We start from the raw sequence: 72,089 nt of genomic DNA, 5'->3' as shown, positions 1-72,089 counted from the left end.
TGCCCCTCTGTATCACTGATGTTCTATGGAAGCCTGTTCCTTATGTACTTAATGCTCAGAAAATTCTCTTGACACAGACAGGATGGCCTCTGTCTTCTATACAGTAGTCATTCCCATGTTTAACCCTTTGATCTGGAGCCTCAGGAACAAGGATGTGAAAGACGCCCTGAGGAAAGTCATTGTCAACAGAAACCAGGCATTATTTTGTTCATAAAATTAAGAAACAAACTTGAAAAAACATAGTCATACATTCCTTCTGATCTGTTTTCTCCCTGTTAATAAAATTCATATCGATCTTAGTTGTCAACCAGTAAAGATCTGCTCACTGTAAAGTGAAATAATTCTCTGTGTTCTTTGTAGGCAAATAATTACAATTACATGTAGAAGGTACCATAACAATTTACATCAAATTCTATTGTGCACATAAATATATGTATATTTTTAAAATTGATTATTTCATCTGATAGCTACACAACTATGTACTTGTCAAGAATACACAGAAGTAAAGGCATCCAGAACACCAAGTTTAAAGATTATTGGAGTGCATTAATAATATATTGATAGGGGTAGCTTAACAAAATACTTAAAATTAAATTCAAATAATATATTTCAAATTAAGTTGAATAATATTTTCCAATTAAATTACAATAAACTTAAACTAGTGGTTTTGACTAGAAGTGAGTTTCCCCACTAGAAAACATTTGGCAATTTCTGTAAATATTGTTCATTTCATGATGTTGAGCTGATGTGAACAAACGTTATTGCTACCTAGAGGATAGATGTTACTTAAGCTGTAAAATAATCTAAAATTCACAAGATAGCCCCTCACACAAAAAACTTCCTCAGTCCAGAATGTTAATAGTGCCAATTCTGAGAAAGCCTACCTGAACAATTGTTGTTTAATATCATTTGATTAATCATTGTTTCATCGATTTTAGTCAGGAAGAGAGAGCTGTTCCAGTCTTTTATAATATTGCTCTTTTTTTTTTTTGAGACGGAGTCTCGCTCTGTTGCCCAGGCTGGAGTGCAGTGGCGCAATCTCGGCTCACTGCAAGCTCCGCCTCCCGGGTTCACGCCATTCTCCTGCCTCAGCCTCTCCGAGTAGCTGGGACTACAGGCGCCCGCCACCACGCCCGGCTAAATTTTTTTGTATTTTTAGTAGAGACGGGGTTTCACCGTGGTCTCGATCTCCTGACCTCATGATCCGCCCGCCTCGGCCTCCTAAAGTGCTGGGATTACAAGCGTGAGCCACCGCGCCTGGCCTATATCGCTCTTTTCTTCTTTATTTCCTCTCTCAATTATTAAGACTGATATTAAAATTGAAAGTTAAATTATGTTTTTTCCTTTCTTATCTGTCAGTTTTGATGTCAAATATTCTGGGGATTTTTGTCATTAGTACATAAATTTATTTTTTATTTTTATAGTTTTTAACTTTTATTTTAGATTCAGAGTCGTATGTGCAGGTTTGTTATATAGATCAGTTTCAGGACACTGGGGTTTGGTGTACAGATTATTTTGTCACCCAGATAATAAGTTTAGCGCTTGATTGATACCTTTCCCTCCTCACCCTTCTTCTACTCTCCACCCTCAAGTAAGCCCCAGTGTCTGCTGTTCCCTTCTTTGTGTCCACATGTACTCAGTGTTTAGCTCCACTTATAAGTGATAACATGTGGTATTCGGTTTTCTATTGCTGTGTTAGTTCACTTAAAGTAATCCTCTCCAGCTCCATCCATGTTCCTGCAAGAGACATGATCTTGTTCTTTTTACGGCTGCATAGTATTCCATGGTGTATATGCATCATATTTACTTTGTCAGTCTATCATGAATGGGCAGTGAGGTTGATTTCATGCTTTTGTTATTGTGAATAGTGCTGCAATAAACATTCACAGGCATGTGTCTTTGTGATAGAATAATTTATATTCTTTGAGTAAATACCCAGTAATGGGATTGCTGGGTCAAACTGCAGTTCTATTTTTAGGTTTTTGAGGAATCACATTGCTTTCCACAATGATTGAACTAATATACACTCCCACCAACAGTGTATCAGTATTCTCTTTTCTCCATAACCCCATCAGCACCTGTTATTGTTTTGATTTTTTAATAATAGCTATTCTCACTTATAAGTGAGAACATGTGATATTTGTTTTTCTGTTCCTAGATTAGTTTACTAAGGATAGGGAGCTAAATGAGAAGAACACATGGACACATAGAGGGGAACAACACACACTGGAGCCTGTCTGAGGGTGGAGAGTGGGAGGAGGGTGAGCATCAGGAAAAATAACTAATGGGTACTAGGCTTAATAACTGGGTGATAAAATAATCTGTATTACAAACCCCCATGACACACGTTTACCTATGTAACAAACCTGCACATATACCCCTGAACTTAAATGTTAAAAAATAATAATAGCCATTCTAACTGGGGTGAGATGGCATCTCATTGTCATTTTGATTTGCATACCTCAGATGATCAGTGATATTAAGGTTTTGTTCATATGCTTATTGGCCACATGTATGTCTTCTTTTGAAAAATGTCTGTTTAAGTCTTTTGTTCACTTTTTAATGGAGTTGTTTTTTTCTTGTAAATTTGTTTAAGCTCTTTACAGATGCTGGATATTAGACCTTTGTTAGTGGCACTGAATGCAAAATTTTTGTCCCATTCTGTAGGTTGTCTATTTACTCTATTGAGAATTTCTTTTGCTGTGCAGAAGCTCTTTAGTTTAGTTAGATACCTTGTCAATTTTTGCTTTTGTTTGGATTGCTTTTGGTGTCTTCATCATGAAATTTTTGCCCATTCCTATGTCCAGAATAATATTGCCTAGGATGTCTTCTAGGGTTTTTATAGTTTTGGGTTTACAGTGAAGTCTTTAATGCATCTCAAGTTAAATTTTGTATAGAGTGCAAGAAAGGGGTCCAGTTTCAATCTTCTGCATATGTCTAGCCAGTTATCCCAGCACCATTTATTGAATACTGAGTTCTCTTCCCATTGCTTGTTTTTGTCAGCTTTGTCAAAGATCAGATAATTGCAAGTTTGTTGCCTTAGTTCAGGGTTCTCTGTTCTGTTCCATTGGTCGATGTGCCTGTTTTTGTACCAGTACCATGCTGTTTTGGTTACTGTATCCCTGTAGTGTAGCGTGAAGTTGGGGAATGGGATGCCTCCAACTTTGTTCTTTTTTACTTTTTTAAATCATTACCTTGGCTATTTGGGACCTTTTTTGGTTTCATATGAATTTTATAACAGTTTTTTCCAGTCCTTTGAAGAAAGTCACTGGTAGTTTGATATGAATAGCATTGAATCTGTAAATTGATTTGGGCAGTGTGGCTACATCAATGATATTGATTCTTTCTATCCATGAGCATGAAATGTTTTTCTATTTGTTTGTGTCATCTTTGATTTCTTTGAGCAGTGTTTTGTAATTCTCGTTATAAAACTCTTTCGTCTTCCTAGTCTATTGCTAGATATTTTACTCTTTCTGTGGCAATTGTGAATGGGATTGTGTTCCTAATTTGGCTCTCAGCTTGGCTGTTTGGTGGATAGGAATGCTAGTGATTTTTGTACATTGATCTTGTATCCTGAAACTTATGTAGTTTTATTTTATTAAACACGAAGAAACAATGAACACAAATCTTAAATAATTTGCTAGATGCCACATGGTTCTTAAGAGTGATGTGAGATTCAAACCTAACTTAGCTAACTACAGAGTTCCTTTTGCTTGTTACATATGGATTGAAAGAATTGACTGATCTTTTTACCTTACCAACTTAATTTTTTTGCTTCTAACAATACTTTAGGAAACATTATCAGTTTTCCTATAGCTAATGACAGAAATAAGAGAAAAAGAATGCACTTAAAAATATTGGTGAAGTGGTTTCTACTAAACCTAATAAACTTGCTAATTTATTCCATTCATTGGGATATAAAGAATACAGGTTTTGGCAGTCAGTGATCAAAAAGATAAAGACAAAAAAAGAAAGAAAGAGAAGAGAAAAAAAGAGCAAAGAATTAAAAAAATTAAGAGAAGAGTAGATGTGATGAGTTATATCTGGATGGATTATGAGATCCCATTCAAGATGCAGAATGAGATACTGCAGTGGTAAGTGTGGATTTGTCCAGAAGAGCAAAATTTGAAGTCATACAAATGGGTAGGATTCAAAGGGTATATAGAGCTTCTCTTTCCACATAGGGTGTAGAAAGCTACAAAGAACCTTGCTCCCAACCTATTTAAAACACTTCAGTTAATCTATGAAATCATAATTGTTATGAGTGTATCTTGGAACTAAGGCTGTGCTGCAAATGGGACACATGAACTGTTTCACTTTTGGCAAAGGGTGAGAGAAAGATGAAGCCACCATATAGGTATGTAGGAATAAATTAGCTAAATTAAAAAGAAAAAAGAAAACTTAAATCCAAGTGTGTACTATTGAGAAAATCAGAAAGTTCTAGATTGAAAGGATTTACATTCACTATTAAAAGTTTTCTCTGCAGGCCCCTTCCAAATGCTTATGAGATTTACTAATAACATCAATTTTTCAAATACAGATGCTCCTGATGGTTGTTGACTAAAGAGAATTTACAACTACAAGAATAAACGTTATAGTGGAGAGAGTAAGGAACATGCATAAATATGGCAGAAATTTCATCAGATAGTGACTACAGGAAGCGTCCAGTGAAGTACTGGACCACCCACCCAACTCTCCAAACACACACTCACAATATTGGAGACAAAGCATTCATTCAACCGGCTTATCAGTGGAGTCCACAAGGATGAGGAAACAATTTGTGAACTTGAAGATGAACCAATAGTAATTTATCAAAGAGAAAGAAAGTTAGAGAAAAAAGTTGCAACAAAAGTATACAAGAACTCTATGGCAATGTCAAGTAGTCTAATAAACAGAAGAATAATGGAGAAGAACGGAAGCTTGAGAAGTATTTGAATATACAGTGGTGAATAATTTTGTAAGAGTAAGAAAACCATCAAACCATTGGTCCAAGAAGGTCAGAGGATCCCAGGAAAGAGACATACAAAAAGTGAAACTAAATGAAGCCTATTTTCAGGAAAATAAATACACATTCATACACACCTACACACATGCTCAGTGCCTACTTATGGTGAAATAATTGATAATCAGGAGACTTGTGCTCCAACTATTTTCCAAGTAGAGGGTGTGTAATAACATAAGAAAACATGGCTTCACACAAATAAAGAAATAACACTAAAAATGTATAACTGAAAATAAAAAATAACAAATATTGGACATTTTAATTGCTTCAAAAAATAAATATCTAGCAAAGCTATGCTGGTGCATTCTGGGTTTAAACCATACATAACAGTAAAATTTATGACAAAAAATAGCAAAATGAATGGGAGAGAAGATATGACTTGACATGACCCTAAGGGTCTTATGTGAAAAGATATGTTATAGATTATTTTATTTAAACTATAATACATAAACCATGCATTTCATAATGCAGGGTCACCACCAAGAAGAGAGAGGATAAATATTACCAATATCAGGAATGAAATAAGGCATTTTATTATGGTCCCCACAAATATGAAAAGAAAAGAAGAAAATTATAAACAACATTTTGCTAATAAACTTAAATGAAAAGTACTTAAATGAAAACTATTAAATGAAAAGTACAATTCTCTAAAGAAGCTTACATCAGAAGAAATGGGTAACCAGGGTAGTCCTATGCCAACTTAATAAATTGAATATATTCATAAAAACCATCCATATGAACAGTGAGCTTCAAATTGCTTTCCCAGTGTCAAAAAATCTCACCTTTTCCTCTGACTGGAACGCGGACAACGTACTAGATTAACTCTCTTCCATAACATAGAAGAGGACGACATCAAGGAGAAAATAGAGCAATAACACAAAAGAACCTGTGTCCTAGGATTACCTTGTGAAAAACAGTTCCCACAAAGTCTAGTCAGATCAAGAGTAATAGGATAAAACAGAGAAAACTCTGCAGGTTATATTTAGGAAAACTTTTGTTGTAGTTGGGTCTCTCTGTTTCTGAATCTTTTTTATTTTTTTTATTTTTTGGATCAGAAAATCCTGTATTCTGATAAATACAAATTTTCTCGCCAGCATCATCCCATCAATATAATAATAAATATATTATTACTATTTTCATCTAGCCATAATTATTTGGAAGTGAAAATAGCTGTTCATATCTTGCTATGCTGAATTACAGGTTTTTTTCATACTTATATTATATGGCACTTTGGCAGGACACTAAGAACCAGAGGACTATGTCTTCAATTAGACAGTATCTTACATAAACTGTTCTTTCTTTATTGAGTTATTTTTCTGTAAATCGGACTGTATGTATATATTTGAGATTTAGCTGGTACTGCCAATATCACATCCTCCATCAGCAGTCCTAGAGAATGTGTATCAGCAGCATATACCTTTTAATAACCTCTGTTATTTTTTTAATGTCTTTAAAAATATATCAAATTCTATTTTTTTCAATGAGATTATAGTAGTAAACCATTGTATTTTTCAAAAAGTGGGAGACGTTATTGAATCTTTCTGAGTTCCAGTTTCATGATCTATAAAATTTAGTCTTCAAATACATTTATTATGGTACTGTTCTAGGTGCTGGGGGAAAGTCCTATGCTCATAGAACTTACATGATAATAGGGGAAAACTGACACAAAATAAAAGGCACAAGAAAAATATTTAGAACATCAGATGGGAATAACTGCTATGAAAAAAAAGAACGTTTGAAAGAGGATGTGAACAGGTACCAGTTTTAATAGGGTGGTGAGAGATTTTCTTGTCAAGAAAAGGATAAGAAAAAAATCATGCAGTTATCTTCGGGGAAAAAAAGTTTCAGGAAAAAGAAAATGGAAATTTCAGGCAGTATTTCAGAAATATTATGTAGGGTTTGTGAAGAAAAATTATGATCTAACTTACTGTTTAACGGTATAATTCTGGCTCCTACATTGAGATTAGACTCAAGAGGAATAAGAAAAAAAGTTAGGTGCATGCTACTATATTGCAGCAATAATTCTGAAATGGAAAATATAGTTATCTTGACTACAATGGCAGCAAAAACATGTTAAAACAGACACCATAGTCTATATTTAGAATCACCTTAATATGCTGATGGAATGGAAGTAAAGTGTGTTCAATAACAAGAAAATTCCAGGATAATTCTTAAGTCTGCTTGAACAAGTAAAGGGTGGTTTTCCATTAATGTGAGATTAAACTTTACATATTGCTAGTACTGACCTGACAGTTAAATTACAACGATAAATTATGTTACTTAGGTATACATAAAGCCTTTGAATATTGCCTGACCATGGAAAGTGCTCAGAAAAATATATTATTACTATTTTCCTCTAGCCATAATTATTTGGAAGTAAAAATAGCTGTTCATACCTTGCCATGCTGAATTACAGGGTTTTTTTCATATTTATATTATGTGGCATTTTGGCATGACACTATGAATCAGGCAACTATGTCTTCAATTAGACAATATCTTACATAAAATATACTTTACACCAATATAATAGGGAAAGTATAGGTCAAATGTGAACAGTCTAAATCTTTCATGTTGTGCATAGATTATTGTGTACTTTTTAATAACATTATGTGAATATGTTTTAGCCTATATTGTGAAGATGACAGGGTGGTCCTCATCAAATTAGAATGTAAGCAATTTCTCAGCATGTGTTGACCACAAAGTGATAGATTCTGTTGACCATCTTTGCAACCCAAATTGACAGGATCCATTTTCTAAATCATAGAAGTAGACATAAATGAAAGCAAGATAAAACCATAGCTTATAGAAATAAATAGAAAAATATAAAGAACTTGTAAATACATGAACTTATATTATGCATTTATAAGATGAGAATGAGCCAAAAACGTATTAAATAATAAATATCGATTAAATACTTATTTCTAATTGCAAATGAAAACAAATGGGGTACCTATAAATATGTATTCCTGAAAACATGAATATCAAAGCAAAAATTAAATCATAATAATTTTACATGGCATTAATACTTGATAAGCAAAACTGTGAAATAAATTAAGAAAGAGGAAATAATATGTATTTAAAAGATTTGAATAAATTAGTTGACAGTTTGAATTAGTGAAATTTTATTAAAATGTTAACTCCTAAAATAGGGGATACAGTCTATTTTAAACATTCAAAATGTACTTAGGAAAAAATCAAATATAATTGTAAAGACAAATTTCAATATATAAATGAAAACTATCTAGTAACTGTTACAAAAGCTTAAACAAAAAAGACAAATACCTGGAAAAAAAAACTAGCTTCTAAAATATCCTTTAAATAGCAGATAAAAACAAAACTGTGATTCCAGAATATGTAAGGAAAACATTTAAAAATAAAAGACATTTAAGCACACCACCTGACTAAAATTGATGGGATGTCACAACATCTGAATTCATTGTCAATTCTCTGCTTTACATCTTTTCTGTATTAAGAAATGTAAAATCAATGAATAAGGCATTTAATTCAAGGAGTTATTTTTAAAACTGAAGCAAACCTGTAGAAAACAGGAGAAAGGCAATGATTTTTTAAAACACACAGGATTTTAATAAAGAAGCAATTTGACACATTACGGAAATCCAGTTTTCACCTGTTTAGCATGCAAAGGACATATCACTGCATGTAGATTTTTAACTTGATGAATTTATATTTCAAGTCCAAAACATTGTGAAGTGAGACTTGATTGTGCCCATGTATCAAGAAAAACTTTATATTAGAGTTATCGATGACAAAGAGATTATCCAATGTTAAACTTGTAAATGAATACAGAAAGCTGAAAATCAGTACGTAGAAAGTGATAGAAATTTTTGTCTATATGCATTATATACATGCACATATTTGAAACTATTGATCTAGAAGAAGATGCACAAAATTCAGTATTTGTTTTTCTAAAACTGAAAACGAGTTTATTAGAGAAGTAAATAAACAAAAGAACGGCTACTCCACAGGAAGAGCAGCCAAAACTCAATATTTGTAGAGGATTTCTATTTTCTTCAATATTTTATAATATTTTTCAAATTTTCTCTAACATTATATTAATATATGCTATTTTTTCTATAACATAATTCTACTGAAATATTGTACTTCTGAAATCCAAAATTGTGAGCTGCTGATTTTTTTTCTTTTTAGTTCTGTCAATTTAATTAACCAAAAGTAATTTGTAAAACACGAGTTTACATTCTTGAAAAAAGGTACTGTGCAGTAATGTAGGTCTTCTAACGATAATGGGAAGCATTAATTATTATCGTTTTAAATACTCTACAACTACCCTCTGATCAGATTTGGAGTTATTATTTATCTTGCACACTTAGGGAAAGGAGGCTTAAGCTGTAGGCAACATATTAATGGCTACACAGCTAAAAGTGCAGCATATTTAGAATCTGACTCTTGGAAAATTTTATTCCAAAGTAAGTACTCCTACCCACTCTGCTATAATTCTTCCCCACATAATAAATGGAATAACATCTAAAACTATTATCACTGTGTCCCAAATATTCTTTCCATAATAAATTTATCTACAATTGAAGTATACATAAGAATTTGAATAATATAATTTTAAATGACAACCATATTTTCTTATTTTTCACATCAGTTGCTTCAAAACATGAGACACATATTATGATTCTAATTACCATTTGGATTTCTAAAAACGCATGCCTTGAAATGTTTTAAATCACGTTTAGTCAAGCAAAGGGTAGCACAACAGAAATGCAAACAAATTAAAGGATTCAGTTGTTTTTATAGAGAGACTAAGAAAATACCCAATAGGAATGAAAGAAAAGATGAGATTAAATGTTCCATCTCTGCTGTTTTAACTACCTGGAGTCCTGTCTTCTCTGCATGACTCTGATGAGAGCACTTTTCACTTCTTTGTTTCTAAGACTATAAATGAGTGGATTAAGCATGGGAATCACAATAGTATAAAACACAGAAGCCACTTGATCCCTTCCCAAGGAATAAGACTTTCTTGGTTTTAAATAAGTAAAAATCATAGTTCCATAGAAGATGGTGACTCCCAAGAGATGAGAGACACAAGTAGAGAAAGCTTTCTGCTTTCCTGAAGTGGAATTAATTTTCAGGATGGTAGAGAGAATGGACACATAGGATGCAGATATTGTGATAAGGGACACCATCAGGGTGGAACCAGCGATAATGAATATCAGGATTTCAGTTTTGTATGTGTCACTGCAGGACAGAGCTAAAATTGGGGACGTGTCACAGAAAAAGTGATGAATTATGTTTGAGTCGCAGAAATGCAATCTGCTCATGGAAACCACGTTGACAAAGGAGTCTATAAAGCCAATCACATAAGGCCCAGTGACGAGAGCGAGGCAGAGCCTTTTGGACATAATAACTGTGTAGTGTAGAGGACTACAGATAGCTACATAGCGATCATAGGCCATTGAGGAGAGAAGATAACATTCAGCAGTACCCAAGAAGACAAAAAAGAACATCTGGACAAAGCAGCCCGTGAAGGAAATATAGTTGGGAGTCAGTAAGTTCGCTAAGGTTTTAGGTGTGATGACAGTTGAGTAACTGAGGTCAATAAATGACAGGTGAGTAGGGAAAAAATACATGGGAGTGTGAAGCTGGAGGTCCAGGTGGATTATCAATATCATCCCCACATTCCCCAGCATAGTAATTAGGTATATCAGGAGAAACAGCATAAAGAGGGCCATCTGGACCTCTTCAGAATTTGACAGTCCTGTAAGGATGAAGTCAGCCACATTAGTGTTATTCCTTCTACCCATCATGTTCACCTGCTCTAAACTGCTGAGAAATCAAAGCTGATACGTAGCAGGGGCGCCTGTAATCCCAGCTACTGGAGAAGCTGAGGCAAGAGAATCGCTTGAACATGGGAGCTGGAGGTTGCAGTGAGCCAGGGGTTGCAGTGAGCTTGTGGTTGCAGTGAGCCAGGATCGCACTATTGCATTCCACCCCAGCAACTGTGCCAGATTCCAACTAAAAAAAAAACAAACAAAACAATAAAAAAAAATTTGTTTATATGAATGACTTAGCATTTAATAGTTTACCCTTCTATAAATTGCTAATAAATTTATAGAATATGACTAAAGAAACTAATTTTATTGCCAATATAGATATAAGTACAAATTGACGTTCACATATGTTATAATAAAATGTAGCATATTGCATAATTAGAATGAACCTGACATTGTTCTGAATGGTTTCCTTTATTAACACATTTAATCCACCTGAAAATATTATACCATAGATACTACTATTATCCACATAGTTTAGGTGAGGAAAAAAAGAGTATGGAAGGTTGGAGTAATTTATCCAAAGTCAGATCAATTAAATGTTGACACTGATTATACAAAGATTATATTACTTCAGAGAGAAGGCTTACAATACTATACTCTTGTTTATAAATAATTTCAGAAAACTTGAGAAAAGAGCTAGACATGTAATAAAAAATGAGAGGAAACAGTTTTATTATATCATTTACTGCCCTTTTGTTTCCAATATTATTTAATAATAATTTTTAATAAATTTCACCCATGGGGATTTTAGTCAGCTACATTAAAATTATAGACAATGTATAAGTATTAATTTATAAAAGATATGATGTTTTCCTGACATAACTAATCAAAATCTAATATCTTCCAAAAGTTATATTTTCAAAATATATACTTTGCTTGTAGACTCTGATTCTGACAACTCTACATTTGTTTCACAAACCGTGACATTACTTAGGGCAGAGAGTAAATGATATGTGTATATATTAATATATTATTCTGAGAAAGTCCCCATTTCATTTCATCTGAAGTAAAATGTGAAACAAAATCTTCCAGTTTTGAGGATAATACTTACTGTGTGTGAGTCAACATTCATGAAAAAACTTTCTTCTTATATTACCTGTATGGAAATTTGTCAACTTCAAATTTTTGTTATAAATAAAATATGAAAACTCTTTAAGGAGATGAAACTTTTTATATTTGTTTTCCTTGAGATAAGTTGTTTTTACATTTTTGTGCATTCATTATGTTTTATTCCGAGTTAAGATAAACCAATCTAGAAATTTTGTTTAGGTTCTGGTCTAATGGAAATATTACCAAGAAGTTATGTGTCAAAGAAGACCAGCAGCCACTGTGACCATAAGGAGATTATTCTTTCCCTCTCACTCAGATAATTCCAGAGGACCTCATATACCGGAGGCTGTTGATAATGCACCTTTTGGTAGGTCCTGGGGACCATTTGCCCAGGAAGATTGTTTGGCATGTTTCCAAGGACAAAAGTTCAAGGACTGGCCGGGCCCGGTGGCTCACGCTTGTAATCCCAGCACTTTGGGAGGCCGAGGCGGGTGGATCACGAGGTCAGGAGATCGAGACCACGGTGAAACCCCGTCTCTACTAAAAATACAAAAAATTAGCCGGGCGTGGTGGCAGGCGCCTGTAGTCCCAGCTACTCGGAGAGGCTGAGGCAGGAGAATGGCGTGAACCCGGGAGGCGGAGCTTGCAGTGAGCCGAGATCGCGCCACTGCACTCCAGCCTGGGTGATAGAGCGAGACTCCGTCTCAAAAAAAAAAAAAAAAAAAAAGTTCAAGGACTAAATGTAGCCATGTTAGGCTTTATGCAAAGATTTTCCTTTTTACCATAGAAGCCACACAAATGAAGGAAATTATGAATTGGTCTTTTCTTGTGATGTTCTCAATATTTTACAGGGGTGGTGGAGAAGCCATTTCCAGAAAAAATAGTTACTCTATGACTGACATCATCAAAGATGGAATATACATTTTTCACAATTAAATTTCTTAATATTTAAAAGTTTGATACTATCATAGACGTAAACCATGTTAATTGGAAAAGAATTAGAGGATAACAAAATTCAAAAAAAGTAAATGCAAACAATCTAAAACTGTCGTTAACATTTTGTTAACATTATAATTTTTCCTAATTATTTTCCTTTGTGCATTATTTGTACATGTACTTATAGATGGCATAACAATTATTGTACTATATATTCAGCATCTTTTGCTCATTTAATAACCAAAATTTTATGCTATGCCATGAGCTATCTTATATTAACCTTTTATCAACCACACAATTCTACTGTTCATGCATTGGTTAGTGCCCGGTAACTTACTAAGTTAACTATGTGTTTACCAGCTGATAAACAGACATTTTGAAGCATTATCAAAAAATGGTGTAGGTTATTTATTCTGGTGAGGTGGTGTCACCTAATTCATCCACATGCATTATTTGTTCACTATGTTTTGCTGTTTTCATGTACTTTTTAAAATTTCATGAAACAAAAGTGAGAGCAGAAAGACAAAATCAGCCTTGAGACTAATAAACATTTTATAATTAATTTATTAGCCCAAAACTTACTTCCTCCATATATAGTCAGGTCAATTTTTTCCTTAAATATGAGTTAAAATTAAAATATAAAAAGAGAGCTGAAATATTCTACTGGGAATTATTTGTCCAAGATGAGGAAGCAAGGGAAGATTCTGAAACAATATAAAATGTGAATCGGAGTAAAATATAAAGTGAATCTTAAGTCATTATAGTAAAATCAATTTCATGTAAATTTTAAAGTGAGTCTAGAAGGAAAGCATGCCCATAATCTAGAATTTCAGGAGATAATCTGTTGGGAGGTATAAAGCGCTACATTTGTATGTATTTATTGTACATTTGATGAACTTTGGGAAGAGCGATTGTATTCACCAGAAATTTAGTCATCCTGAGACAGGTTGATTTGAAGATTTAAAAGCCAGCATCACACTCTTTAACAATAGATAACATTAGGGTTTAAGCCAAATGAGAGGCAAAAGGTGACTATGTCAAAACTACCTCAGTAGGCTTGGTGATCGTAAAATCTCCATGAGCAAGGGATTTTCTTGCTTGATGTTTTTCTAACATCGAAAATCATTTTATTCACGTTCAGAGTTGTTTATCATGGCAGGAAAATTATTTTACCATTTACTAAGTCATTGCTGAAGCCTAATTCTGACCAGAGATTTTAAATCTCTTTCAATTTAAATGATGAAATAATGAAATGTCCTAGCTCGTTTTATTTTTTATGACTTATTTATTTATTTAGACACAGAGTCTCACTTTGTTGCCCAGGCTGGAGTGCAGTTGTGCTATCTCAGCTCATTGTAATGTCCACCTGCTGGGCTCAAGCGATCCTCCTGCTTCATCCTCCCAAGTAGCTGGGACTACAGGTGAACTTGCCACCAGGCTCAGCTAATTTTTTGTAGTCTTTGTAGAGGTCTCTCTATGTTGTCCAGGCTTGTCTTGAATTCCTGGGCTCAAAGTATCTCCTGCCTAGGCCTCCCTAAGTGCTGGGAGGCCCTAGGTGTGAGCCACAGTGCCTGGCCTTACGTCATTATATTTTAAACTATGTTTCTTATCCTCTTTTATTCTCTCTCTCTCAATCTCTCTCTCCCTTCTGGATTATGTTTATTATTTTTTTTAATCTTTGGCTCAATTAAAAAAATTACTTTTCTGATATATTTTGTTCAAATACTTATTAATTTGTTTATTCGTTAGTTATTTTAGTTATTCTTATTTTAACATTTTATTTCTCCTACTTTATCAGGTTGGGTTCATTATTTTTTTCTCTACCACCTAGTAAAAGTATTTTCTTATGGTTACCTGTTTAATATTATCAGAATTTAATATTTGCATTATCCATCCAGGTGTCACCTTTCACCTATATACATAGTGATCTGAATTATTCCTATTGTGGCATATTATATAAATAGTCCAAAGTTAAATTTTTCATCTCTTATTTGACTAAGATTAACCTCAGCTATGCTTAGTTATTAAGTTATTAAAATCATTGTAATTTTATGATTCTAATTTTTAAAAATTTTGAGTTTAAATTATTTTTACTATTTATTTATTTATTTATTTGGTGTCTTGCTCTGTTGCCCAGGCTGAAGTGCAGTGGCACAATCTTGACTCACTGCAGCCTCTGCCTTCGGGGTTCAAACAATTCTCCTGCCTCAGCCTCCTGAGTAGCTGGGACTATAGGCACGCCCACCATGTCCCACTTATTTTTGTATATTTTTAGTAAAGATGGGGTTTCACCATGGTGGCCAGGCTGGTCTCGAACTCCTGAGCTCAACTGATCTGCCTGCCTTGGCCTACCCGAGTGCTGGGATTACAGGTGTGAGCTACTGTGTCCAGCCAATATTTATTTTCTATTGAATTGCATTGTGGTTATGACTGCTTTAAGCTTTGTAAATTTATAAATTACTTTTAATCAACTGGTATAAATTACTCATAGATTCTGGGAAAGAAAGATTCAAATGTCAATATGCAAGTCTGGCTTTTTCTATCACAGTATTTGTAGATTATAAATTCTCAGCAGGGGCAAACAGAAATAAATACAAAAATGAGTGATTAAACATATTAGAAGGTGAAATGTACTATAAGTAAAGGAAATGTAAAACAGCATAAAAGATGGGAGGGCTGTTCAGGAACAGGGGCATGAGGAAGCAACCAAAATGGAGGACAAGGTGTATCTCAATGAAAAGGGGACAGTTGAGCAAAGACTTGAAGGAGGGAAGAGTTAGTCATGTAGGTATAGGGTGGGAATGTGTTCCACACGGATGGATCATTAGGGTGAAGGACCTGTGAAGAGGATAGACTGAAGGAACAACAAGCAGGACTATGTGGTAAGAGTGCTGTGAAGAAAAAGTGGAGATAGTGCATGGGGACTTTCGAGCTTTCCTTTATAAAAAATAATTGCCGGCTGGGCGTGGAGGCTTACGCCTGTAATCCCAACACTTTGGGAGGTCGAGGCTGGTGGATCACGAGGTCAGGTGATCAAGACCATCCTAGCTAACAGGGTGAAACCCTGTCGCTACTAAAAATACAAAAAATTAGCTGGGTGTGGTGATGGACGCCTGTAGTCCCAGCTACTCCAGATGCTGAGGCAGGAGAATGGTGTGAACCGGGGAGGTGGAGCTTTCAGTGAGCCAAGATCACACCACTACACTCCAGCCTGGGCAACAGAGCAAGACTCTTTGTCAAAAAAAAAAAAAAGAAAAAAAATTTCCAAGAAAGTCTTCAGTGATAGGCCCATACTGAAATAAGTGAAATAGAGAGCCATAAAAATACCTGGAGAAAGTGAGTTTCAGGGAAATGGAAGAGTAAATACAATGTTCTATAAAATAGTACTTTGTTCTAATGTTTTGTATCACTTTATTTTAGTAAAAATTGAGTAAGCAAAAAATATACTGGGTTCTGACAATCTTTGGCTTTTTAGAGGCATTCATTGCCATGAATAAATTATAAAAGTTATATAGTTCTCTAATATGTTTATATTTTATAATATGAATATTTCTGTACCTTATTTCCTAAAATGTATTTTTTTCTTTTGTATCTGTTGTCTTTAGCTATTAATTTTTGATAGTTTTTCTACCCATCCTCCTCTTCCCCTACTTTAAGAGGCAAATATCTGTGCAAATTCCTAGCCATGCTACACTAATACTATAGCTTCCTGGTGACACTTTTACATTATCCTCAACTTTTGCCTCTCTTATTGCCCCTCTGTATCATCAATGCTCTATGGAAGCCTGTTCCTTATGTACTTAATGCTCAGAAAATTCTCTTGACACAGACAGGATGGCCTCTGTCTTCTACACAGTAGTCATTCCCATGTTAAACCCATTGATCTAGAGCCTCAGGAACAAGGATGTGACATTGCCCTGAGGAAAGTCATCATCAATAGAAACCAGGCATTATTTTGCTCGTAAAATTAAGAAATAAACTTGAAAAAAACAAAAGTGTTCCTTCCTTATGATCTGTTTTCTCTCTGTTAATAAAATTCATATCTATCTTAGTTGTCAACCAATAAAGATCTGCTCACTGTGAAGTGACATAATTCTCTATGTTCTTTGTAAGCAAAGAATTACAATTACATGCAGAAGGTAGCATAACAATTTACATCAAATGCTATTGCTCACATAAAAATATGTATTTTTAAAAAATTGATGATCTCATCTGATAGCTGCACAACTATGTACTTGTCAAGAATACACAGAAGTAAAGGCATCCAGAACACCAAGTTTAAAGATTATTGGAGCACTTCAATAATACAATGATAATGGTAGCTTAACAAAATATTTCAAATTAAATTCAAATAATATATTCCAAATTAAGTTGAATAATATTTTCCAATTAAACTACAATAAACTTTAAACTAGTGGTTTTGACCAGAAGTAAGTTTTCCCACTGGAAAACATCAGTCAATGTCTGCAAATACTGTTGATTTCATGATAATGAGATGGTGTGAACAAATATTATTGCTATCTAGAGGGTAGATGTCACTTAAGCTGCAAAATAATCTAAAATTCACAAGACAGCCCCTCACACAAAAATATTACTCAATCCGGAATGTTAATAGTGCCAATTCGGAGAAAGCCTACCTGAACAATTGTTGTTCAATATTGTTTGATTAATAATTGTTTCATTGATTTTAATCAGCTAAAACTGGAGGAGAGTGCTGTTCAAGTCCTCTATAATATTGCTCTTTTCTTCTTTATTTGCTCTCTCAATTATTAAGACTGATTTTAAAATTGAAAGTTAAGTTATGTTTTTACCTTTCTTATCTGTCAGTTTTGATATCAAATATTCTAGGGCTTTTTGTCATTAGTACATAAATTTATTTTTTATTTTTATAGTTTTTAACTTTCATTTTAGGTTCAGAGGTGTATGTGTAGGTTTGTTATATAGATCAATTTCAGGACACTGGGGTTTGGTGTATACATTATTTTGTCACCCAGATAATAAGTATAGCGCTTGACTGATACCTTTCCCTCCTTACCCTTCTTTCACCCTCCACCCTCAAGTAAGCCCCAGTATCTGCTGTTCCCTTCTTTGTGTCCACATGTACTCAGTGTTTACCCCCACCTGTAAGTGATAACATGCAGTATTCGGTTTTCTGTTACTGTGCTATTTCACTTAAGATAATACTCTCCAGCTCCATCCATGTTCCCACAAAAGACACGATCTTGTTCTTCATGGCTGCATAGTATTCCGTGGTGAACATGCATCACATTTATTTAGTCTGTCATGGATGGGCATTTGGGTGATTTTATGCTTTTGCTATTGTGAATAGTGCTGCAGTGAACATTCACAGGCGTGTGTCTTTATGATAGAATAATTTATATTCTTTGAGTATATACCCAGTAATGGGATTGCTGGGTCAAACTGTAGTTCTATTTTTAGGTTTTTGAGGAATCATCACACTGCTTTCCGCAATGGTTGAACTACACTCCAACCAATGGTGTATCAGTATTCCCTTTTCTCCATAACCTGACCAGCACCTGTTACTGTTTGGATTTTTTAATAATAGCTATTCTCACTAGTAAGTGAGAACATGTGGTATTTGTTTTTCTGTGTCTGGATTAGTTTGCTAAGGATAGGCAGCTGAATGAGAAGAACACATGGACGCATAGAGGGAAGCAACACACACTGGAGCCTGTCTGAGGGTGGAGAATGGGAGAAGGGAGAGCATCAGGAAAAATAACTAATGGGTACTAGGCTTAATACCTGGATGATAAAATAATCTGTATGACAAATCCCCATGACACAAGTTTACCTATGTAACAAACCTGCACATGTACCCCTGAACTTAAATGTTAAGATAATAATAATAGCCATTCTCAGTGGTGTGAGGTGGTATCTCATTATAGTTTTGATTTTCATACCTCCAACGATTGGTGATATTGAGCTTTTATTCATATACTTATTGGCTGCATGTATGTCTTTTTTTAAAAAGTATCTGTTCATGTCCTTTGTCCACTTCTTAATGGGTTTTTTTTCTTGTAAATTTGTTTAAGCTCCTTGTAGATGCTGGATATTAGACCTTTGTCAGTTGCACAGATTCCAAAAATTTTCTCCCAGTTTGTAGATTGTCTATTGACTCTGTTGATAGTTTCCTTTGCTGTGCAGAAGCTGTTCAGTTTAATTAGCTCCCTTGTAAATTTTTGCTTTTGTTTTGGTTGCTTTTGGTGTCTTCATCATTAAATTTTTACCCATTCCTATCCCCAGAATAGTATTGCCTTGGTTGTGTTTTAGGTTTTTTTATAGTTTTGGGTTTACATTTAAGTCTTTAATCCATCTTGAGTTAAATTTTGTATGTCATCTAAGAAAAAGGTCCAGTTTCAATCTTCTGCATATGGCTGCCAGTTATCCCAGCACCATTTATTGAGTATTGAGTCATTTCCCCATTGCTTGTTTCTGACAACTTTGTCAAAGCTCAGATCACTGTAAATTTGTTGCCTTATTTCTGGCTTCTTTATTCTGTTCCATTGGTCTATGTGCCTGTTTTTGTGCCTATACCATGCTGTTTTGGTCATTGTAGCCCTGTAGTGTATTCTAAAGTTGGGGAATGTGATGCCTCCAGCTTTGTTCTTTTGGTTTAGCATTGCCTTGACTATTTGGTCTCTGGTTCCATGTTAATTTTACAGTAGTTTTTTTCTAGTTCTGTGAAGAAAGTCATTGGTAGTTTGATAAGAATAGCATTGAGTCTGTCAATTGACTTGGGCAGAATGGCTATATAAATGATATTGATTCTTCCTATCCATGACCATGAAATATTTTTCTATTTGTGTCATCTTTGATTTCTTTGAGCAGTGTTTTATAATTCTCATTATAGAACTGTTTCATATTCCTGTTTAGCTGTATTTCTAGGTATTTTATTCTTTTTGGCAATTGTGAGTGGGATTGTGTTCCTGATTTGGTTCTTGGCTTGACTGTTTGGTGTATAGAAATGCTGGTGACTTTTATACATTGGTTTTTTTATCCTGAAAATGCTAAAGTTGTTTGTCAGCTAAAGGAGCTTTTGGGCCAAGACTATGGAGTTCTCTAGATATGGAATTGTTTCTTAGTGTGGCTACATGTTTGTCAATATTTTTCACATTTTCTTTGTTGTTTTGGAGACTTTTTTATTTAAAAAATCTATATTAAGTTCAGGGATACATGTCAGGTTTGTGACATAGGTAAACTTGTGTCATGGGGGTTTGTCATACAGATTATTTTATCACCCAGGTATTAAGCCTAGTACCCATTAGTTATTTTTCCTGATCTCTCTCCTCCCACACGCCACTCTCTGATAGATCCAAGTGTCTGTCAATCCCTTCCATGTGTTCATGTGTTCTCATCATTTAGCTCCCACTTAGAAGTGAGGACATATAGTATTTGGTTTTCTGTTACTGTGTTAGTTTGCTAAGGATAATGGCCTCCAATTTAATTCATGTCCCTGCAAAGGAAATAATCTCCTTCCTTTTTATGGCTGCATAGAAACTTTTATGGATCTTTTGTATTTTTTTCTTTTGTCAATTTCATTTATTTCTGCTCTAATCTTTAGACGGAGTCTTGCTCTGTCAAGTGCAGTGGCGCGATCTCAGCTCACTGCAAGCTCCGCCTCCCAGGTTCAAGCCATTCTCCCGCCTCAGCCTCCTGAGTAGCTAGGACTACAGGTGCCCACCACCACACCCGGGTAATTTTTTGTATTTTTAGTAGAGACGGGGTTTCACCGTCTTAGCCAGGATGGTCTCGATCTCCTGACCTCGTGATCTGCCTGCCTCGGCCTCCCAAAGTGCTGGGATTAAAGGCGTGAGCCACCACGCCCGGCCTCTGCTCTAATCTTTATTTTTTTTTTAATTCTACTAATTTCAGCTTTGGTTTGTTCATGCTTTTCCAGCTCTTTAAGACACATTAAAGAGTGTTGAGTCTTTTATTTGAAGTTTTTCTTCTTTTTTGATGTAGGCGCTAGTATAAGCCATCATTTGACTCTACTTTATGCAGCACAAGTAGTCGTTTAGCTACCCTAGCTGGTGTCTGACTGGGTCACATGCCTCCCAAGTCAACTGGTTGTGAGCTCAGCACAGCACTAGGACTTGCCTAGGAGTTGCAGTCCTTGTGGCCTAGACTGCCTTTTATGTTTAGTTAGAAGTCCAGGACCCTTTTAGCCCAAGATGGAGAGGCTTCCCAGAACCCAAGTTCCAGCTGCTGGCACGGATGATTCACCTTGGCTAGAGCTGGTCTAAATGTGCCCTCCTTGGACTCAGGCTTAACTATGGCCAGTGTTACTTTCCTCTGTGTCATAATAGCACTGAGTTCAAATGACAAGTTCTATAATCATGCCCTCCCAAAGCCCACATGGCCTTGCATTTTAACCCAATAAACAAGGCCCAGAACCCAGAAGCAAGCTTACTTTACTTAAACTTACACCTTCTTCTGCTTTATTCATTCTGCCTTACTTATTTTTGTTCCAGATATTTTAACACGAAGAATGGATGGTTACGGGTTTTTTTTTTTTTTAGTAAAACGTTGTCTCTTTCCAAAGGGGTGATTGTCCTGATATTCAGCCAGAGAAAAAATATATTAGAATATAGTAATCAAAGCAATGGTCCATTTTAGAGTGAATTCATAAGTGTGAGTTTGAAATCCAAGATAATAATTTTCAGTACATCTGTTTCTTATCTTTCTGATCAATTACACAAAGAGAACACATATTTCTCTGTTGGAATAAGTAAAGACTAGAAAGAAGAATATACACTCAAAATTCCTCTAAAAATGGCAAACCAATTTGCAGAGACACATTAGTAAGTATATTATAAACAAGATTTTATCTTATAAAAAGAGGCATGCTGTTTGCAGCCACAGCATCTTAAAATTTAGTTTTTGGCCCTAAAGGAGAGTTTTCTGGAAGAAGGAGATTATCTGCCTCAGTGTGCTTCTAAATATTTGTCTCTTACAAAATTCAACTATTTGGCAGTATTCCAGGATCATTTTTAGGCATCGATCACTCAAATCTGGGTTTCAAAATTGTTAAAAAAATGCTTTAGTCAAGGTTGTCATCCAGTTTATTGCTTGTATTGCTTTTTCAAATTAACAAAAATAATCATTCTTTGGCAAAGGAAGAAGTGAGTACGAGGGATGAGAATAACCTCATCTATGTATAAAAATATCTAATTGAAAATATACTAAAAAATCATCAAGAATCAACATCCAATTAACCTGCATGAAAATTCTACTAGTGTCCTTTTTACTCTACTATACTTGAAACCAAACTGTGGGTATAAACAATCTCTCATGATCTTCTATTTGTTCCAGCCAATATGGAAGAGTGCTATATTTAAATCTCAAGTTAATAAAATTTCACTCCACATAACTCAGCTCTATTACTTTTCTCTCAAAAAATACCATTTGACTTATCCTATCCCCATGGGGCCTCTCTTTCTTAACACTTAATCGTTTTTATTATTTTTTGTTGTGTTTGATTAGTATCTACATCTACCAGTATGGTGACATTGTGACTTTCATGAATACAGGTATTGTGTTTGTTTGATATTAGAATTATATCTTCAGGCTATAAAAGAGCACATGGAAAATAGAGTTTATCGACAAAAATATTTACTGACTAAATGGTGAGTCAATGAATGAGTTAGATTTGTTCTTATGTGCTTAGATTGTTCAGTGTGCTAGATTTGTTCTCTTCTGTTCATTAATTATCCATATAGTGTATATCTTCTGCCCCTTTGCAGATGCTTTGCTACTCATATTCTAACCTGGTTCTCCTCTCCACATCCACTAGCTCACCTCTGAATTTTTGAAACTGTCAATAAAATTTCAGACGGGGGAAATGTTGGGACTCAGAATACCATACCTTCAAGTATGGTAACTTGGCATGCTGAGGGCTTTGAACCAAATGAAACTGTAAGAGCTTCACAATCTAGGTTTTTTTTGTTGTTTTGTTTGTTTGTTTGTTTCTACCTTCTTCTGCCTTCCTTTCTTCGGCTTTCCCTTTTCTCCCAAGGCAAGCCTTAGAGACTAGAGTTTCTCTTCCCCAAGGTGGGTCATAGAAAATAGAATTCCTTTCTTCAATGCAAGCCAAAATAAGCCTAAAAACATCACTCTGACCTTCCCCTGATTTTCATGGAGGAGCTCATCATAAAGAAATTCTCTGATCTATGTTGTCTGAAAGTAGGTCAGAGAGACACATTCCAGAAGGATCCTGTCCTATACCAAGGAAAAGGAATGCTATACTGAGAGGCCAAAAAGAATCTGAATACAGAGTGTGCCAGGTTACCCTCCTCTCATCCACAGGCTTTTGCCATTAGATTATATCCTTTTATCCAATCCCATGTCTACATATCTGTCCATTCTTCATTGAACCTATGCAGAAAATTAAACAATTTTTACTGGATCCTTGGATTCTCATTTCTGCGGCCTCCCATGTCACATAAAACTCTTATTAAATAAATTTGAATGTTTTCTCCTGTTCATCTCTTTTGTCAGTTTTATTTTCAGATCTAACCAGGAACTCTAGGAGAGTTGGGGAAAGTTTTTTCCCTTATAATAGTAATAAAAATTATATACAGCTTATTAGGCATTGGATAATCATATAAATGTTTTAGAGATATTAACCCATGTAATGCTCATAACAACTTCAAGAGTTTGTATAACTACCTTTTCTTACAGATGAAGAAACAGTGCACACAAACTTTAAATAATTTGCTCAATGCCACATGGTCCTTAAGAGCAATGTGAGGATTCACACCTAATTTGCCTACCTACGGAATTCCTTTTTTAAAGCTTGTTATATATGGAGTGAAAGAATTGACTGATCTTTTTACTTTACCAACTTAATTTTTCTGCCTCTAGACAACACTTTAGGAAACATTAAGAGTTTTCATATAGCCAATGACAGAAATAAGAGAGAAACATAATGCACTTTAAAATATTGGATAAGTGCTTTCTACAAAACTTGCTCATTTATTCTATTCATTGAGATGTAAATAGTTTACGAGTTTGAGGCTTCAGTGATCAATAAGAAAGACCAAAAGAAAAAAAGGAAGAAAAAAAGGAGAGAGAAAAAAAAACAGGAAAAAAACAGAAGCAAAGAAATAAATAATGTAAGAGATGAGTAGATGAGATGAGTTATATCTGGATGGATTATGAGATTCCATTACATTTTCAAGGTGCAGAGTGAGATATTGCCCAGGTAAGTGTGGATTTACCCAGAGGGGCTATATTTGAAGTCATATCAATGGATAAGTTTTAAAGGGTATGTAGAGCTGTTTTATTTGCACGCAGGCTGTAGAAAGTTACAAAGAACTTGCTCCCATCCTACTTAAAACAATCCAGTTAATCTATAAAATCATAATTTTTGTGGTTCTATCTTGGAGCTCAGACTGCATTTGTCTAAATACTCTCAATCCAAGCAGAGACAAGACCCTTCCAAGAGGAAATGGGACACATGAACTGTTTCACTTTTGGCAAAGGATGAGAGAAATAGATGAGGCCATTGTATAGGTATGTAAAAATAAATCAGCGAAATTTAAAAAAAAATCTTAATTCCAAGTGTGTACTTTTGAGAAAATCAGAAAATTCTAGATTGAAAGGATTTACATTCACTATTAAAGTTTTCTCTGTCCTGTTCTGGGTGATGGGGCAAAGTCCTTTGCTCATAGAGCTTACATGATCATAGGGGAAAATAGACACAAAATAAAAGACACAAGAAAAATATGTAGAATGTTAGTTGAGACTAACTGCTATGAAACACAAATGAAAGTTTGAAAGAGGATGTGAAAAGGTATTAGTTTTATTAGAGTGGCAAGGAATTATCTTGTTAAGAAAAGGATAAGTAAAACAATCATGCAGTTATTTGTGGGAAAGAAGTTTCAGGAAGAAGAGAAAAATGGAAAAACTTCAGGCAGTATTTGTACTATTGCTTACAGAGAAGAGCTGGGAGGTCATGGAGTAGAAAAAAAGTGAGTGTGACAGATGGATAATAAGAAAGGAGTTCATAGATTTAAGAATTGAGGAAATAATTTTTTAACCAATGAGCACTTATAAACCTCTTGGCTTTTCTTCTTATTGTGATGAAATATTGTCCAGGGTTTGTGAAGAAAATGTATGATACAAACTACTGTTTAACAGTATAACTCTGGCTCCTACATTAAGATACGACTCAAGAGGAATAAGAATAAAATTAGGTGCACGCTACAATACTGCAGCAATAATTCTGAAACTGATAGTTATCTGGGCCAGAACGGTAGCAAAACAAATGTTTAAGTAGACACCAAATATAGTCTATATTTAGAATCACCTTAATATGCTGATGGAATGGAAATAAAGTGTGTTCGATAAAAAGGAAATTCCAAGTTAATTCTTAAGTCTTTGCTTGAACAAGTAAAGAGTGGTTTTCCATTAATGTGTGCCTAAACTTTACATATTGCTAGTACTGATCTGACAGTTAAATTATAAATTATGTTAATTACTTATATATAAAGCCCTTTGAATATTGCCTGACCATGGTAAGTGCTCAGAAAAATATATTATTACTATTTTCATCAAGCCACATTATTTGGAAGTAAAAATAGCTGTTCATATTTTGCTACGCTGGATTACAGTTTTCTTCATATTTATGTTATATGGCATTTGTATATGACACTATGAACCAGAGGACAATGTCTTAAATTACTTTAGATAATATCTGATATAAAATATACTATACACTAATAGGGAAATTATAGGTCAAATTTGAATGATCTAAATCTTTCATATTGCACATAGATTATTGTATGCTTTTTAATAATATTATGTAAATATGTTTTAGCCTATATTATAAAGATGATAAGGTAGTCTTCATTAAATTAGAATTTAAGCAACGTCTCAGCATAAGTGTTGTCTACAAAGTGATAGATTCTGTTGACCATCTTTGCAATCCAAATTGATAGGATACATTTTCCAAATCATAGAAGTAGACATAGATGAAAGCAAGATAAAACCATAGCTTATAAAAATGACTAGAAAAGTAGAAAGAGCCTGTAAATACATAAAATTATATTATGCATTTATAAGATGAGAATGAGTCAAAGACATATTATTGAGTAATAAATGTTGATTAAATACTTATTTCTAATTGCAAAAGAAAACAGATAGGGGGACCTATAAATATATATTCTGGACAACACGGATATCAAAGGAAAAACTAAATCATAATAATTTCATATGGCATTAATATTTGATAAGCAAAATTTTGAAATAAATTTAAAAAGTAGAGGAAATGCTATGTATTTAAACGAAGTGAAAAAATTAGTTGAGAGTTTGAATTAGTGAAATTTAATTAAAATAGTAACTCTTAAAATAGAGGTTACAGTCCATTTTTTTTTAATTTTTTTTTATTATACTTTAGGTTTTAGGGTACATGTGCACAATGTGCAGATTTGTTACATATGTATCCATGTGCCATGTTGATTTCCTGCACCCATTAACTCGTCATTTAGAATTAGGTATATCTCCTAATGCTGTCCCTCCCCCCTCCCCCCACCCCACAACAGTCCCCGGAGTGTGATGTTCCCCTTCCTGTGTCCATGAGTTCCCATTGTTCAATTCCCACCTGTGAGTGAGAACATGCGGTGTTTGGTTTTTTGTCCTTGCCATAGTTTACTGAGAATGATGTTTTCCAGTTTCATCCATGTCCCTACAAAGGATATGAACTCATCCTTTTTTATGGCTGCATAGTATTCCATGGTGTATATGTGCCACATTTTCTTAATCCAGTCTACCGTTGTTGGACATTTGGGTTGGTTCCAACTCTTTGCTATTGTGAATAGTGCCGCAATAAACATACGTGTGCATGTGTCTTTATAGCAGCATGATTTATAGTCCTTTGGGTATATACCCAGTAATGGGATGGCTGGGTCAAATGGTATTTCCAGTTCTAGATCCCTGAGGAATCGCCACACTGACTTCCACAATGGTTGAACTAGTTGACAGTCCCACCAACAGTGTAAAAGTGTTCCTATTTCTCCACATCCTCTCCAGCACCTGTTGTTTCCTGCTTTTTTAATGATGGCCATTCTAACTGGTGTGAGATGGTATCTCACTGTGGTTTTGATTTGCATTTCTCTGATGGCCAGTGATGATGAACATTTCTTCATGTGTTTCTTGGCTGCATACATGTCTTCTTTTGAGAAGTGTCTGTTCATGTCCTTTGCCCACTTTTTGATGGGGTTGTTTGTTATTTTCTTGTAAATTTGTTTGAGTTCATTGTAGATTCTGGATATTAGCCCTTTGTCAGATAAGTAGGTTGCAAAAATTTTCTCCCATTGTGTAGGTTGCCTGTTCACTCTGATGGTAGTTTCTTTTGCTGTGCAGAAGCTCTTTAGTTTAATTAGATCCCATTTGTCAATTTTGGCTTTTGTTGCCATTGCTTTTGGTGTTTTAGACATGAAATCCTTGCCCACGCCTATGTCCTGAATGGTATTGCCTAGGTTTTCTTGTAGGATTTTAATGGTTTTAGGTCTAACATGTAAGTCTTTAATCCATCTTGAATTAATTTTTGTATAAGGTGTAAGGAAGGGATCCAGTTTCAGCTTTCTACATATGGCTAGCCAGTTTTCCCAGCACCATTTATTAAATAGGGAGTCCTTTCCCCATTTCTTGTTTTTTTCAGGTTTGTCAAAGATCAGATAGTTGTAGATATGCGGCATCGTTTCTGAGGGCTCTGTTCTGTTCCATTGATCTATGTCTCTGTTGTGGTACCAGTACCATGCTGTTTTGGTTACTGTAGCCTTGTAGTATAGTTTGAAGTCAGGTAGCGTGATGCCTCCAGCTTTGTTCTTTTGGCTTAGGATTGACTTGGCGATGCGGGCTCTTTTTTGGTTCCATATGAACTTGAAAGTAGTTTTTTCCAATTCTGTGAAGAAAGTCATTGGTAGCTTGATGGGGATGGCATTGAATCTATAAATTACCTTGGGGAGTATGGCCATTTTCACGATATTGATTCTTCCTACCCATGAGCATGGAATGTTCTTCCATTTGTTTGTATCCTCTTTTATTTCATTGAGCAGTGGTTTGTAGTTCTCCTTGAAGAGATCCTTTACATCCCTTGTAAGTTGGATTCCTAGGTATTTTATTCTCTTTGAAGCAATTGTGAATGGGAGTTCACTCATGATTTGGCTCTCTGTTTGTCTGTGATTGGTGTACAAGAATGCTTGTGATTTTTGTACATTGATTTTGTATCCTGAGACTTTGCTGAAGTTGCTAATCAGCTTAAGGAGATTTTGGGCTGAGACAGTGGGGTTTTCTAGATATACAATCATGTCATCTGCAAACAGGGACAATTTGACTTCCTCTTTTCCTAATTGCATACCCTTTATTTCCTTCTCCTGCCTGATTGCCCTGGCCAGAACTTCCAGCACTATGTTGAATAGGAGCGGTGAGAGAGGGCATCCCTCTCTTGTGCCAGTTTTCAGAGGGAATGCTTCCAGTTTTTGCCCATTCAGTATGATATTGGCTGTGGGTTTGTCGTAGATAGCTCTTATTATTTTGAGATATGTCCCATCCATACCTAATTTATTGAGAGTTTTTAGCATGAAGGGTTGTTGAATTTTGTCAAAGGCCTTTTCTGCATCTATTGAGATAATCATGTGCTTTTTGTCTTTGGTTCTGTTTATATGCTGGATTACATTTATTGATTTGCATATGTTGAACCAGCCTTGCATCCCAGGGATGAAGCCCACTTGATCATGGTGGATAAGCTTTTTGATGTGCTGCTGGATTCGGTTTGCCAGTATTTTATTGAGGATTTTTGCATCAATGTTCATCAAGGATATTAGTCTGAAATTCTCTTTTTTGGTTATGTCTCTGCCAGGCTTTGGTATCAGGACGATGCTGGCTTCATAAAATGTGTTAGGGAGGATTCCCTCTTTTTCTATCCATTGGAATAGTTTCAGAAGGAATGGTACCAGTTCCTCCTTGTACCTCTGGTAGAATTCGGCTGTGAATCCATCAGGTCCTGGACTCTTTTTGGTTGGTAAGCTATTGATTATTGCCACAATTTCAGAACCTGTTATTGGTCTATTCAGAGATTCAACTTCTTCCTGATTTAGTCTTGGGAGGGTGTATTTGTCGAGGAATTTATCCATTTCTTCTAGATTTTCTAGTTTATTTGCATAGAGGTGTTTGTAGTATTCTCTGATGGTAGATTGTATTTCTGTGGGATCAGTGGTGATATCCCCTTTTTCATTTTTTATTGCATCTATTTGATTCTTCTCTCTTTTCTTCTTTATTAGTCTTGCTAGCGGTCTATCAATTTTGTTGATCTTTTCAAAAAACCAGCTCCTGGATTTATTAATTTTTTGAAGGGTTTTTTGTGTCTCTATTTCCTTCAGTTCTGCTCTGATTTTAGTTATTTCTAGCCTTCTGCTAGCTTTTGAATGTGTTTGCTCTTGCTTTTCTAGTTCTTTTAATTGTGATGTTAGGTTGTCAATTTTGGATCTTTCCTGCTTTCTCTTGTGGGCATTTAGTGCTGTAAATTTCCCTCTACACACTGCTTTGAACGTGTCCCAGAGATTCTGGTATGTTGTGTCTTTGTTCTCGTTGGTTTCAAAGAACATCTTTATTTCTGCCTTCATTTCATTATGTACCCAATAGTCATTCAGGAGCAGGTTGTTCAGTTTCCATGTAGTTGAGCGGTTTTGAGTGAGTTTCTTAATCCTGAGTTCTAGTTTGATTGCACTGTGGTCTGAGAGACAGTTTGTTATAATTTCTGTTCTTTTACATTTGCTGAGGAGAGCTTTACTTCCAACTATGTGGTCAATTTTGGAATAGGTGTGGTGTGGTGCTGAAAAAAATGTATATTCTGTTGATTTGGGGTGGAGAGTTCTGTAGATGTCTATTAGGTCCACTTTGTGTAGAGCTGAGTTCAATTCCTGGATATCCTTGTTAACTTTCTCTCTCGTTGATCTGTCTAGTGTTGACAGTGGGGTGTTAAAATCTCCCATGATTATTGTGCATTCAAAATGCACTTAGAAGAAATCAAATATAATTGTTCCAAGAAAACAAATTTCAGAAATTAGAAAAGTATTGCTTGAATGAAAACAATCTATCTAGTAACTGTTACAAAAGTTTAAAGAGAGAAGACAAATACTTGGAAAATAAAAACTAGCTTCTAAAATATCCATTAAATAGCAGAGAAGAACAAAAGTGTGATTCCAGAATATGTAAGAGAAAAATTTAAAAATAAAAGACATCTTAGCACTCTGCCTGACTAAATTTGTGGGCTGTTACAACATCTGAATTCATTGTCAATTCTTTGCTTTACAACTTTCCTGTATTAAGAAATGTGAAATCAACGAATAAAGCATTTAAGTCAAGGAGTTATTTTTAAAACTGTAACAAACCTGTAGAAATCAGGAGAAAGGCAATGATTTTTAAAAACACACAGGATTTTAACAAAGAAGAAATTTGACACATTTGACACATTTCAGAAATCCAGTTTTCAAAGTTTTCCACGCAAAAGAGATATCACTGCATGCAGATTTGTAAGTCGGTGAGTTTATATTTCAAGTCCAAAACATTGTTAAATGAGTATTGATTTTGTCAATGTACCAAGAAAAAATTTATATTAGAGTTGTCGATGACAACATTAAACTTGCAAATGGATACAGAAAGCTGAAAATCAGTACATGGAAAGTGATAGAAATTTTGTTTATATGTGTGATATGCATGTACATATTGATCTAGAAGAACATGCACAAAACTCAATATTTGTTTTTCTTAAACTGAAAACGGGTTTGTTAGAGAAGTAAGTAAATAAAAAAATAATGGCTACCCCCACAGGAAGAGCAGCCAAAACTCAGTATTTGTAGAGGATTTCTATTTTCTTCAATATTTTGTAATATTTTTCAAATTTTCTCCAACATTGTCTTAATATGGGCTATTTTTTCTATAACTTAATTCTACTGAAATATTGTACTTCTGAAATCCAAAATTGTGAGCTGCTGATTTTTTTTCTTTTTAGTTCTGTCAATTAAATTAACCAAAAGTAATTTGTTAAACACAAGTTTACATTCTTGAAAAAAGTCATTGTGCAGCAATGTAGGTTTTCTAATGATAATGGGAAGCATTAATTATTATTGCTTCAAATACTCTACAAATACCCTCTGATTAGATTTGGAGTTATTATTTATCTTGTGCACTTAGGGAAAGGAGGCTTAACCTTTAGGTAACATATTACTGGCTATACAGCTAAAAATGTAGCATATTTAGAATCTAACTCTTGGAAAATTTTATTCCAAAATAAGTACTCCTACACACTCTGCTATAATTCTTCCCCATATAATAAATGGAATAACATCTAAAACTATTATCACTGTGTCTCAAATAATTCTTTCTATAATAAATTTATCTACAATTGAAGTATACATAAGAATTTGAATAATATAATTTTAAATGACAACCATATTTTCTTATTTTCCACATCAGTTGCTTCAAACACATATATGTAGACTGAAAACATGACACACATATTATGATTTCTAATTACCATTTGGATTTCTAAAAACATATGCCTTGTAAAGTTTAAAATCATGTTTAGTTATGCAAAGGGTAGCACAACAGAAATGCAAACAAATTAAAGGATTTAGTTGTTTTTGTAGAGAGACTAAGAAAATACCCAACAGGAATGAAAGAAAAGATGAGATTAAATGTTCCATCTCTGCTGTTTTCACTACCTGGATTCCTGTCTTCTCTGCACGACTCTAATGAGAGCATTTTTCACTTCTTTGTTTCTAAGACTATAAATGAGTGGATTCAGCATGGGAATCACAATAGTATAAAACACAGAAGCCACTTGATCTCTTCCCAAGGAATAAGACTTTCTTGGTTTTAAATAAGTAAAAATCAGAGTGCCATAAAAGATGGTGACTCCCAAGAGATGAGAGGTGCAAGTAGAGAAAGCTTTCTGCTTTCCTGAAGTGGAATTAATTTTCAGGATAGTAAAGAGAATGAACACATAGGATGCAGATATTGTGAAAAGGGACACCATCAGGGTGGAATCAACGATAATGAATATCAGGATTTCGGTGTTGTATGTGTCAGTGCAGGACAGAGCTAAAATTGGGGACGTGTCACAAAAAAAGTGATGAATTACATTTGACTCACAGAAATGCAATCTGCTCATGGAAACCACGTTGACAAAGGAGTCTATAAAGCCAATCACTTAAGGTCCAGTGACAAGAGTGCGGCAGAGCCTTTTGGACATAATAACTGTGTAGTGTAGAGGACTGCAGATAGCTACATAGCGATCATAGGCCATTGAGGAGAGAAGATAACATTCAGCAGTACCCAAGAAGACAAAAAAGAACATCTGGACAAAGCAGCCTGTGAAGGAAATATAGTTGGAAGTCAATAAGTTCGCTAAGGTTTTAGGTGTGATGACAGTTGAGTAACTGAGGTCAATAAATGACAGGTGAGTAGGGAAAAAATACATGGGAGTGTGAAGCTGGAGGTCCAGGTGGATTATCAATATCATCCCCAAATTCCCCAGCATAGTAATTAGGTATATCAGGAGAAATAGCATAAAGAGGGCCATCTGGACCTCTTCAGAATCTGACAGTCTTGTAAGGATGAAGTCAGCCACATTTGTGTTATTCCTTCTACCCATCATGTTCACCTGCTCTAAACTGCTGAGAAATCAAAGCTGATACATAGCAGGGGCACCTGTAATCCCAGCTACTGGAGAAGCTGAGGCAAGAATCGCTTGAACGTGGGAGGCAGAGGTTGCAGTGAGCCGGGATTGCACCATTGCATTCCAGCCCCGGCGACTGTGCCAGACTCAGACTCAAAAAAAAAAAAAAAGCTTCCTGTTTATATGAATGGCCTATCATTTAAAAATTAGCTTAACCTTCTATAAGTTGCTAATAAATTTATAGAATATGACTAAAGAAACTAATTTTATTGCCAATATAGATATAAGTACAAATTAACATTTGCATATGTTATAATAAAGTGTAGCATGTAGCATATTGCATAATTAGAATGAACCTGACATTGTTTTCAATGGCTTCCTTTATTAACACATTGAATCCACCTGAAAACATTATACCTTAGATACTACTATTATCCGCATAGTTTAGGTGAGGAAAAAAAGAGTATGGAAGATTGGAGTAACTTATTCAAAGTCAGATCTATTCATTGTTGACACTGATTCTACCAAGATATATTAACTTCAGAGAGATGGCTTATAATACTATACTCTTGTTTATAAATAATTTCAGAAAACTTGAGAAAAGAGCTAGATATGTAATAAAAAATGAGGGGAAACAGTTTTATTGTATCATTTACTGCCCTTTTGTTTCCAATATTATTTAATAATAATTTTCAATAAATTCCACCCTTGCAGATTTTAGTCAGCTACATTAAAATTATAGACAATATATAAGTATTAATTTATAAAAGATGTGATGTTTTCCTGACTTAACTAATCAAAATCTAATTTCTTCCAAAAATTATATTTTCAAAATATATACTTTGCTTATAGACTCTGATTCTGTCAACTCTACATTTGTTTCACAAACCTTGATATTACTTAGGGTAAAGACTAAATGATATGTGTATGTATTAGTATATTTTTCTGATAAAGTCCCCATTTTATTTCATCTGAAATAAAATCTGAAACAATATCTTCCAAATTTGAGTATAACACTTACTGTGTGTGAGTCAACATTGATCAAAAAGGTTTCTTCTTATACTATCTGTCTGGAAATTTGTCAACCTCAAATTTTTGTTATAAATAAAATATGCAAACTAAGGAGATAAAATTTTTTATAATATTTATTTTCCTTGAGATAAGTTGTTTTTACATTTTGGTGCATTCATTATGTTTTATTCTGAGTTCAAATAAATCAATCTAGAAATTTTGTTTAGGTTCTGGTCTAATGGAAACGTTACCAAGACGTTATGTGTTAAAGAAGACCGGCAGCCACTGTGACCATAACTAGATTATTATTTCCCTCTCACTCGGATAATTCCAGAGGACCTCATATACTGGAGGCTGATGATAACGCACCTTTTGGTAGGCTCTGGGGATCATTTGCCAAGGCAGATTGTTTGGCATGTTTCCAAGGACAAAAGTTCAAGGACTAATTGCAGCCATGTTAGGCTTTGTGCAAAGATTTTCCTTTTTACCTTAGAAGCCACACAAATGAAGGAAATTATGAATTGGTCTTTTCTTGTGATGTTCTCAATATTTTACAGGGGTAGTGGAGAAGGCATTTCCGGAAAAAAATAGTTACTCTATGACTGATATCATCAAAGATAGAATAATACATTTTTCGCAATTAAATTTTTAAGTATTTAATTGTGAAAATTTAATCGCACAATTATTAAAAATAATTAAAAATCATAATTATAAATAATAAATTATTTTGATTAATTTTTAATAACTATTGAAAAATAAATTAAAAAGTAAATTTTAATAGTATGATACTATCATAGAAGTAAAACATTAATTAGAAAAGAATCAGAAGATAACAAAATTCAAAATAGTGAATGAAAAGAATTCAAAACTGTCATTAACATTTTGTTAACATTATAATTTTTCCTAATTATTTTCCTTTGTTCATTGAATGCTTATTTGTACACGTACTGAAAGATTGCATAACAATTATTGTACCATATATTCACTGTCTTTTGCTCAATTAACAACCAAAATTTTATGCTATGCCATGAGCTATATTATATTAACCTTTTATCAACAACAGAATTCTACGGTTCATGTATTGGTTAGTGTCCCATAACTTACTAAGCTAACTATGCGTTCACCTTCTGATAAATAGACATTTTGAAGCATTACCAAAAAATAGTACAGGTTATTCATTGTGGTGTGGTGGTGTCACCTAATTCATCTACATTCAATATTTGTACAATATGTTTTGCTGTTTTCATGCACTTTTTTAAATTTTTATTTTATTATTATTGTACTTTAGTTTTAGGGTACATGTGCACAATGTGCAGGTTTGTTACATATGTATACATGTGCCATGTTGGTGTGCTGCACCCATTAATTCCTCGTTTAGCATTAAGTGTATCTCTTAATGCTGTCCCTCACCCCTCCCCCCACCCCACAACAGTCCCCGGAGTGTGATGTTCCCCTTCCTGTGTCCATGTGTTCTCATTGTTCAATTCCCACCTATGAGTGAGAACATGCGGTGTTTGGTTTTTTTGTCCTTGTGATAGTTTACTGAGAATTATGATTTCCAGTTTCATCCATGTCCCTACAAAGGACATGAACTCATCATTTTTTATGGCTGCATAGTATTCCATGGTGTATATTGGACACATTTTCTTAATCCAATCTATCATTGTTGGACATTTGGGTTGGTTCCAAGTCTTTGCTATTGCGAATAGTGCCGCAATAAACATACGTGGGCATGTGTCTTTATAGCAGCATGATTTATAGTCCTTTGGATATATACCCAGTAATGGGATGGCTGGGTCAAATGGTATTTCTAGTTCGAGATCCCTGAGGAATTGCCACACTGACTTCCATAATGGTTGAACTAGTTTACAGTCCCACCAACAGTGTAAAAGTGTTCCTATTTCTCCACATCCTCTCCAGCACCTGTTGTTTCCTGACTTTTTAATGATGGCCATTCTCACTGGTGTGAGATGGTATCTCACTGTGGTTTTGATTTGCATTTCTCTGACAGCCAGTGATGATGAGCATTTTTGCATGTGTTTTTTGTCTGCATAAATGTCTTCTTTTGAGAAGTGTCTGTTCATATCCTTCGCCCAGTTTTTGATGGGGTTGTTTGTTTTTTTCTTGTAAATTTGTTTGAGTTCATTGTAGATTCTGGATATTAGCCCTTTGTCAGATTAGTAGGTTGCAAAAATTTTCTCCCATTGTGTAGGTTGCCTGTTCACTCTAATGGTAGTTTCTTTTGCTGTGCAGAAGCTCTTTAGTTTAATTAGATCCCATGTGTCAATTTTGGCTTTTGTTGCCATTGCTTTTGGTGTTTTAGACATGAAGTCCTTGCCCATGCCTATGTCCTGAATAGTAGTGTCTAGGTTTTCTTCGAGGGTTTTTGTGGTTTTAGGTCTAACATGTAAGTCTTTAATCCATCTTGAATTAATTTTTCTATAAGGTGTAAGGAAGGGATCCAGTTTTAAAAATTTTATGAAACAAAAGTGAGAGCAGAAAGACAAAATCAGCCCTGAGACTAATAAACATTTTATAATTAATTTAGTAGCCTAAAACTTACTTCCTCCATATATAATCAGGTCAAATTTTTTCTTAAATATGAGTTAAAAATTCAAATATGAAAACAGAACTGAAATATTCTACTGAGAATTATTTGTCCAAGATGAGGAAGCAAAGGAAGAATCTGAAACAATATACAATGTGAATCAAAGTACAATATTAAAGTGAATCTTGAGTCATGACAATAAAGTCAATTTCATGTAAATTTTACTTATTTATTTATTTTATTATTTATTTTTTTATTATACTTTAAGTTCTAGGGTACATGGGCACAACATGTAGGTTTGTTACATATGTATTCATGTGACATGTTGGTGTGCTGCACCCAGTAACTCGTCATTTACATTAGGTGTATCTCTCTATTTTTAGTAGAGATGGGGTTTCACCATGTTAGCCAAGCTGGTCTTGAACTCCTGACTTCAACTGATCTTCCTGCCTCAGCCTTCCAGAGTGCTGGGATTACAGGTGTGAGCCCCTGCATCCAGCCAATATATAATTTTTACTGCATTCCATTGTGGTTATGACTGCTTTAAGCTTTCTAAATTTATAAATTACTTTTAATCAACTGCTATAAATTACTCATAGATTCTGGGAAAGAAAGATTCAAATGTCGATATGAAAGTCAGGTCTTTTCTATTAGAGTATTTGTAGATTATAAATTCTCAGCAGGGGGAAACAGAAATAAATACAAAGATCAGTGATAACAATGTATTAGAAGATAAAATGTACTATAAATGAAATAAAGGAAATGTAAAACAGCATAAAAGATGGGAGGGCTGTTCAGAAACAGGGGCATGAGGAAGCAACCAAAATGGAGGACAAGGTATGTCTCAGTGAAAAGGGGACAGTTGAGCAAAGACTTGAAGGAGGGAAGAGTTAGTCATGTAGGTATGGGGTGGGAATGTGTTCCACATGGATGGATCATTAGGGTGAAGGACCTGTGAAGAGGATGGACCAGGTAGTTGAAAGAATGACAAGCAGGACTATGTGGGAAGAGTGCTGTGAAGAAGAAGTGGAGATAGTGCATGGAGACTTTTGAGCTTGCTTTCTTAAAAAATAATTTTCAGAAAAGGCTGCAATGATAAGGCCATATTGAAATAAGTGAAACAGAGAGCCATAAAAATACCCAGAGAATGTGAATTTCAGGCAAGTGGAAGAGTAAAAGCAATGTTCTATAAAATTAGTTACTTTGTCCTAATGCTTTATATCACTTTATTTTAGTAAAAATTGTGTAAGCAAAATAATATACTGAGTTCTGAACAATCTTTGGCTTTTTATAGGCATTCATTACCATGAATAAATATAAAAGTTATATAGTTCTCTAATATATTTATATTTCATAATGCTAATATTTCTGTGCATTATTTCCTAAACTATATTTTTCTTTTGTATCTGTTGTCTTTAGCTATTAATTTTAGACAGGTTTTCTACCTATCCTTCTCTTCCCCTATTTTAAAAGGCAAATATCTCTGCAAATTCCTAGCCATTCTACACTAGTTATTCCAAGTAACAGACAATAACTTTGAATTCATTTTAAATGGACCTTTAATCTTAATATATACCTATGAGAGTGAGTCAGAATCTTTATGATATCAAAAATCAATTTTATTGAATTTAGTTTATTTTCATTGACTAATTTGTTTCTTCATAATTTTTTGAAATACTTCTTGAAATGAAACAAGTTTTAAGAACAATTTTTAAAAACTTTTGATACAAAAATTTATCTTAAAGTTAGTGAAATAGAACACAAACTCAAGGAATACAAATTGTGGACAGGAATATTACAAGGGCACCACTGATTAAACAGACAGAACCAAAACCATGTGTCTTTATTCTGAAGCCTTATACATCACACATATTTTAAATTGAGTGTTTTTGTTCAGCATATTCACAAAGGAAAGGGATATCTGGACTATTGCACAGAGTAGGATACTGCCAGGGACTTAGTTTCAAAGACTACAATTAATCTTCTGATGTGGGAAAGATCAAGAGCGCTGGAAGAGTGAGGCACAAGGAATGACTGGAGAAAAGGCAAAGCTTATCCTGGAAAGCCTGGCATTACAGGATCTAGAGGGAAGGTGCACACAGAGCAACTAGAAGAGAGAATGATGGGAGATATTAATATACCAGGAGAAATTGCGAGAAGCATATTGGGAAGAGTATATATGGACATTTAGGCACAATTTGGGGTAAATAAAATATATTGTTATGTGTTTAGATGAGCAAAAAAAGTGGGGTATTATTTTGCTCCTAGAAACAGATTAGCAATAAAAATGTTAGTAACTTTCAAAGATAAATTTGATACATAATTTTATTAATAGCAAGTAAATAAGAATATTTGAAATTATCTATCGAAAATATACATTCAGTACAATTAAAAGTAAAAATGCATACAGTAGAATCAGAGTAAACGTAATAAAGTGTAAAAGTCATCATGTTTTATACACTTATGAAAATGAACATTTTATTTAGAATGTATGAATGTGTAGTGGTAAAGTGAATTTCCATTTCCCTCTGAAGTTTCAAGTTGGCTGAAATGAACTGACAATAGACAAACAGGAGAAAAGGCATGCACATCTACTAATCTGCATAAGCACAATAGTCACTCATAATATGAGATTCAGAGAAGTCTTAGATGACCCAGGCACAGGTGGCATCTATATTCTATACGATTGTCATTCCAGTGCTGAATCCACTCATCTAGAGTCTGAGGAACAAAGATGTGAAAAGCGCTCTTCTGAGAGTCATACATAGAAAACTTTTTCCATGACAAATTTATGTATGTTACAATTAAAACAAATGTGGATGGCTGCAGGAATTCAATTATGCCAACAACTAGGAAAATAGTAGAGTAACCTCAAAAAGCATAACACAAACTAAATGATAACTTAGAGTCTTGCAGTTTGTGAATTGAATTATTATTTCATTTGTTTATATGGACCACTAACTCACTGTATTTGGAGGTCAATTCAGCATATAAATTATTCAGACATAGTCATGTACAAGGAAATAAGAGGCACCTGAACATGCATATATAAGCATGCCATCACATCGAAACATGTTTAAAATTATTACATTAAGAACATGCAAGTTTTGTCATTCTGTGCCCAGCTTATATCACATAACTGGATTGTTTGTATTAGACTGTTGCAAAAGTAATTGTGTTTTTTTGTCATTAAAAAAAAACAGCAAGAACAGCAATTACTTTGCACCAACATAATAACTCAATGGATATGATTGAGGCATAAATACCCTTTTCACAGGGGAGAAATGAACGAACCCAAAGCATAGACTGTTTATAAACGATTCTAGTAGGAAACTGAATGGAACCAGCAATTTAAGGGAAGGGACAGAACATTGTTGTGAACAAACGTAGTCTATTATGCTGATAAAATCTCTTACATAATCTCTTGGAGATCCCTTCAGAAGAATAGATGAAAACTATGTGTGGGTATGGTGACAACTTTTAGTCTCTTCTCTTCTTCAGTGGTTAATCTTTCCTAGTTAATTAATGAGATACTAGAGAAGGCGTTTAAGACAATTACTTTTCAGAAGATGTTTCCTCATTCAGGTAAGAAAATTCCAGAGCATGTCCCTCCCTGTGCTTGGTGGGAGGGAAACAGAGAAGGTTAACAAGTCTTTGGCTCCAAGGCAACTTCTAAGGTCTTGCAATTTCTTATTTCAAAGTGATCAGTATGTCAAAGCATCATTCTTTGCAATATCATTTTCTGAGCCCTAACCATGTGCCCACCCAGGTTCATTCACATGAGCTATCCTCAGCCACTCCCAAGACTGAAGACTGATATTCTCTTTACAGAATTACGTTTGTGACATATGGAGAGATGAGAATTCCTAATCAGTTGTCTTCTATTATTTAAATTCATATATATGGTATACAGCTTTGTATACACTTAGTTCCATATTCTAGCCATTCTGAAAAAAAAGTCATTTGGGAAGAAATATATCTGTAAATCACTATGCCATATTTAATATATGAATGAGAAATGTTTGAGAAAGAATTCTAAAAATAGAATTTCTAACTAAACTGACATTTGAATAAGATTATGTACAAAACTGCACCAAAGAAATACACAAATATGAGTAAGACAGACGCTGTGGCCCTAATGAATTCATCACTGTGCTTCCACATACAAACGAAAACAAAAGAAAATATTTACTTATATACTTCATATTGATACATTTGCTAGTTGTTATGAAGTGCACAAATATGAATAGGAAAACTTTTCTCTCAAAGAGCTTACAATCTTGGTGGAGAGTAATATTAAAAGCACATACATTTTCTTTTAAAAGAGCCTCATCAAATTAATCTTCCATTCCTTTCAACATACATTTTAAATATGATAGCCCAACTCTGATAATTATTCATTCATTCATAGACACGAAAGGCAGTACTGATAAAACTTTTTCAATGGTTACCTTCTAACAACACCTTGGAGAGTTCGTTAAATCAGGTTTAAGTCTCTTTTCAAGAAAAGCACCATCTCTCCACCCCACACACACGAACACATACACACACATTTTGTTCCTTTAATACTGTAGATTTAACAATGTCTTTTTGTTTGATTTGGTGATGCAAGAATCTGTGTAAATCCAAAATGATCTAGGGATTATGCCTCAGCTAGTGAGACATTCTATGAGAAATTAAACTCTGCTGTTTTTATTAGAAAAAATGCCATAAACTGATCACTTTTCTATGTAAACAAAAATCGTGTTCATACATACATGATCAAGAACTTAACCGTTAGGGGCAAATGACTCCATATTACCAAGAGATTTCTCTATACTGTCTGGTGTCTCTTGTTCCATTAGTGTTTGCACTTAAATTACTTCAATCTTTTATTTTTCCCTGTGACTAATATTGCTTTTTTATTTTTGTTTGTTTCTTTAGTTCTGCACTCTTTGCTTTTGGGTGATCAGCATTTTATATTTTTTGTAGAATTTAACTGTTCTTATCTCTTAATCTTCCAATTTCTTATTCTCAATTTGCTAGTAGCTGAGAAAACAATGTCAGATTATATTGTCAATTTAATAATTTTTTTTACTTTTTAAGGTTTTTTTATTTTTAATGTTTGTAGATACATGGTAGATGTCTATATTTATTCATTACATGAGATATTTTGAAACAGGCATGCAATGTGAAATAAGCACATAATGGAGAATGGGTTATCCTTGTTCTCAAGCATTTATCCATTGAGTTATTATGTTGGTGCAAAGTAATTGAGGTTTTTGCTGTTTTCTTTTTTAATGACAAAAAAACACAATTACTTTTGCAACAGTCTAATACAAACAATCCAGTTATGTGATATAAGCTGGGCACAGAGTGACAAAAATTGCATGTACTTAATGTAATAATTTTAAACATGTTTCGATGTGATGGCATGCTTATATACGCATATTCAGGTGCCTCTTATTTCCTTGTACATGTCTATGTCTGAATAATTTACATGCTGAATCGACCTCCAAATACAGTGAGTTAGTGGTCCATATAAACAAATGAAATAATAATTCAATTCACAAACTGCAAGACTCTAAGTTATCATTTAGTTTGTGTTATGCTTTTTAAGGTTACTCTACTATTTTCCTAGTTGTTGGCATAATTGAATTCCTGCAGCCATCCACATTTGTTTTAATTGTAACATACATAAATTTGTCATGGAAAAAGTTTTCTATGTATGACTCTCAGAAGAGCGCTTTTCACATCTTTGTTCCTCAGACTCTAGATGAGTGGATTCAGCATTGGAATGACAATCGTATAGAATACAGATGCCACCTGTGCCTGGGTCAGCGATGATGTGTTATCAGGTTGCACATAGGTGAAAATCAGAGACCCATAAAAGATAGTTACACCCATGAGGTGGGATGTGCAGGTGGAGGCCTTCTGCCTGCCTGCTGCCAATTGGATCCTCAGGATGGCTCAGATGATGGCGATATAAGTGACTGTGATGATAAGGAGAGAGCTAAGAAGAGTGAATCCAGCTAAGACAAAGATCACCATTTCTGTGCCAAATGTATCTACACAGGACAGTGCTAAAAGAGCTGTGGTGTCACAAAAAAAATGATTGATGCTGGAATCACAGAACACCAAACTGCTTACCACACAGATGGATATCAGAGAGTTTGTGAAGCCTATCACATATGGCATTACTCCCAGCCAGTTGCACACTTTTTGGGACACGACTACTGAATACAATAAGTGATTGCAGATTGTTACATAGAGATCGTAGGCCACCGATCCCAGAAGGAAACACTCACTACACACCAATCCAACAAAAATGTACATTTGAACAAAGCAGCCAACAAAGGAGATGGATCTCTGATTGGATTGGAAATTCACCAATGCCTTAGATGTTACAGTAGAGGAGTAAAATATGTCAATGAATGCTAAATTGCTCAGGAAAAAGTACATAGGGGTATGAAGCTCAGAATTCATTCTGATTAACATGATCAGTCTCAGGTTTCCCAAAACAGTGAATAGATAAATGAAGAGAAACATCAAGAAAAGACTGACTTGTAATTCAGGGTGATTTGCAAATCCAGAGAGGATGAAGACAGTCACCTCAGTGACATTGTTGCCAGCCATTTATATCAACTCAGGCCTTTGACTTATCTGCTGAATAACAATGAGGAAAGTTAGAGAAGGATTCAAATCTAAAGGCCCTATAATCAAATTTGACTCAGACTCCAACCATGAAAGAGTTACAAATGGAAAGTAAAATTTAATGACTTGAAGTTAGTTAGAGATTTATGCATAATTTTTATTTTTTATAAAACTGAAAACTTACAGACATTAATACAGAAAAAAACTCAAGTTCACGATTGTGTAGACTAAAAAATACATGTCTGGAAAGATATGTAGAAATTCCTCCTAAGATGTACCATTCTCTACCCCTGTCTGTCATTGGGTCTGGCAATTTATCTAATGAAATCAATTGTATCTAACAAATATAGCAAATTATCGAATGAAATTAATTGTATCTAATGAACTTAGCAACTTATCTAATGAAATTAATTTGTATCTAATAAATATAGCAAGTTATCTAACAAAATGAATTGTATCTAATGAATAGAGCAATTTATCTAATAAAAAATTCAGTGAGATAAGACCAAATGAGAGCCTTCATCTATAACATAGTTTAAATTCTTTCATGTATGTTTGTTCAAACAACACGATTGTTTCTAGATATAAAGCACATATTAATCTATGACATCAGGTGCTAGCCAATTCATTGCTGAACAGCAGTTTTTAAGACAATGATATTAACGTTAAAAACAGTAAAACAAACCTGATTTGTTACATTTAAAAATAAGAATTAAATTATAAGGTGGGAACGCTAGAAACTAAAGAACTTTATTGCCTAATTAACTTAACATAAATATATGACAAATAAATGCATTTGAAACTAGCCCACCATGCAAAGTTAAATAATCACCTTTGTTTAGACATTTAGCACTCTCCTTGAGTAACCAGAAAGGACTTGATAATAATTATTATCAATAATAAAAATATAACATTATTCTTATTATATATCACATGTACTTAATCATTTAATGTGTTCCATGATCACAGTGTTCCTATTTATCCATTCATTTACTTGACAAGCATTTATTCAATGAAGGCATTTTGTCTTGCCTGTCATGAAGGGCATTTTTCTTAAAGCCTAATGTAAGATGCAGACATGAAAAAAATAACAAGTTTCCCAATGTGAGAAACATGCAAACTATACTCACAGACAGACAGAGACACAAATTTTAGGAAAAAGAAGATGAGAAAATGAGATGTACCTGGGATTCAATCATCCAGAGGAAACATCCTATGTTTCAGCAATCTTTCACTTATTTTCAGGTTCATTATATTTACCTCATCTACAATGCTAAATATCAAATAACAAAAGTTGTTATTCAGCATAGAGCTCTATTTCCTATATAATGGACCCTAAATGTTATGATGTTGATGAAAAAATGTTGATGGTTTTGATGATAGTATTGGGTATTGTATATATTACCTTCCATTGATAGGCTAGAAATAAGAGCCAAATTAACTTCTTGTTAACTTGTTTTTTATGCATATTCTTGAGAATTAAAAATTTATCTTTTTTGCTCAAGCCTGGATTCTTATTTAGAATTGTTTTTTTCTTAGTGTATCTCTAAAGCAATCCCATAACAAAAGATTTTCTTTTGAAAGCTCATGTGTTAAGCAGTATTCTTATACCTGCAACTCTTCCTCAAACAAACTCACCTAATAAAAGGTTGTTCAATTAGCATCTTTGATCTGTTGAAATTCACATTTTAATCGTACTCCAGGGTCTATTCTTAATTTGCCTGGGGTATATCTCTAATGGAAGTGTTAGGAAATATATATTCCTCATTTTTGCGTTTTTCAGTTAAATGGCAGCAGATACATTGAAAAAATCAATTGATTTCGTTTTAAATATCATGTCATTTTCACATTATTGGTAGATATATAGACGTGAAACATGTATGAAACATTAAATTATTATGAAACTAAAGGAGACATATGATGTTAGGGAATCTCAGATAACCACTGCATTTGTCTGTTTCCCAGATAACCCTCCCATGAAATGGAAGTAAGCTTTCCTACTCACTGATTCAATGCTGTTAACATGTGTTGAAATTATATTACCATCGATGTCAACAAACATTGATGTGTCTACTTTTAACTCAGGCATCCAATTATTTTTAATGGTGCTTAAAGGTATATACGTAATATCATTGTCTGATAATAAGTTGCCATCTAGGAAAATGAAGAAGAAACCTACGGTACAAATCAAACTCATGTTCTCCATTTAATGCTCAATTTATGAGTAAATACAATATTTCACACAATTGTATTCACATTATCTCTTGTGTTTGTTTGTTTCAAAGCAGCTTCCTAGCCCACACTACTGTGCAGATTCTGGTTTATTAGGTCTGATATTGACCCATAAAATTAAATTTTTCAAAATGCCCCACATTACATGGATTATACTTTGACGAACACTAGCTTGGAAGGATCTCACAGACTTGCCTAATGAAATTCTTCTTCTACTGTGATCGTTACATTCTCTTACATCACTTATATTTTAAAAGGGCTTATTTTTTAATTGACAAATAATAGCTGTATATATTCATGGGAGTACATAGTGATGTTTTAAAATACATAATATATAGTGATCAGATCATATATATCTATCATTTCAAACATTTATCATTTATTTTTGTTGGGAATATTCAATATCCTCCTTCTCGCTACTTGAAACTACATAATACATTATTGTTAACTATAGTCATTGTACAGTAGTACAGAACAATAGAACACATTCCTCTTATTTAGCTGTAATTTTGTATCTTTTAACAAATCTCTCCCTAGTGTTACATAATGAAACAAGACAGATTCCTTACAGGAAAAAAATATATATTTTTGTAGTGATAGAAACCATCGCTAATATTAGAGATTTTAAAAAAGAAAATCTATTATAGATGTGCCATATCACTTACTGATGCTCAATATTATCAGATATTCGGACAAAATAAATGGTATACAGTAGGCCCCCATTATCTGTGGTTTTACTTTCTGTTGTTTCAGTTACCATTGGTCAATCAGTCTGAAAATATTAAAAGGAAACCTTCAGGAATAGACAATTCATAGGTTTAAATGTGCTTTTCTGGGTATTGTTATAATGGTTCCATTTTATAAGTAGTTATGTTGTTAATCTTTTACTGTGTCTAATTTAAAATTAATCTGTATCTTAAATATGTATTACAGGAAAAAAAACAGTATATATCAAGTTTGATACTATCTGAAATTTCAGGTATCCACTGGGGGTCATAGGCTCTTTGAGGATAAGGAGAGACTACAGCAATTTCTTCCCGCACTAAGTGCGCAACTTGAGAAAATAAAACTTTCAAAGAATTAGGTTGTACACCTGCAATCTCAATGTTTCATCTACCCTCTTACTTATTTGTTCAACACAAATTGATTAAACAGCTGTTAGATGGCAGGCACTATGCTTTGTGTGAAATATGAAAACAATATCATTTCTCCTTTCACATTACCTAGTGTTAATTGCCTCTTTCAAGATTCAAATTTTGTCTCAGCTATTTAATGTTCTGATATTTGGCGAACTAATATGTATTGTGGTCACAAATACACAGTTGATATGGGGCTATTGTTGGCCATATTACAAGATAAATAGACATTTAATAACTACTTGATTAATTGAATTTATATTTTTTCTATACATCTATCTTGGTTTCTGTCAATCAACTTTTTTAACTTTTTTATTAAATAACTTTAGACCTACAGATTTTCTATAAACACTTCTTCTAGCTTTACTAATGTTAAAATTAATCACAATGTGAATATTAATACTTAAGAAATTTATATTGATAATACTAGCTAAACTACAGACATCATAATTTTACTAAATTTTCCACTAAAGTCCTCTTTTCCTCTTCCAGGATCCAATCCAGGATGCCATGTTGTGGTTATTGTCCTGCCTGCTTAGGCTGTTGGAGTCTGTTTCTGTTCTATAGTCTTCCCTTTTCTTTCATGGCTGTGATGGTTTTTTTAGTACATGTCAAATATTTTATAGGATATTCTTCAGTTGAACTTTGCTGGATGTTTTCTCCTGATTAAGTTGAGGTTTTTCATGACTGGGAAGAGTTTCAGAGAGGCAATCTGTAAACATCCTCCATTTTATCACAGGGCATATGATGCTGATAGGTGATATGACTAGTGATATTAAACTCGATCACTTAGTGTGTGCCAGAATTTTTTACTGTAGTATTACAATTCTTTCTTTGTACTTATTAAATATTTATTTGGGGAAAGGTAACTTAGACTATGTAAATATTTCATTACTACTTTTTACCATTTATCAATATGTTTGTTGCTTGTGGCAATTATTACTGTGGTATTTTGGTAGAAATTTGTTGTTTCCCTTATTCTTTCAATATATTGAAATTATTCATAAAGGTAGAGTTATTACTTCTCCCCTATATATTTACTTATTCAGTCTTCTATTTAAACCATTATACACTCATAATTATTTACTCTTTGTGTTATTATTCCATGCTGACATCATTTATTCTGTTGCTTAAAACTAATGGAACCACCATCTAATTGGCTCCTGGACTCTATGCTCTTTGAACATGTCCCTACTTTTTAAAATTCTTTCCATCATTGTTTTTTACTCCTTACACTCTACCACACAAACTGTTCCAGGTCATCTTGTATTTTCCTGGACTCAACTCTAGAATTAACTACTTCTCTAAGAATTCTTGCTTTTATGAAACTATGGCATTTAGAAAAAAAGGATCTGAACAATATTTTATGATTATTATTTGTGTATTTATATTTTCCCTTAATAATAAATCACACATATTTTTAATACTTTTACATTCTCAACATTTTGTAATTATAACTTCAAAAAATGACTTTATGCTATAATGGAAAATGGTTATATTTGGAAAGCATAATTCCAAATTTGTGTCTAGAAATGTCATATACTTACTCTGTGACCTTATGAAAGCTTCTTAAGCTCTCATATCATCAGTTTCCATGTTTGTAAAGTGACAATACTAGTACCTGCCTCGTGTGTCTGTGAATATTCAATTGAATTTCATATATGAAACATTTAGAATGATGTCGAGGATATGATAGATATTCACTAAATATCTATTCTAGGTAGATAATAATGTAAGTGACTTTATAATAATCTGTTACATTTATACATCCACATTTATTAAACTGATTTCTCCACTGTTGGTTATCTCCATTAATCATGCTTTTTATGTGTTTTTTAATGCAAAATATGCATTGATTTATTTTCCTTAAGTAAACAACTGAAAAGTACTATTCTGAGACCAAAACTATGACTTTCCATGACACACTACTGTGAGGCATTTTAGAATGGTTGGACAAATGTTTATTTCTATGAACATAGTCCCTAACCATCCGTTTCCTCATAACTTTGTCTACATTTACTGTTTATATCTTATCAAGCTCCACATTTAACAGAACTTGATAAATCAAAGATTATTTTACTAAAAATTTATTTTATAGGTATACATGAGGAAAGCATCCTCATACCTTTATTTACTATTTATATAACCATCTCTTTAAGTGTTACTGAAAGCCTTATTAAAAATGTAGCTTTTTAAACTGTAATACAGTTTGAAAACTCCCTAATTTATTATTATCTATTTACTTTTCAATATCAAATATGCTAGTGTGTGACAGGTAGGAAATCAATTCTATGAAATAATTAACTTCTTAATTTATTAAACAAGTAAATATTGAGCACTTCCTATGTGATAATCACTTTCCTAGTAACCTGGGAACCATGGTTGAATAAGATACAGTCATTTTCTTATAGAAACAAACAGCTCAAAGGAAGGGTTAGAAGTGAAAACAAAAAAGTAGAATCCATTTTTGCAATGCAATGTGTAATTATAGAAGGATGAATGAAGGGGCTTAATTTTCTCAAAGACATTACCATGAAAATCTTTTGAGAGGTAAAATTATTTCTCCTGAATTTGAGAATAGTTACTATATTGTAGGGAAAATACTCTAAACAAAATGACAGACATATAGAAGGGTACAGAGAGAAGAATTTACACCATGGTAAATTGAGGAAAGCAAGTCATTTACTACAAAAGGAATCTTTAGTATGAAGCTGGAAAATGGGAGAGGCAATAGAGGATGTAAAATCTAAAAAGAGACATGTAAGCACGTGAATTCTTATTAAAAGGACAATGTGTAGAATTAAGGAAAGTGTTGTGACTAAAAACTTTGCTCTGAGGTAAAATTGAAGACACATTAAAGGAGAACTAGGTAGGCTGCAAGGGGAGACACTAGGAGGCTCTCAACAGTTAAGATTAGCAAACATTGGATCCTGAGCTGAAATGGTGGCAATGATAATTAATAAAGAAAAATAAACTAATCCGGTGGGTTTCCTAGATACAGAATTAACAAGACCTAATCGAGTAAGTATTTGAAGAAAATAAAAGAGATGTGTGGCCGGGTGTGGTGGCTCACACCTGTAATCGCAGCACTTTGGGAGGCCGAGGCATGAGAATCACGAGGTCAGGAGATTGAGACCATCCTGGCCAACATGGTGAAACCTTGTCTCTACTAAAATACAAAAAAAAAAAAAAAAAAAAAAAGAAATTAGCCAAGCATAGTGGCATGCGCCTGTAGTCCAGGCTACTCGGGTGGCTGAGGCAGGAGAATCACTTGAACCTGGGAGGCAGAGACAACAGTAAACTGAGATTGTGCCATTGCACTTCAGCCTGGCGACTGAGCGAGACTCTGTCTAAAAAAAAAAAAAAAAAAAACAAGAGATGATAGATCTATGCTGACTTGCCAGCTTGCCAGATATTTGGCTTGTGTAACTAAGTGAGTGGAAACATTTTATTCAAACAAAATAATATAAAAATAGAAAATGGGTGCATGGAATACGGTGATATTAGTTTTAGAACATTGGGGTTGAGGAAGTTGAAAGGCATTCAGAAAAATAAAGATTTGTCTTGGATGAGATGTAAAATACTCAAATGTCCAATAAAATGTGAATATCTCTACTCAGATTTTCTTAGTTATGTTTGTTAGCTTGTGGAACAAATTGCTGTTTCAAGGTATGTACAGCAAAATGCGAAATGGACTGAAGTTCAGAATGCTTAGTAAGTCATGAGATCTAATGAAAAAGCATATATTCTGTCCAATACTTGGTTTTGTCATCAGAAGAACAGATTAGAAGTTTCCCTTTAATTCTTAATTTTTTCTGATTTTAAAAAATCACATGAAAGCAGTAAAAAGGGCCGTTTTCAGTTTTTTCGTATTTCTAAGTTAAAGTACATTTGCTAGCCACCAGTAAAATGCCTCATTGTTGGGCTGGCCTTCAGAAACCAACACACATAACCATCCATCTGATATTCATACCTCTCCCTAAAAAGTGTCACCAAATGTTCACTTTAGCTTAAATCTTCCAAGTGATGTTTATCACTGGATCTTGGGGTAGTCTACATTGAGTTAAAATGTGTTTTCACATAGCATATAAGTAGTTATTATTAAATAAACATTCAATTGACTTTGAACTGCATTTGTTCAAAAATTTTTAAATTTTAATAATTGGATTCCTTTGAACTCTATAAAACAAATTTAATCCCTTGTCTTCATGGCCTGTTTTCAATAAGAGAAAACTATAATTTGTTCTCTAACCCTTTCAATTCAATATTCTCCACATGATGTGTCTTCATTATCCTTAATACTTTCCCCTGCAAAGAACTTAAACAATTTGGGACATGTTAAATATATGACATTCCACAGTTATACATATTAGTTCAAGATTGACTACTAAAGATTAAAGAAGATCATAAACACTTTAATCATAGCATAGAAACACTCCTTTTCATTTATATATACATGGATTCTTATATCTATATAAAATATAGACAGACAGATATATGAAATCAGCATTGCACTGCTAACAGAGGCTTTTATTAGAAACCAAAATTAAACACAAATTTTCAGATTGACTATGGAGCTAAAGAAAGAAACCACTTTCACTCACATGCTGTAAAGTTAGACTGTTTTAAGCTGTTTTAATGCATAAAATTCAGGTCAGAAACATGGTCATCACAAAGTACAAAAGCAAATAAAGCAAACTATAGAGAAATATTTGCTTGAATAGGGTTATTTAGTGATTGTTGGAGAAACTATCCACAATCGAAGCTCTTGCTAGACCTGATAAATTAATTTTTGTTGCCTTTTTATAATACAAGCTAAAGCTATTGGGAAAACTTTCCTAACAATTGAAAGTTTGTGCAACAAATATTTAAAGACTTCTAGGTTTCTTGTAGCTTTAATGGTGTTTCTAAATAATACCCCTCTGTGTAAGTTTATAGTATTTCAGAAAGTCTATCCCCTTGAATTTCATCTCCTATTATTTAATTTAATATGCTTCTCTTTTCACGATTTTGGTCCAACGAGCATAATCTCAAATCCATTACTGAGTAAAAACACAGAGAAACCTTACTTTCTCAAATTGTTTCTCATGAAGTTAGTAAATAACTTGTAGAAAGAAGATCATGATCAATTATTGTACTTTCGTTAATTTTCACATCGTTAGTTTTATCTGTTTTTATTTTTTGAAGATTTTATTATACAATATATTCATTATTTCTGTTTAGTTATAATAACTAAACTTTTAAATAAATACAATAATTGCATTGCTGAAGTAATTAGATTCTATACAAATTTTTGGAAAATAATTAGGCAAAATATCAAAACAGAAATGTTTATATATGTTTTACCAAAAACATGCCATTATTTGGAGTCTATGAAGATGAAAATAATTTAAAAAGTGGAGCACTTTATTATTATGCTGTAAATTACGTTGTTAAATGTAAAAGCCTTAAGTATATAAGACCAAGAGAGATATACTTTGGTAGACTTAATGTCGATTTAAATTTTGGTGTGTGATTATGAGATATCTTTCAGAAAGCTGCTTTTTATGTCCTAGGGACTCCCTTACTAGGCAATATTTTTGGTTTTGAAAACTTGGTTATGATAATAAAGGTAATTACTTATTTTTTGGCAAATTCATGTGCTGTTATCAAAATATTTGACAATGAGATTCTTCTGAAATTGTGAGCTGTATAGAAAGAATGAAATAAAATATGCTTTAACACATTTAATTATAAATTTCCATAACTTTCATTGTGAAGCAGTAATAAAGAAATTCAAAGACTTTTATAGATTTTAACAGATAAGATTTATTGCTATGAACTCTGTTTGATAGATACAAACATTCTTTTAAAACCTAAAACTATTATTCACTACATATTGCAATAATATCATTTAACAAAGAGCATGGTTACATTCTTAACAATTATGAGAATAACAATGCTGCTGGACTGAGATTTGATGGATGGCCAAGTGATCAGAACCATAAACACCATCTGGAATGATAGATGAACATAGGCCATATGGGATTCCAAAAGCCACTTTGTTAAACGTGTAACTTTTAGCATTTTCAAATGGTTGTATTCTTTTATGGAAGTTCCCTGAAGGCTGATTTTTGGTGAATTATGATATTCTGTAATATAACAGAATACCTTTACGTTGTTGTTTTGGTTTTTCTGTTAACTGGCAGAATTGGAGTCACCCTAAAGAGAAACCATCTGTGACTGTAGAATTACTTTTTAAAATAAAATATGCAAATTTTCACAATTCTAGAAAAAGATGGCACATAAAATACACGCAGGAAATTTAAAGGTTATTTGTTAATGTAAATGAGGAGGAGGTCTGTGTACAAGTATACAAGTATAGGTATATTTGAATTCTGACTCTCAAATATTGATGTTGTCTGATCTTGGGTGAGTTTTTATCCCGTTGATGCTTGGTTTCACGTTCTTGTTTCAGAAGAATCTCAAAATCTGCAAAATGGCTCAGCTCTTGGACGTCACTAAGAAGAAGGAGAAGTCAGTACTCTTCCTTTAACCAATATTCCTTGAGAGATGTGTGTGCATGTGTGCGTGTGTGCCTGTGTGTCTGCTACATGTCTCTGTGATTGTGCACCTACTGGTTCTTCTATATTTTTTACAAAACTGAAGATTGTATTTTATAATTAACCAATCCACAGAAAATGGGTGACAGTTTATTACATAGGAAGTTAGATTTTCAGAATCACAATTTGGGATTTGAAAGGATTCAAATTATACCAAAGTGGCATAAAAATATTTTTATCTGAAGACATTTGAGATTCAACAAATGCAGAAAGAAGCTTTATCAGAGCTTTTCTTATAGTAAAGGCAGACACTTCTGAGAATGAAACCTCCATAAATTGCCTCTAGCGGGAGGATTTTCTGCCTAGAAGAAGAAAGGGAACACGGGAATCTGCATAAAACAAACACTATCGGAAACTTTGTCTCCTATTTGTTCTGTTAAAAGTTCATTTGTTCTTCCTATAGAAGCCTTTCTCATCCTTTGCTTTGATGTGTCAAAATAAGTATATAAACCCTAGTCTCTAATTATTGAGCCAGTTCTTTCGTGTGCTCCCATATGTGTATGAATAAACTTTGTCACTTCTATTGTTAATCATTCCTTTGTCATTTTAATTAACGGGCCTTCTAACTAATAAACCTAAAAGTGTAAAAGAAATGTTTCCCAGATATATGTGTGTGTATGTTTATGTGCTCGCATGTGCGTATGTATGTTTCTGAAGGCTAATAATGAATGCATTTTTGCACATACACTGCTTTGAAAATAGCTTTCTGCCTCCACCCCAAAAGTCCCACATATATTTAACAATGTACTTACTGCAGCACCGATAAATAGTCTTAAATGTTTCTGGCTGAAAATTCATGCTCACTGAGGAAGTATTTTTCTCTTAATAATCATTTTCATGGCTTCTTTGACTTCTCTGTTTCTCACGCTATATATTAGAAGATTTAGTATTGGCAACAAAAGTGTATACACCACAGACAGAATTTTGGCTCTATCCTGTGAGTAGCTAGAGCTGGTTCCCAGATAAGTAAATATCACTGTTCCATAGAAGAGAGCCACTACCATTAGGTGGGAGGCACATGTGGATATGGCTTTATTTCTGCCCCTGGTGGAATGTATCTTCAGGACAGTGAGCAGGATTCCCAGATAGGAACTAACCACTATCAAAAAGGTAGTCACTGATGTTGCTCCAGAAAGGACAGTAAATAAAATCTTACTGTGTTGGGTGTTGGAACAGGAGAGTTGGAAGAGCAATGGAATGTCACAGAAATAATGGTTGATAACATTGGGCCCACAGAAAGACAAACTGAGTAAGCTACTCAGGTGGGTGAGGGAGTTTACAGAGCCCAGCAGGTAAGAAACAGTCACCAGGTAGATGCAGAAAGTAGGAGTCATGAGACCTTGTAGTGAAGTAGGTGGCAAACAGCGGGATACCGATCACATGCCATGGCAGGCAGGAGGAAGCATTCAGTAGTCAGGAACAAGTTGACAAAGGAATACTGAAGGAGGCAACCGTGATAGGAGATGACTTTCTGTCCTGCTATGTAATTCACCAACATTTTAGGAATCAAGACTGAAGAATAGCAGAAATCCAAGAAAGCCAACTGGCTAAGGAAAAAGGACATGGGTGAATAGAGTTGGGCACTAGCCAGAATTATTATGATAATCCAAATGTTGCCCAACACAGTAATGAGATAGATTAATAGAAAGAGCACAGAAAGGACAACATTCATTTCAGGGTTATCAGTCAACCCCAGGAGGATGAATTCAGTTATCACAGTGACATTTCTGTCAGCCATTTATATGGCTTCCCTATGAGGGATCTGCAGGGAACAATAGGAAAAATAACCACAGAGTACAGCTGAATAAATAAATTGCAGCTATCAACTTCTTTAGAAAATACATGGTTTTTATTATCAATAATAATTATCCATGGTAAATTTGAATTTTGCATGCAAAAGTTAGCCTGATACAGACCTTTGTTGGATCTCACTAAGGAATATAAATGAACATTACGCATCACATAAGAACCTGTGGAGAAATTAGAATTTCCCTGCAGAGCTCTAATAGGAACATTTGTTTGACAGAGAGAGTTTAAGAGGTGGATTCTGGGTAACGGTATATTACAGATTCCGGAATAGAAGGCAAGGACCTCATCCATTAAGGAAGAAAATTATTTAGCAAGGAGCCACAACAAAACCCCAAACATCCTCAATATTTAACAGGTGGATTTTTTATACATCTGGCAAAATTACTTTCTATGATATTTAGACAGCTAGTACTCAAGACATACATTAAACAATAACACAAAAGAATATATATGTGTATGTTTTTATATATGTGGATATGTGAACACATATACATACATAAAATCTCATCTAATAAAACATATAGGTTATTTATGAAAAAAGTGAGAATCGGGGTGTCTTGAATATAGAATTTAAAAAATCAAACATTTTCTATCATAATAAAATTGTTTGTTTTTAAAAACACATTTATACCAGGAAGTCATCTTCTGAAACTCCAAGTGATATTCATCATTTCACCCTCTGAATTCCTATAGCATTTCTTATCCAACAGCTTGGATTTGTCTATACCTGAGATTTTCATTTTTTTTTCATTATTTATTGAGTCATGAAAGCTTTTCAAAATGTTTTAATCTCTGCAGTCAAAACCTCACATTTTATTTCGGGGCCGGAGCGTGTGTATTCTGCACATTAAATCACATATGGATCTTTTTATTTAGAAAATAATTATTAATTGTATTTTAGGTTTTACCATTTAACCAAAAATACATAAAAAGTAAGTTATATATCTATTATATTTGGAAAACACTGGGTTACATATATTTAAGGAAAATTGTCTTTATGTACAAATTTTAGGTGTACTTATACTACTGTGGTTGAGAGTTTTCAAAAACATAAAGCATTTTTTATATTAATTTGACAATGACATATATATTCACAGAACATTTATTAGTATGATAATTCACAATCCACAATCCAAAATTATTTGGGAATAATATTTCCCTAATATTAAATAAAGAGTGATAAAGAACTGGGCTTCGATTTCTACCTTGTACTACCAGTGTGAGGTAAAGTAAGCTATTTAATAACAATTCAAATACTGCAAACAGGCTCCAAGATAGCTTCATTTATGTCAATTTCACTGAAATTGCAAAAAGTTAAAAAGAATGACTAGTCACTTTTTACCGGAGAAACTTGTAATTTTATGCCAAACTATTGGATTCATCTATAAATCTTCCCCTACATATAATTGTGAGAATTCAGAAAATAAGTGAAAACTTGCATACGTGGAATAATAGACATTGGAGACTCAGAAGGATAGGAGGAGAGAGGGAAATGAGGGATGAGAAATCAATTAATGGGTAAAATGTACATCATTTGGGTAATGGTTACAATAAAAGCCCAGACTTCACCATGACACCATGTATCCATGGAACAAAGCTGCACTTGAACTCTTTAAATTTATACTAATAAAAGAAAGAAAATATGTGAAAACTGTCTGGCATGCCATAGGAGCTCTCTGAATGTCTGTTGCCTATTCAAAGTAAAACGAAGAAAATAGACTGAGAAAATAGAGGTGTCTGTCCACATACTTGACAAATTACTCCTTGACGAAATTACCCTTTTTGTTCTTTGCCTTCTTTGGTTTAATATTGTTTAGCCAGCTTTGCCTTGATTGACTTTCTTTTTAAGCAAACCAAATTTGTGACTGGCTATGAGTTTCTTCTTATTTCACTAATTTCACATTTGTTTCTTTAATTTTAATTTTTATTTAATAAATGACCATTTTGACCTGGACTACTTTTCACATTGTATTTTCCTTTTGCTATAAAATCAATTACAATAAAATAATGTTTGACGCTCAAAATTATTGCTTGAAATAAGGCCAAAGAAAACGCTGTTCCTTTTCTTAGATTTAACAAAATTCAACAGTTTATAATAGCTAGCCTTATATTTCAAAGAATTTCTTCAAATAAATTCTCCTCTGTAACTTATATTGATCAAAGATATGAAGCTTTAAATACAACTACTTGAGGAAAATATAAAATAAACCCACAAATTATTTCACAAAAGCCAGTTGATGCTGGGAATATTGTAATTCTATTTCACTCATCTCAATGATTGAAATGGATTTGAGGCAAATGCTTCTTTCTCATATTATACTTGCAGTAGGTACTGAGAGTTGCTCTTTTTCAAAACAGGAGAAGGTATTTATAAACCCTTTGTTAGAACACATAAACACCTACTTGGTGTTGAGAGGAAGCCCTGGCTCTTTTCTCTTAATTTTCAGACTGTTGTGTTTATATTTGGCTTGGGGCCTTTGGAGGATAGACTCCCCAGTGACTTATTAAAAACTAGATTTCATTAAAATAGCTAAAAATTGGCCTGGGGAAAGTAAGGCCCCAGCACTCTTTCCAAAGTATAACAATTCAAATATTTGGCCTTTTCTCACTTTCAGAGAAAAATTGTCACAGATGTTCTTGCCTCACCTATGTGGGGCTCTACAAGCAAAATCTGAACTGTTAAAAATTAACTCCACTGGTAATAATTAAAATTTACATAATTTATATGTACATATTACAGGTAATATAGTATGTATATTATTTGTAAAGAGCTCTAAATTCCATTTTGTCATGGTCATATCCTTCTACTAATACATTATTATTTGTAGTAGCTATGAAAAATATACACATGTTCCAGTGTGAGAGAACCCAAAAATGAATGTAGAATTCAGGTGTGTGTGCGTGTGCATATGCATGCACATGTATTTATGTGAACTTTCATAGAGTAGATTGCTTTTTAATATTGGGGTAACTTAACCAATTAGGATACTAGGGTAATTATAAGGTTCAATATTTTTGTCACTTTATTAGCTGAACATAAAAAAAAAATTTTAAACTATTGAGTAGGTGGGGAGGGGCCAAGATGAAAAACACACTTCAGGATATCATCCAAGAGAACTTCCTTAACCTAGCAAGACAGGCCAACATTCAAATCCAGAGAATCCAGAGAACTCCATTAAGATACTCCATGAAAAGATCTATCCCAAGACACATAACCAAAAGATTCTCCAAGGTTGAAATGAAGGAAAAAATGTTAAGGGCAGCCTGAGAGAAAGGCCAGGTCACCTACAATCGGAAGCCCATCAGACTGAAAGCAAACTTCACAGAAGAAACTCTACAAGCCAGAAGAGATGGGAGGCCAATATTCAACATTCTTAAAGAAAATAATTTCCAACCCAGAATTTTATATCTGGCCAAACTAAGTTTCATAAGTGAAGGAGAAATACAATCCCTTTCAGACAAGCAAATGATGAGGGATTTTTGTCACCACCAGTCCTGCCTTGCAACTGCTCTGAAGGAAGCACTAAACATGGAAAGGAAAAACCATTAGCAACCACTACAAAAACACACTGAAGTACGCAGAGCAATGACACTATGAAGCAACTACATTAACAAGTCTGCAAAATTAACCAGCCAGCATCATGATCACAAGATCAAATTCACACATAATAATATTAACCTTAAATATAAATGGGCTAAATGTCCCATTTAAAAGACACAGAATGGCAAGCTGGATACAGAGACAAGACCCATTGATGTGCTACATTCAAGAGACACATCTCATGTGCAGAAACACACATAGGCTCAAAATGGAGGGTTGGAGGAAAATTTACCAAGCAAATGGAAAGCAAAAAAAAAAAAAGGAGAGGTTACAATCCTAGTTTCTGACAAAGGACTTTAAACCAACAAAGGTAAAAAAAGACAAAGAAGGACATTACATAATGGGGAAGGATTTAATTCAATAAGAAGAGCTAACTATCCTAAATACATACGCACTCAGTCCAGGAGCACCCAGCTTCATAAAACAAGTTCTTAAAGACCTACCAAGAGACTCAAACCCCCATACAATAATTGTAAGAGACTTTAATACCCCACTGTCAATATTAGACAGATCACTGAGAGAGAAAATTAATTGATATTCAGGACTTGAACTCAGCCCTGGATCAAGTAGACCTGATAGATAACTACAGAACACTCCACCCAAAACAAGAGCATATACGTTTTTCTTGGTGTCACATGGAACATACTCTAAAATTGGCCAGATAATTGGAAGTTAAACACTCAGCAAATGCAAAAAACTAAAATAATAACAGTCTGTCAGACTACAGTGCAATCAAATTAGAAATAAAGATTAAGAAACTCACTCAAAACCACACAACTACATGGAAATTGAACAACCTGCTCCTGAATGACTTCCAGGTAAATAATAAAATTAAGGCAGAAATCAAAAAGTTCTTTGAAACCAATGAGAACAAAGAGACAATATATCTGAATCTCTGGAATGCAGCTAAAGCATAGTTAAGAGGGAAATTTATAGCATGAAATGCCCACATTAAAAAGCTAGAAAGATCTCAAATCGACATCTTAACATCACAACTAAAAGAACTGGAGAACCAAGAACAAACACACCCCAGAGCTAGCTAAGAGACAACAAATAACCAAGCTCAGAATGGAACTGAAAGAGATAGAGATACAAAAATTCCTTCAAAAAAATCAACAAATCCAGGAGCTTTTTTTTTTTTTGAAAAACAATAAAGAAAATAGATAGATTGTTAGCTAGACTAATACAGAATAAAAGAGAGAAGATTCCAACAAACACAATCAGGAATGATCAGGGAGATATCATTACTGACTCCACAGAAATACAAGCAACCATAAGAGAATACTATAAACATGAAAATACAGTAGAAAATCTAGAATAAATGGATAAATTCCTGGACACATACACCCTCCAAAGACTGATCCAGGAAGAATTTGAATCCCTGAATAGACTAGTAATAAGTTCTGAAATTGAGGCAGTAATAAATAGCCTACCAACCAAAAAAAGCCCAGGACCAGATGTATTTACAGCTGAATTCTACCAGAGGTACAAACAGGAGCTGGTACCATTTCTTCTGAAATTATTTCAAACAATTAAAAAGGAGAGACTCATCCCTAACTCATTTTATGAGGCCAGCATCATCTTGATACCAATACTTGGCAGAGATATAACAACAACAAAAAAAGACAACCTCAGGCCAATATCCCTCATAAACATCAATGTGAAAATCCTCCATAAAATAAAGGCAAACTGAATCCAGCAGCACACCAAAAAGCTTATCAACCATGATCAAGTTGGGTTTATCCCCAGGATGCACAGCTGTTTCAATATACACAAATCAATAAACATAATTTATCACATAAACAGAACTAAAGACAAAAACCACATGATTATCTCAATAGATGCAGAAAAGACCTTCTATAAAATTCAACATCACTTCATGTTAAAAACTCTCAATAAACTGGATATTGAAACAACATACCTCAAAATAAGAGTCATTTATGACAAACCCAAAGCCAATATCATACCGAATAGGCAGAAGCTGGAAGCATTCCCCTTGAAAACTGGCACAAGACAAGGATGCCCTCTCTCACCACTCTTAACTCAATATATTATTGGAATCTCTGACCAGGCCAATCAGGCAAGAGAAAGAAATAAAGGATATTCAAGTAGGAAGACAGGAAGTCAAATTGCCCTTGTCTGCAGACGACATGATCCTATGTCTAGAAAAGCCCATTGACTCAGCCCAAAAGCTTCTTAAGTTGATAAGCAACTTTAGCAAAGTCTTAGGATACAAAACCAATGTGCAGAAATCACAAGAATTCCTATACACCACAACAGACAAGTAGAGAGCCAAATCATGAATGAACTCCCATTCACAATTTCCCCAAAGATAATAAAATACCTAGGAATACAGTTAACAAGGGAAGTGAAGGACCTCTTCAAGGAGAACTACAAACCACTGCTCAGGGAAATTAGAGAGGACACAAACTGATGGAAAAAACATTCCATTTCCATGCGCATGGACAGGAAGAGTCAATATCGTGAAAATGGCCATACTACCCAAAGCAATTTATAGATTCAGTACTATTCCCATTAAACTACCATTGACATTCTTCACAGAATTAGAAAAAAAACTATTTTAAAATTCATATTTAACCAAATGAGCTTGTAAAGCCAGAACAATACTAAGCAAAAAGAACAAAGCTGGAGGCATCCAACTTCAAACTATACTACAAGGCTACTGTAACCAAAATGGAATGGTGTTGGTACAAAAATAGGCACATAGACCAATGGAACAGAATACAGAACTCAGAAATAAAACTGCACATCTACAACCATCTGATCTTCAAAAAATCTGACAAAAACAAGCAATGGGGAAAGGATTCCCTACTTAATAAATGGTGCTGAAAGAACTGGTTAGCCATATGTAAAAATTGAAACTGGACTTTCTCCTTACACTTTATACAAAAATTAACTCAAGATAGAGTAAAGATTTAAGTGGAAAATCCAAAACTGTGAAAACCCTAGAAGAAAATCTAGGCAATACCATTCAGGACATAGGCATGGACAAAGATTTTATAAAGAAATCGCCAAAAGCAATTGCAACAAAAGCAAAAATTTACAAATGGGATTCAATTAAACTAAACAGTTTCTGCACAGCCAAAGAAACTATCATCAGAGTAAATAGACAAACTACAGAATGGGAGAAAATTTTTACAATCTGTTAATCTGGTAAAGGTCTGATATCCAGAATCTAAAAGAAACTTAAGCAAATTCACTGAAAAAAAAACCAAACAACCCTATTAAAAAGTGGGCAAAGAGCATGATCAGATACTTCTCAAGAGAAGACATACATGGGGCCAACAAACATCTGAAAAAAAAGCTCAACATCACTGATCATCAGAGAAATGCAAATCAAAACCACAATGAGATACTATCTCACACCAGTCAGAATGGCAATTATTAAAAAGTCAAGAACCAACAGATGTTAGTAAGGTAGCAGAGAAATAGGAACACTTTTACACTATTGGTGGGAATGTAAATTAGTTCAACCATTGTGGAAGTCAGTGTGACGATTCCTCAAAGATTTAGAACCAGAAATACCATTTGGCCCAGCAATCCCATTACTAGGTATATGCTCAAAGAAATATAAATTATTCTATTATAAAGATACATGAACACATATGTTTATTGGAGCACTATTCACAATAGCAAAGACATGGAATCAACCCAAATGTCCATCAGTGATATGCTGGATTAAAAAAAAATTAGTACATACACACCATGGAATACTATGCAGCCATAAAAAGGAACAAAATCATGTCCTTTGCAGGGACATGGATGAACCTGGAAGCCATTATCTTAGCAAACTAACTCAGGAACAGGAAATCAAACACATTTCTCACCTATAAGTGGGAGCTGAACAATGAGACTATGTGGATACAGGGAGGGGAACAACACACGGTGGGGCCTGTGGCAGGAGGATGGGGAGGGAGAGCATCAGGAAAAATAGCTAATGCATGTCAGGCTTAATATCCAGGTGATGGATTGATCTGTGCAGCAAAACACCATGGCACATGTTTACCTGTGTAACAAACCTGCACATCTTGCACATGTACCCCAGAACTAAAATAAAATAAAATACAAATATTGAGTAGGCTGATAATTGGAGGATAGAACGACAAATATAAGAGGGGGTGAATAAGAAAAAACTACCATTAATATAGTTCAAATGCAACTATCATTAATTAAAAAACTATCATTAATATAGTTCAAACGCAACTAAAGAATCAAACACAAATGCATAAGAACATGGTGAAAACTTGAAACAACTTTAAAATAAAGCAATAATGAAAATGAACTAACAAACATGGAATATTATAACAAATATTTAAAAGAGCATTTGTTTGGTCTTGCAAAAAAATCAAGAGGAGTCCTGATAGGAATGGCTTCTATTTATTAAATGCCTATGATTTTTCAAGGACTTCACAACTATTATCTCTAATCACTGTATGATTTTAATTATATATTTTAATTTACATGATTCACATTACTGGCGGCCCAGAATAATTTAAGAAGCTGGGCCAGGCACAGTGGCTCATGCCTGTAATCCCAGCATTTTGGGGGCCAAGGCAGGCAGATCAACTGAGGTCAGGAGTTAAAGACCAGCCTGACTAACATGGCGAAGCCCCATCTCTACTAAAAGTATAAAAATTAGCTAGGCATGTGGTGGCAGGAGCCTGTAATCCCAGCTACTTGGGAGACTGAGACATCACAATCACTTGAATCCAGAAGGCAGAGGTTTCAGTGAGCCAAGATTGTGTCACTGCACTCCAGCCTGGGCGACAGAGTAAAACTCCGTCTCAAAAAAAAAAGAAAAGAAAAATTGTTCAAGTTTGCACTTTAGGACATATTAGACTCAGAAGGGTATACTAGCAAAAACTGAATATCTGAGAAGTCTAAGAATGAAAATGAGAATCTATGAATTCTGAGAATTCATAAGAAATATGTAAAACTGATGTAAGCTCTAGATGTCTATGATTCTAACAGTTGGAATTTAGATACAGGCAACGTTTGACCAATGACAGCGATCATAGCTGGGATCGCTGTAGTCAACAAAATCTCAGATCTTAGGAACATAAATTCATTGCATTGTGTCCTGGGTCTTCATATAGCAACAATCATGATCATAATACAAATTTCATCATAGCCAGTCCAAACGGTGCCGGCAATATATTTCCCTAAGTCAGGACAATTTTCACATCACAAATTCCAAGGCTACATACATGGAATAAAAACACATATTTGATAGATGTTTTCCGACGCCACAAAGTCATGTCAGATCAATATTTGCTGAGTCCTGATTTCTTCTAGTATTGATATTGAAATTTTATTTGATATTGAACAGTAACAGTACACTCTCAAATTTTTATTTTCCTGATATTTTGCATGTCAACTAATGGGAGTGAGAACAGATTATTTCATTTTTGGTGTTCTCACTTGTTTTCTATTAGTTATTTGTATCAACCATGTAGGGACATTTAGGATATGCCTGACTCAGTTTCACTTAGTTTCAGAATAAACTTATATATGATTATGTTACTCATTTTCCAATCTACATTATACAAATCTGTCACTAACCACCTCAATTTCTATCAGAATTGTGGGAGTGATATTTTTCTTATTGAAGCACCTGGTTTTTGTTTAGAATATAATATTGCAACTGTTTATTAGGATGAGTTGAAGGTGGGCACTAAACAGAACAATAATAATTTTCCCATGAAATTCCACCCCTTCTCATTGGTGCCATTCACTTACATAACTGTGGCTGTCAATAAGGATAAAAAAACTTAATCTAGCCTACCATGTAAATATATGAATTAATATTTTATTGAGTCTTCAGCTGTTTCATTGTGCTGCTTAGCTCATTTGTCACCAGTTAATTCAATATTTAAAACAGAATTTTAAAATATTTCATTTTATTTGTAAGTGAATATATTCTCTAGAATACTGTTATTTATATATTTTTAATATTTTTCCAGATAGGATCGTTTACAACAATTTGAGAATAAATCAATATGGGACAATTAGTATTTGTAGGCTTGATCTTATGATGATGCACTTGTACATATAATTTGAATTGAAGGGAAAATAATTGGCTTCACATATTTTCCCTACCTAGAATGACTCTTCTGGGAGATTTTTTGTTTAATGTGTAAAAAGGATTCTGGAAGATCTTTAAAGGAAAGAGGAAAGCGAATTTGATTATTAACGACATCCTAATGAGTTTGGAGTCATCCTTTCTAAATATGAAGTGAAAGTCTTCAGGGTAAGCTTTCTCTGAGTATTAGTGAGCCTTCCATGTGGAGTGATAATAAAACTACGACATTCTGTCCAATATGATTTCATATGTAGTCGTGGAAACTGAGGCCAGGGATGGGGAAATGGTTTAGACTAAGCATTGCAAGTGGAAAGGTAATCTAGTACTATATTCTTTTTCTGAGTATTTTTAAGTGTATATATTTATTTTGAAGAATATCAAGCAATAAATAATCCAGGTTAATTTTTGGTATATGTATCTATCTTTTTCCTGGATAAGGAAAGTACCAATACTTTTTGCCTTGAATGTATTTTACTTATTTCCATGCTCAATAGAGAGACCAAGGCAACATATATTGTATTATTTATTAATTTATCATTGTCTCTATTTGCATATGTGTTTGAGTGTCTATATATCCCATAAATATTTATTTTTACTTATATGAAGGAATGAAAACGTCATCAATTGCCTAGAGAAAACTACCTTAGATCTTAGCCTGGTTTTTAGATTAGTTAACACGGGAACCAGCCGTGTCTTCTATGGCACATTTTTCTAGGTCTTTTTTTTCCACTGTAAGACACAGGGTTCCAATTGAATAAACTCTAAGGCTCCTGTAGGATCGAAATTTTATTAAATCTTTATAGATATCATTAGACAAACCACTGTTTGTAGTCTATTTTTGGACATGGAAATTTGAAATTAACAAGGAAAATGTTTCATTTCTATAGCCCTTTTCACAGCTTCCTTCACTTCCTTGTTCCTTAGGCTGTAACTAAAGCTTATCGATCCATAGAATAAGGTCACGGTAATCAGGTGAGAGGTGCAGGTGGAGAAGGCTTTATGTCTACCTGCTGCTGAGCGGATCCTCAGGACAGCAGCAACAATGAAGATGTAGGAGATCACCACAGTCAAAAAGTGAGCATGGCAATAACGCCAGAGAAGATCAAAAACAACAGTTCATTCGTAGATGTGTCAGAACATGACAGCTTCAAAAGTGGGGGAAGATCACAGAAGAAGTGATTGATGACATTTGGCCCACAGAAAGACAGTTTCACTAAGCCAATTGTATGTGTCAATGAGTTGATTAAACCTCCCACACATGACCCAAATACGAGCACAATACAAACTATTTTAGTCATAGCTACTGTATAAAGTAAAGGGTTCACAATGGCCATGTAATGGTCATAAGCCATTGTGGCCAGCAAGAAGCCCTCAGTGGTAAGGAGAGACACGAATAAAAAATACTGCACAATATATGCAGAGAATAAGATTGTCTCCCGCTAAACAAAGAAGTTCAGCAGCATTTTGGGTGCAAAAACTGATGAATAGCAGGCATCAACAAATGACAGACAGCTAAGGAAATAATACATGGGTGTGTGGAGTTTGGGAGTTACATAGATTAGAAAGAGCATTCCTAGATTCCCCACCAGGGAAATAGTGTAGATCAACAGGAACAACACGAAGAGGACCATCTTCAGTTCAGCATGATCTGTCAGTCCCAAAAGGATAAACTCAGTAACCATTGTAAAATTAAAATCAGCCATGGATTTGTGTTTCTTGATGCCTGTTAATGATATGGAGATTGGAATTAATTCAGAGTAATGATACTGCAATATCAAGACCATTTGGAATCCCTACCTAGCCATGTGATTTGAGTTAGTGACTTCTCTGATTGTCTTACCTATAAAATCAGAAAATTTCAACACTTTATTCAAACACAGTTTATTTAGTTATTCCATAAAAAAAATTCCATGAGTGAAAAAAAAATTGAAAAAAAAAAGTTAGGGTACTAGCTTAAGGCTGCATTTAAAATGCTGGTCTCAATGGGAACAAAAATCTAAAGTAAACTTTATTTTACATCTATATAAAGAAAAGAAAAAACCTAAAACTGAATTAACATTTGACCCAGCAATCCCATTATTGGGTATATACTCAAAGGAATATAGATCATTCTATCATAAGGACACATGCATGTGTCTGTTCATTGAGGCAGTATTCACGTAGCAAAAACATGGAATCAACCTAAATGCCCATCAATGGTGGACTGGATAAAGATGTGGTACATTTACACCATTGAATACTATGCAGCCATAAAAAGTAATGAGATCATGTCCTCTGCAGCAACAAGGACGGAGCTGGAAGCCATTATCCTAAGCAAACTAACACAGGAACAGAAAACCAAATACTGCATGTTCTCACTTATAAAGGGAAGCTAGACATTGAGTACATATGGACCCAAAGAAGGGAACAACAGATACTAGTGCCTACTTGAGAGTGGAAGGTGGGAGGAAGGTGAGGATCAAGAAAGTACCTACTGAGTACTGTTCTTATTACCCGGGTGATAAAATTATCTGTCCACCAAACCCGCATGACACACAATGTATCTATATAATTAACCTGCATATGTACCACTGAACATAAAATAAAAATTGCAAACAAAAGAGAGAAGAAAAGCCCAGTTCACAAAAGCATAAGAACTAAATTTGGAAATAGAATGTATGTCCCATAGAAGCCCATTTTTACACTTCTAATTTGAAATGTAATAGTAGCTAATGTCAAAATGTATCGAGATATAAGGGTAACTGTACTATGGCATTTAAACCTGAAATATTCGACTAACATCTTCATGCTTAGTTCCTAATCCACATTTTTAAAGTTAGGAGAAGGCTTTGTACCTTCCCTCAGCTGCATGGATTCTCTGGATGGCAATGATGATGCGGATATAAGACACCATAATGACAATGAAAGTGAACATTGCAATGAGCCCAGAGAAGACCAAGAGCAGCATTTCACTGATATGAACATCAGAGCAAGAAAGCCTCAGAAGAGGAGGAACGTCACAGAAATAATGATCCATAATATTAGGACCGCAGAAGTCTAATTTGAGCAAACCTATTGTGTGTGTCAGGGAATTAATGAGCCCACCTAAGTAAGAAGCAAGGACCATCTGAATACAAACTCTTTGGGTCATAATGACTGTATACAACAAAGGATTAGCTATGGCCACATAACGGTCATAAACCGTCATGGACAGGAGAATGCCCTCTGTGGTTACATATACTGCAAAAGAGAAACTTTGTAGAACACAGCGAGAAAATGTACTGGACTTATGTTTTGTTAGGAAATTGACTAGCATCTTAGGAGCAAAGACAGTAGAGTAGCAGATATCACAAAAGGAGAAGTTGCCAAGGAAGAAGTACATTAGAGTATGAAGTTTGGCATTTAACCATATTAAAATAATTATGCCCAAATTACCCAACAAAGTGATGAAATAAATCAGAGTGAAAAGCAAAAAGAGTGGGATCTGCAAATTAGGATTTTCAGTTAACCCTACCAGGAGGAATTCCTTCACACCTGTATGATTCCAGCCTCTCATTTTTACTCAGGTATATATAGATCCTTAGTTGAAGAACAAGATATTACTCTGATGGAAAAGGAATGATTCCTTCATGATCCAGTATCCAGAACAGCATGGGACATTTAGGGTTACCATGTACTTAAATAAAGAAAGAACATTTACTTTAGAAGTGGTTTATATATGTGCTAGACAATCTATATATAGTGATTCAAATTTTTGGTACTAGAGGTTGTTTTATTCCCTGGTTTTTAGTTTTCACATCACAAAAAGTGGGAGGGGGGATAAGAAAGCTCTTATGTTTCAAAACTATTAAAGGTAGAATTAACATTTAAATCCAGATGTGACTGGTACCAAATCTCAAGTAGAATGAGTAGAATGTCCACTCATCCTATGACATATATAAGCCTTCTGCTAATGTGGGTTACAAACAGGAGCATCTAGTGACAACAAATCTTCCCTCGTTCTGTGACTAACCTGCCCCCATTATTTTATACCCATTTAAACTCATGAAAATGAGTTCCATCATATGCAGCCCCATTTCTTTCCAAATATCAACCTTAGACCTCTTTTTGCCTCACCTTCGGCCCTGATTGCCAACTTGAAAGAGCAATGATTGTGCTCCTCCAGTAAAATTGAGTTGAGAGAAAAAGGCAGGTCATTCCTTTTATTTGCTATTTAGTATTAAAGCTGATAAAAAATAGCAGTGTTAACTCTACAACCTTTTCTTTTGCAGCTTTGTGTAACTTTGCTTTTGCATCTTTGTTTTTTACCAGCATTGAAACAAACCTGAACACCCATTATTAAGAGTTGAGGTATATCGTGAGGCACCAAAACTATATCTATTGTATGTTTCTTGTTTGCAAAATCATGGATTGCCACTTAGTTTCACATGTTTTTGACATGATATGCTACAAATTCAATAACATTTATTTATTTATTTATTGGTATTTTTAGTAGAGACAGGGTTTCACCATGTTGGCCAGGCTGATCTCGAACTCCTGACCTTAGGTGATCCACCTGCCTTGTCCCCCCAAAGTCCTGGGATTACAGGCATGAGCCACTGTGCCCAGCCTTATTACTATTATTTTTTTAGACAGAGCCTCACTCTATCACTCAGGCTGGAGTGCAATGGTGTGATCTCAGCTCACTGCAACCTCTGCCTTCCAGGTTCAAGCGATTCTCCTGCCTCAGCCTCCCGAGTAGCTGGGACTACAGGCATTTGCCACCATGCACGGCTAATTTTTGTATTCTTAGTAGAGATGGGGGTTTCACCATGCCGGCCAGGCTGGTCTCAAACTCTTGAGATCCACCTGTCTCGGCCTCCCAAAGTGCTGGGATTACAGGCATGAGCCACTGCACCCTACCAATTCAACATCTGTAATGAAATATCAAAAATTTATTTCATTCACATATATATTCATGCATTTGATAAGTATGTATTTCTACTCTATGGCAATCTATGGGGCAATCTCTTTGCTAGAGATAAAATAGTGAAAAAGACAAATGTCATGCTTTCAAGGAGCTCACATTCATTAAAAAAAAACATGTATTGATATACTGTATAAAATGATAAGAACTATGAAGAAAAATAAATAAGGAAAGGTGAATAGAAAGAGGTGGTAGGTACTCTATTATATGTGTATACGTTTTCTATTGCTGCTATAACAAGTTACCCCCAGTGAGAGGCTTAAAACAATAATTTATTATCTTACAGTTTGGAGGGCAGAAGCCGGAAATCAGTTTGCTGGGTCAAACTCAAGTGTGCCTGGGGCCACACTTCTTCTGAAGGCTTTAGGAGAGACTCTGTTTTACTGCCTTTTCAAGCTTCACGAACAGCGCTATTTTGGCCCCTTCTGTCTTCAAAGACAGCAGCATAGCACTTTAATCAGTCATCACACTGCTTTCTTCTTCTATAGAAAAATCTCCCTTTGCCTCCCTCTCACATATAGTATTTACCCAGATAATCCTGAGTAATCTCCCTTCTTCAAAATCCTTCACTGACTCATCTCTGAAAAGTATTTTCTGTTATATAAGGTAGCATTCACAGGTATGAGATTAGGATTTGAATATCACAGGGGCCACCGTTTACCACATATAGGTTGTTCAAAAAAAATCTACATAAGATGAAATCTGAACAGAAAGCTGATGTAAGTGGTTTGACTAAATATGTGGCTATCTACAGAAAGACTTTTCTAGGAAGATGGCACAGCAAGTTCAAAATCCTGAGGTGGGATCATGTTGAACAAGAAACTTCAGGAGATTGACTGAACTGCAGAGAACAAGATGGAGAGTGGCCAGTGGGGAATACGAGATGCTGTATTTATCACACCTTGCCTTGTTTGAGGTTTGGATGCTTTCTCAGTGAGATGGGAAGTTGCTTTGCATATATACTCTATTATATAGTGTTTAAGTGTGTAATAGGATTCACATATTTGACTTATATTTTTACACGCTCTGAGAATAAATCTCAGCAAGGCAAGAGCAGAAACAGGGAGGCTATCTAGGAGGCTATTTCAGTTATCCACTGGAGAGATGACTATGTCTTACATTAAGGTGGCAGTAGGAAAAACTATGAGAAGTGACTCTATTAAGTAACCATTTTGAGGTAGGAACCAAAAAGATGGAGAGTTGAACATGAAATAAAATATTATTCTAAGGGCATGTGTGTGTGTGTGTGTGTGTGTGTTCGTGTATGTTTTTTGAATGAAGTTGTTTTTTCCAAGATGTAGGAGACATGAAAGAATGTATTTGGCAAAAATTTTTCTGAAATGAGATCTATTACTTTGGGAATTATACAGATTGGGTTGGAATTTAGTATTTGATTGTAAGATGTAAAAATCTTGAACTTGAAAAGATACAAATTTGGAGACGATCTAATACGTGTCATGACAAAATCTGGATCTTTGCTTAAAAATGTGAAATCACTTCATAGTAATTGCTTTTTAATTCATGACTCCAAGGGAACATTTGAAAATATGCAATCATCGTTGATCAGTAAAACAATTGGAGATAAGGTTGGTGAGAGAAATCACAAAGTTAAAAGCATTTTTTTATTATATTAAAAAGGGAATCTAGCCAAATGCCCATCAAATGAGTTAAGGATTTTCAAAATAAAACTCTGTACTATAATTTTGTTAACCAAACCTGAAATAGCTCACTATATGCCCTCAAGGAGGTTGGCTCATAAAATATGGTTATGATGACATAATATTTATAGATGAATTTATTATAAATAGTGCATGTAAATATTATATTTCATGTACTGTTTATTTTATTATAGAATATTATATAGAAATGAGTATGTCACTGATTAAACATTATATGAAACATATTACGCATGTAAATTCATGATATACTTTCTTAAGAATATACATGCATTTATACTTTTAAAGCAGTGTATACTGAATGAAAACTGTTTGTAAGACAAAAATGGCCAAAAGTAAAATATGCAAAATAAATAAAAATTTGACAAACAGCAATAACAAAATTGTAAAAACACACCATCAAAAAATGGTCTTTTTGAAGTTTATTTTATGCAGGCACTCTAAAATTGTAGTGCAAAGAATGAACAATTTGTTATAGTAAAAAATGTCCTGGGCTCTGGGAATAAAGTATCTGTGTGGATGTACTGGTTTTGTTAAACACGAGATGTAGTGAAAAATAATCAGAGAAAATATAAACTAGTTCTTACAATGTTGTATTGATATCGTAAAAGAAAATTACATGTAAGTGATTTCCAAAGACTGTTATGTATAAAATGGGGAAGATGTTCTTTTCCTTGTCATGTAGTTAACATGCATTGCAATTCAATTATATTACATTATTATACATTATATTATTATATTATTTATTATATATTATAATAATTGTATGATATAATAATTATATATAATAATTATGTAATACAGTATATAATATATAATATATTATAATTATATAATATAATAATTATATTATGATACATTTTTATAACTCCCATTATCCCAAAGCAGTATTAGACACATAATACAATGTAGGGAATTCACATATGTTTCACATGATTTATTGATTTTTACATAAGGTTGATGAATTATTTGTATGCTTGGATGATGTTAAGTTCTGTTGTTAGAATTGTAACAGAAAAGCAGAGTGTTATATGCAATTAAATGAAATAATAAAGTTAAATTGCACAAGTAGCTCTAAATTACTATATAAATCAAGTATTAAATACCATAAACATCCACACACACGAAAATATTGGTTATAGGTATTACGTAAATATTGCCCTTTTTCGTGAAATGAGAAGACCATTGAAAAATAAACAAACTACGTTTAAGAAATTGTTTTCTGGCTGTTCAGAAGCAATGCTAAGATCATACAGCCAGTAACAGATTATTCTAGCTTGAAGA

The 72,089-nt window shown here is 34.1% G+C and overlaps 3 protein-coding genes and 1 pseudogene across 3 annotated transcripts; all 4 read right to left on the bottom strand.

Moving 5' to 3' along the window:
* Window positions 1-9,855: 9,855 nt before the first annotated feature.
* On the bottom strand, window positions 9,856-10,794 carry LOC100598510 (olfactory receptor 8H3). The gene has a single exon (XM_003275279.2). It carries the CDS (start codon window positions 10,792-10,794, stop codon window positions 9,856-9,858), a length of 939 nt encoding a protein of 312 aa, XP_003275327.2.
* A 20,755-nt stretch (window positions 10,795-31,549) lies between these two features.
* Window positions 31,550-32,488, bottom strand: LOC100598171 (annotated as a pseudogene).
* A 9,265-nt stretch (window positions 32,489-41,753) lies between these two features.
* On the bottom strand, window positions 41,754-42,683 carry LOC100600989 (olfactory receptor 8I2). The gene is given in 1 exon segment (XM_012509272.2): window positions 41,754-42,683. A coding segment is annotated over 1 exon segment (930 nt).
* Window positions 42,684-65,042: 22,359 nt separating this feature from the next.
* LOC100599984 (olfactory receptor 1052) lies at window positions 65,043-65,887 on the bottom strand. Its single transcript, XM_012509262.2, is given in 2 exon segments — window positions 65,043-65,254; window positions 65,257-65,887. Coding segments are annotated over 2 exon segments (843 nt in total).
* Window positions 65,888-72,089: the final 6,202 nt, after the last annotated feature.

The sequence above is a fragment of the Nomascus leucogenys genome, chromosome 4 (assembly GCF_006542625.1).
Source record: "Nomascus leucogenys isolate Asia chromosome 4, Asia_NLE_v1, whole genome shotgun sequence".
Classification (NCBI taxonomy): domain Eukaryota; kingdom Metazoa; phylum Chordata; class Mammalia; order Primates; family Hylobatidae; genus Nomascus; species Nomascus leucogenys.
The sequence above is the reverse complement of the archived record's forward strand: the minus strand, read 5'-3'. Positions and strand labels throughout refer to the sequence as shown.

Coding starts and splice junctions, on each gene's coding strand:
- LOC100598510 (XM_003275279.2), bottom strand. CDS start 10,794: ATGATGGGTAGAAGGAATAACACTAATGTGGCTGACTTCATCCTTACA.